The sequence below is a fragment of the Eubalaena glacialis genome, chromosome 4 (assembly GCF_028564815.1).
Source record: "Eubalaena glacialis isolate mEubGla1 chromosome 4, mEubGla1.1.hap2.+ XY, whole genome shotgun sequence".
Taxonomy (NCBI): Eukaryota; Metazoa; Chordata; class Mammalia; order Artiodactyla; family Balaenidae; genus Eubalaena; species Eubalaena glacialis.
In genome coordinates, this window is record NC_083719.1 from 110,459,920 (window position 1) to 110,532,008 (window position 72,089).

A 72,089-nucleotide genomic window follows, 5' to 3' on the forward strand; every position below is an offset into this window, starting at 1 on the left:
TCTAACCAGGATATGAAGAGCTTAAAAAGTGAATAATCATGTTCTAAGTATTAACTAGTACTGATGTAGCATCCAACAAACTCTATAAAGTAGATAAGACAAGGTCTTTCCTACTGTTTGGAAGAACCCAATGCTCTAAACATTTAAGTGGTATGGCCATGTATTGACATTTGTTGACAATTTACTGGTGGCTATCTCCAAACTTGGAACACAATGTAAGAGAATAGAGAAGGTTTAACTAATTTTTACACTGACCATGATTTATAGAAATATTTTTTTTTCTTTTTAGATTATATTAAAGTGATTATAAACTGTAGAACTGAGGAACTAAACTCACTTAAACTGAAAGCAGTTTCTCATTGTTATTTTACTGTTGCTGAATGATTTTAGGAAGAAACCTTGGTATTTCTCTTCCAAAAAAACAAAAAGGTCACCATCGAAAGAGAGAGAAAAGGCAAGCCACTAAAGCCAAAGAATATTTTTGCAACATAGACTACCAATAAAAACCTTGTATCCAGAATATATGAAGTATTCCTACAAATAAGAAAAACAACTCAATGTTAAGTGGGCTAGAGATTCAAAAAGAACTCATAAAAGGAGATATCCATATGGCCAATAAATATATGAAAGGTGTTCAGTACCATTCATAATCAGAGAAATGCAAAATAAAACCACGATACAACTACACACCACCAGAAGGTCTGAAATTTAAGAGTCATACAAATACAAAATATTGGTAAGGATTGCAGTGCAATCACATGGCTGGTGAAGTGAAAATACAACTGTTTTGAGAAAGTGGCATAATCTAATAAATTTTGATGACCCAGTAATTCAATTTCCATGAAATAAATAGTAATTTCATTCCCATGAACTGAATAGAAATATGTGTACAAGAAACAAGTACAAGAATATTTACCAGAGCCAAAGCAATCCTGAGAAAGAAAAATGGAGCTGGAGGAATCAGGCTCCCTGACTTCAGACTATACTACAAAGCTACAGTCATCAAAACAGTATGGCACTGGCACAGAGACAGAAATATAGATCAATGGAACAGGATAGAAAGCCCAGAAATAAACCCACACACATACGGTCACCTAATTTATGATAAAGGAGGCAAGACTATACAATGGAGAAAAGACAGTCTCTTCAATAAGTGGTGCTGGGAAAACTGGACAGCTACATGTAAAAGAATGAAATTAGAACATTCTCTAACACCATAAACAAAAATAAACTCAAAATGGATCAAGGACTTAAATGTAAGGCCGGATACTATAAAACTCTTAGAGGAAAACATAGGCAGAACACTCTCTGACCTAAATCACAGCAATATCTTTTTTGATCCACCTCCTAGACTAATGAAAACAAAAACAAAAAAAACACAAATGGGACCTAATTAAACTTAAAAGCTTTTACACAGCAAAGGAAACCATAAACAAAAGGAAAAGACAACCCAGAGAATGGGAGAAAATATTTGCAAATGAAGTGACTGACAAGGGATTAATCTCCAAAATATACAAACAGCTCATGCAGCTCAATATCAAAAAAACAAACAACCCAATCAAAAAATGGGCAGAAGACCTAAAGAGACATTTCTCCAAAGAAGACATACAGGTGGCCAAAAAGCACATGAGAAGATGCTCAATATCGCTAATTATTAGAGAAATGCAAATCAAAACTACAATGAGGTATCACCTCACACTGGTTAGAATGGCCATCATCAAAAAGTCTATAAACAACAACCAAATGTAAAATGGATGGCTAGTGGGAAGCTGCTGCATAGCACAAGGAGATCAACTTGATGCTTTGTGATGACCTAGAGGGATGGAATAGGGAGAGTGGGAGGGAGGCTCAAGAGGGAGGGGATATGGGGATATATGTATACATATAACTGATTTCACTTTGTTGTACAGCAGAAACTAACACAACATTGTAAAGCATTTATACTCCAATAAAGATGTGAAAAAAAAATCTACAATCAATAAATGCTGGACAGGGTGTGGAGAAAAGAGAACTCTCCTACACTGCTGGTGGGAATATAAATTGGTACAGCCACTACGGAGAACAGCATGGAGGTTCCTTAAAAAACTAAAAATAGAGGGACTTCCCTGCGGTCCAGTGGTTAAGACTCCATGCTTCCACTGCAGGGGGCGCTGGTCCAATCCCTGGTCAGGGAACTAGGATTCTGCATGCTGTGCAGTGCAGCCATAAATAATAAATAAATAAATAAATAAATAAATAAATAAAGTGTTACCATGTGATCCAGCAATCCCACTCTTGGGCATATACCCAGGAAAAAAACCATAATTCAAAAAGATACATGCGAGACTTCCCAGGTGTCCCAGTGGATAAGACTCCACGCTCCCAGTGCAGGGGGCCCAGGTTCAATCCCTGGTCAGGGAACTAGATCCCACATACATGCCACAACTAACAGTTTGCATGCCACAACTAAGGAGCCCACGTGCCACAACTAAGGAGCCCGCCTGCCGCAACTAAGACCTGGCGCAACCAAATAAATAAATAAATAAATTTAAAACAAAACAAAAAAAACATACATGCACCCCAATGTTCATTGCAGCACTATGTACAACAGCCAAGACATGGAAGCAACCTAAATGTCCACTGACAGAGAAATGTATAAAGAAGATGTGGCATATATATATGTAGAGAGAGACAGAGAGAGAATGGAATATTGCTCACCCATAAAAAAAAACAATAAAATAATGCTATTTGCAACAACATGGACAGACCTAGAGATTATCACACTAAGTGAAGTCAGACAACAACAAATAACACATGATATCACTTATATGTGGAATCTGAAAAATGATACAAATGAACTTCTTTACAAAACAGAAACGGACTCGCAGACATCGAAAACAAACTTATGGTTACCAAAGGGGAAAGGTGGGGGGGAGGGATAAATTAGGAGTTTGGGATTAACATATATGCACTACTATACATAAAAGAGATAATCAACAAGGACATACTGTTTAGCAAAGGAAACTCTACTCAATATTCTGTAATAACCTATATGGGAAATGAATCTGAAAAAGAATGGGTATATGTATATGTATAACAGAATCACTTTGCTGTACACCTGAAACTAACACAACACTGTAAATCAACTATACTCCAATATAAAGTAAAAATTAAATTAAAAATAAAAAAGAACTTCCTTTAAAAAAAAAAAAGAATATTCATACCAGAGTTCATCATATCCCTAAAGTGGAAGAAACTCAAATGTCCATCAATAGTAGCACAGATAAAGAAACTACGGTATACCACAGTTTCTATCCAATTGAATACCACAGAGTACTTAAAAGGAATGAACTACACAAACTACACAAGATACACAAAAATAACATGGATATATCTTAAAAACGTAACACTGAATAAAATAAACTAGACCTAATAGAATACATAGTGTATTGAGTTCATGAACATAAACTTTTAAAAAGGTAAAATTATATTGCTAAATTATAAAATTGAACTATCTCACAAGATCACTACATTTAAATATTTAGTTGTATATACAAAGAACAGAAAAATCTTGGACTTCCCTGGTGGCGCAGTGGTTAAGAATCCGCCTGCCAATGCAGGAGACACGGGTTGGAGCCCTAGTCCGGGAAGATCCCACATGCCGCAGAGCAACTAAGCCTGTGTGCCACAACTACTGAGCCTGTGCTCTAGAGCCCACGAGCCACAACTACTGAGCCCACGTGCCACAACTACTGAAGCCCACGCGCCTAGAGCCCATGCTCCGCAACAAGAGAAGCCACTGCAATGAGAAGCCCACACACCACAATGAAAAGGAGCCCCCGCTCGCCGCAACTAGAGGAAGCCCATGCGCAGCAACGAAGACCCAACGCAGTCAAAAATAAATAATAAATAAATAAAAGAAAAATCTTCAAGACATATTACTAACAAAAGTAAACTGTAGAACAATGTTTAATATGATTCTATTTATGTAAAACAGATAATTTATTTGCATGATATATACCTGAGGCACTGTTCAATAAAACTTACTGCAATAATGGAAATGTTCTATAATCTACTGTTCAATTCAGTAGCCACATGTGGCTGTTGAACACTTAAAATGTAGTTAATACAACTGTGGAACTGATTTTTAATTTAATTTGAATTACTTTCAATTTAAACAGCCTCATGTGGCTAGTGTCTACAGTTTGGACAGTGTAGTTATAGATAAATATATAATGATTACCTCTAGAAGAGTGTTTCTCAACCTCAGCACCACTGACATTTGGGACCCGATAATTCTTTATTGTTGGGGTTACACACTGCAGATATTTAGAAGTATCCCTAGCTTTTATCCTCTAGATGCCGATAGTATCCTCTCAGTAATGATAATCAAAATTATCTTCAGACCTTGCCAAATGTTCCCTGTGGGGCAAATAGTGTCCAGTTGAAAGAGAACCCTTTTGCACTGTTGGTGGGAATGTAAATTGATACAGCCACTATGGAGAACAGTATGGAGGTTCCTTAAAAAACTAAAAACAGAACTACCATGACCCAGCAATCCCACTACTGGGCAAATACCCTGAGAAAACCATAATTCAAAAGGACACATGTACCCCAATGTTCATTGCAGCACTATTTACAATAGCCAGGACATGGAAACAACCTAAATGTCCAACAGATGAATGGATAAAAAAGATGTGGTATATATATACAATGGAATATTACTCAGCCATAAAAAGGAATGAAATTGGGTCATTTGTAGAGATGTGGATGGACCTAGAGTCTACCATACAGAGTGAAGTAAGCCAGAAAGAGAAAAACAAATATCGTATATTAATGCATATACGTGGAATCTATAAAAATGGTACAGATGAACCTATTTGCAGGACAGGAATAGAGACGTAGACGTAGAGAACGGATATGTGGACACAGGGGGGAAGGGGAGGGTAGGATGAATTGGCAGATTAGATTTGACATAAATACACTACCATGTGTAAAATAGAAAGCTAGTGAGAACCTGCTTTATAGCACAGGGAGCTCAGCTCGGTGCTCTGTGCCGACCAAGATGGGTGGGATGGGGGTGGAGGTGGGAGGGAGGTCCAAGAGGGAGGGGATATAGGTATACATATAGCTGATTCACTTCATTGTACAGCAGAAACTAACACAACATTGTAAGGCAATTATACTCCAATAAAATAAAAAAATAAAATAACTGTAAAAAAAAAAAAAAGAAAAAGAAAAACAAGTTACTGTGGACCACACTGTAAGAACCCTGGAAGAGACTTCAGAGTGAGCAATAGAATAAACCAATAAATACTAAAAAAAAAAAAAAAAAAACCCACTGCATTAGAGATAGGAGGAAAATGGAGGGAGGAAACACTGTAACATTTTGCTCTATTTCTGTTTTGCCTAAATTGTTTAGCAGTAATATGTACATACATGTTCTTTATGTAATTAATAACCTAAAAACTAAGGCTATTTTCCCATGGGTAAAAATGGGAAGTACATACCTAAACTCCAAGGTTACTGTAAATACTAAAAACAAAATGGAAACAAATCATCAATTTGCTGGTGCAGTAAAAAAAAAAGAACAATGAAAGTTAGAAAGTTCACATGGTTAGTTATGAAGAGCAGTGGAGAAAGAAGATGTAATCTGGGATCTCACAGGAGTTTGTAGCTAGAGAAGTGATCAGTTATTTTTGCCATTCACAGAGACAGGCAAAACAGAAATAGGAACCACTTAAGGGAAGTATAATGAATCTGGTTTGGGATATATTAACATGGAAGAACTTGTGGGCCCTTTAAGCAGAGCTATAGCTGCTAGCTGGAAAGTGATAAAAGCTAGAATTAAAGATTCAAGAGTTGTCAATACATAGGCAGTATTTGGAAATCATGAGCCTTCAGGGGAAAGCAAAAGGGCCATAAAGAAACTCTGGGCCATAACTAAGGACTGACAAGGAAGGGCCAGGGGAGAGTTGAGTAGCTGTAGTCAAAGAGATAGAAGAAAAAGCAGAAGACAATTGGTTTGGCTTCCCATGGAAGCCAAGAGAAGGTTTTTGTTTTTGTTTTAAAGTGGCTAATGTTTCCTTAGATCTCATCTCTATTAAAAAAAAAACATATTAAGTAGACTATTGGCACAAGAACAAAAGAGATGAAATAGATTTAATTCAGGAGAGAGTGGGGTCAGTCTCAAAGTAGCACTCACTGACCATCAAGGGAATAACTCTGGAACTGAGAAACCACTTATCACTGGCCCTATGAATCATCAAAGGAAGGTTCTGCTAAAACAACAACAACAAACCTGAACTCTCATGCACCTCTATCATTCTTGCCTCCTTACTCAGGGCTTTTGCCAAGCTCCAGGCCTCAGACCTGTACTCAGAGGAGAGGAGCAGGCTACACTCTCACTAGCAAGCACTTTCTGAAAGGTCTGCAGCAGACCCTGATCTCTGACCAGGCTAAGGTAGATCCCATTTGGCCTGTGATACACAAAATCTACATAATTAATCAGAAATGCTCTTCTTTGGGCTCCAGGCTTTTCATTCTTCATTCTACTTCTAAAGACCAAGTTTCTATAAATAAGTCTGATGGATTAATTTGAGTTATTGGTCAATGGAGAATGGAATACAATGTATTCTCATGGAAAAGCTCTAAATCCGATGTATATCTATGAAAACACACTTTCTCATTTTATCATCACTTGAGGAAACCCTAACTCAAAATCTGAGTTCTTGAACTGTAGCAGGTCTGGGAAGTTCTGAAACCACAGGCAAAAATTACTGTGCACCTTTTTAGGGAGAAAGTCCTCAATTTCATAATATTCGCAAGAGGGTCTGTCACCCCAAAAGTTAATAGTCACTATAACTGTATTTTTTTTCCACCTTAGGCCCTATTTATGATCATTCACTGCATAATTTGTGACATCCATTCCAGACTTATGTGCGAGGTCCAGTTAGATATGTCCACTAGGAAGCTGGACATAAGGGTCTAGAACAGAATTCAAGAGAAAGATTTGAGCACAGTTTAATAAATCATAAGCACATAAACGACTGTTACAGCACTGAGTAAATAAGATCCCTCCTCCTACGGTATAGTATTGCGAAAAGGAAACATGGACTGGGGAACATACACAGGAGAAATGTGGCCCAATGAAGAGAAGCGAGCAAGGGAGGCTGGGAAAGAAAGAAAAATCAAGAATCATGAAGCTATTTTTCCTTCACTGAAAAAAAGTCAGAAGTGTCTACTGAGTTTGGCCACTAGGAGGACCCTGAACACTTCAACAAACAATTTCAGGGAATTAGTTGTGGTAGATTTACTATGCCAAAAAATAAAGAATGGGAGGTGAAAAGACAGTACAGTATATAGTTTTAAGTAGCTTGCCAATGAATCAAGAAGACAGACAAGAGGACAGCTGTGATCCCATCAGAGGTTTTGGTTATGACTTCAGCGAGGCCCAGTGGCTGCAAATTCATGAAGCAAGGGAAAGAAAGAGGCTGACTTTTCAGAGAAGAGAGTACTGTCAGGGACAAGAGACCACCTGGGGGTTTGCTTATCCCCCATATTATAAAAGCACTTTCAGAAACACACCGAAAAGTTCCTTTAAAACACGAAGCTTCGGGTTTGCCAAATACCCGTGGCCTTTTCCTTCCACTTATTCTCTTAACCCCCAAACACTTCACACACAAAAAAATTTCCCCGACTTTAGAGGAATAAAAAAATCTTCACAGAAGTTTAAAAAAACCTCTTCAAAGTGGCCTCAGCCTCGTAAACGATGTCCCAGACAGCGCTGGGCACTCCCCAGCCCTCCCTCAGGGCGCGTACTCCACGCCACCTGCGCTGTGAGCGCCCCCTCACAGGGACACAGCCCCACAGGCCAACGCAGGACCAACCTGGCCCTGAGGGCCTGCTCCGACAGGACTGGCCTGAACAGACGGGCGGGCCAGAAGCCCTAAACCAGAGTGACTACAGAAACTACCTTCCCCTCGCGGCCCGCAAGACCAGCTCTCACCGCCTCACCTCTGGGATCACGCGCCACACGCCCAAAGCCTTTCGGGAAACCCCTGGCCCGGCCCTTCCTGCAGACTGCCACCACAAGCCCCCCCCCCCTTACCAAGGCTGTTCACAGGCCAGCCCCATCCGGGTACTTAGCTCCCTCCGGAAGGCCGCGCTTTTTCGCCGCTTGAGGGAGGGCTGCAGGTGGTCAAGCACTGTTTCGGGCGCTGGGGACAGAGAAGCGGGAAGACACAACTCCTTCCCTTAGGGGGCTTCTATTCGAGTTGGGTTAAAACCTAATACACAAATAAGTTTGTCATTTAACGGTGGCGGTGTGTGCTATGAAGAAAGCAGAGCGGGGGGGGGGGGGGGGGGAGGGAAATGACGCAGATCTTCACGGAAGTCTTGAAAGGCCTGTCTGATGAGGTGCCTGAGAAGGTGGGATTTGGTCAGTCGTAAGGGAATGAGGACAGAAACTCTCTGACTACCTGCGGGAAGAACATTCCAGGCAGACGGACCAGCAAGCACAAAGGCCTGAGGAGGCCAGTGTGCTGGAGCGCAGGCATAGGGGAGGGAGGGTGGTGGGAACCGGAAGGTGCTCTCCGCCTTCGCCAGCCGCTCGCCCTCCGTGAGGGTGAGGGCGCGGGGTTCTCCCTACCTGGAGGGATTGGACGTGCCTACAGGCCGCTCAGCGCGACTCGAAGCCAGGCGACTGCCCCTACGAGCCCCAGTCACCTCTGCATAACCAACGGTCAGGGTGACGAGGCGGCCTTGGTGGACCCAGAAACAGGCAGGCAGCTTTCTCGCCCACGTAAAATAATGATGATTAGGATGGGAATGATTTAGGGTGGGAAGATAATATACAGGATGTCAGTTAAATTTGACGTTCGGATACGCAACGAATAATTTTTTAATACCTCTCATGCAAAATTATTCGTTGTTTATCTGAAATTAAAGTTTAAGGGGGTGCCCTGTATTTTTGTTTGTTAAATCTGGCAACCCTGATGTTGGAGTTCAGATGCTAGGTTTGGAAACTTAAGTAGGGTGCTATGCCAAGCCATATTAGAGCCTGAGACAGAAGAAATCACGTGCCCCTCATACATGTTTTTGTGTAGTTTAATTGTTAGTGTTCCCAACGTAGTAAATTAGTTGAAAATATTGCAAAATTGAAAAGATTGGTATATTAAAATTCACATTATTTTTAAGTATTTTATTTATACCAAAAATAAAAATTACTATGTTCTATTTTCCTGGTTTTAGTGGAGGCAAACTCGTCAGTAAAAATTTCAAAATTTACCTCTCTTGACCAAGTGCAATCTTAAGTCATCTTAAATTAGCTTCAGTTTACTGAAACTTCTTTTATAGGATGCCACTGTGACTGGTATTTAGAATAAAATTACCTAGACCACTTCCAAGTTTGTATAAGATTGCGCTAAGAAAAATTTGTGAATCAGTTTTAGAGGATCCAAACACAATGCTGATTTGATATTACAAATCATTGCTATTGTATGCTGCTTAAAACTACTTCAGGTGAAATGTCCATAGTATTTAAATTATCAGACTATTTAACAGGCTGCTTTTTGTAAATCAGATGTATTCATAGAAAATAACTTTTCTCCAGGTAAAAATTCAGAATATCTGAAGACACTTCACTTGGTAAGTCCACATCTAGGATAGCTATAATCTCTTTAATTTCTGTTTGATAAACACTTTTTTTATTATAATTGATAGACTCATCCAATAATTTGGACATTCCCAATTTCTTTTCGTTTTCAAATTCAGGAAGTATATTCATACCTCTTGCTAAAGTTTAACATTAATCAAACATACTTTCAGTTACTTGCTTTCATTTGTTATAAGTAAAGGGATAGGACTTCTGTTAAGCATGCAGCTTTGTATATAGTAGTGATTTTTTTAAAACTTTTTCTTAGTTCAGAATATCATCCCAAACATATAAGTTGCATAAAAATTTGTAATCTATTTGCACAATGATGCTTTATGTTTCAGCATGTTGTATTTTGTCATTTGATGTCATTATCTTTTAACATTTGACAAACATCTTTAATTTGTATGAAGTGCCTTGCTTGCATTTGATCTTGATGCCCCTCAGGATTAGTATTTGTGTTTTAATGTAGTTTTTAGAACAGTCATAATATTCTAACTGCTCAATGAATTTTATATATATCTATCTATATCTAGCAATATATCTATATCTTCTGTACAGTACTAAAAAGGTTATATTTGAAGTCACTGAAAGCAGTCTTTTTGCACATTAAATTATGAGCTGAGCAAGGCACAAATTTGGCGTAATCATTTTTTGGGGAAATAATGGCTTATATACCCTATATACACACCTGCAATATTTGTTCCATTAACATAACTCTGGCCTCAAAGATATTTTATTAAAAGTTTCATTTCATAAGATAGCTCATATCCCTTAATCTCTTCAATAAAATCAAAATTTCTTTTATTATAGTCTTTCTTTTTAATATTTACTTATTTGGCTGCATCGGGTCTTAATTGTGGCACGCAGGATCATCGTTGCGGCATGCGGCATCTTTCGTTGCGGTACACGGGCTTCTTGCTAGTTGTGGCGCATGGGCTCCAGAAGACGTGTGGGCTCAGTAGTTGCAGCGCACAGGCTCTCTAGTTGTGGTGCGTGGGCTCTAGAGTGTGCGGGCTTGGTTGCCCTGGGGCATGTGAGATCTTAGTTCCCCGACCAGGGATCGAACCTGCATCCCCTGCATTGGAAGTCAGATTCCTAACCACTGGACCACCAGGGAAGTCCCTGTTATGATATTCTTAATGCAAACATACTTAAAAATCTGACACACTTGTTCATGATGGGCTACATCTGATATACAAAAAGTAAGGGAAAGTATTTGGCCTCTTTTATTCCCAATGATGTTTCAGATCTAATATAATTTCCTAGCAGCATTATGTACCTCCCTGAAATTCATATGTTGAAGTCCTGACACCTAGTTCCTTGAAATGCAACTGTATATGGAATTAGGGCCTTAAAGAGGTAATTAAGGTAAAATGAGGTCATATGGGTGGGCCCTAATCCAATATAACTGGTGTCCTTATAAGAGGAGATTTGGACACAACACATTGAGGGGTGACCATGTGAAGACACAGTGAGAAAGTGACTATCTGCAAGCCAAGGAGAAAGGCCTCAGAAGAAACCAAACTTCCTGACACCTTCATCTTGGACTTCTAGCCTCCAGAACTGTGAGAAAATAAATTTGTTTTAAACCACCCAGTCTGTGATATTTTGTTTTGACAGCCCTAGCAAACTAATACACATTGTAAATTTGTTTTGAATTTTATTAGACAAATAAGGCATAGATTCCTTTTTATGATAGCTACATCAACATTATACTGACTATAAGTTCAATTAAATTAAGATACATACATAGTTTTTGGTTTTCCAACTTCTAAACTCAACTTATCCTGGATATTAAAAGTGTCCAAAGTATAACTGACAGAAGTTGGAAGGTAAAAAGGCATGCGAAAGCTAATTTTATATGTTAACTTGGCTAGACTATGGTGACCAGTTGTTTGGTCAAACACTAGATCTTTAGCTCACCTACTAAAATGTCAGAGATGTTACCTTAGGCTTACAGAACAAAAAAGATGTTTGTGTTACCAGGCAAAGAAGAAAGGACTATAACTATCAAAAAGTGACAAAGGGAGGGGGAAGATGTAATGTAGGATAGTGAATAAAGCTAGATGATCGTCTCTCAAATTTCTGAAGTGGAAAAATCAAGAGACAGCACTTTGTAAATATATGCTTTATAGTCAGAACAATCAAAGACAATTGAAAAAGTTCCTCTAACAAGGGGGACTAGAGGAGGAGAGAGTAGGGTGGGAAAGCATTATTCATGGTAAGCTCTTCTGTTCCTTATTTTTTAAGCCATGTGCATGTATTTTAAACTGGCATGACAGAGGAAAAAAATTTCTATTTATGCTTCAAGACCCAGATCTATTGTGGTGCCAACTCCCTCGTTAAATGAGACCTCACTCTCCTGTGCTACTCAAGCACTAGGTTCTCTGTTATCAAACCTCTCAAACTTTACACATCTATTTATGAATCTCTTCCATTACCCAGAATTATTTAAAGGTAAAGGGAGTATTTATCTTTGCTACCACGTCAAATCTTTAATAACTGTTGAATGAATAAAAATATAAATTAACTTTTTTTAGGTCAAAGGCTTTGGGAAGCTGCCAGATCAGGGTCTGATTTCCAAGCCTTTCACTAACCAGCAATGAGACCTCATGTGACCTCAGATACATTATCTAACCTTTCTGACCTTCAGCTTCTTCTGTATCTGTTCTAAAGAGTTATGAGTTTGAAATAACAGACTGCAACATTCCTAGCGCACTACCAAACGCACGCACACTGAAATGTTCCAACTCTTTGGTGCCATAGTGAACATGTTAATACTTAGCTAAGAAGGTTAATAAAGATTACTGAAAACAATGCCGTATCTCTAAGGTTATCTTCTGTTTGTTTCCAGGACCACACAGGGATTGACAGGAAGGCAACAACACATAACAGATTCCTTAATGGCTGATTTCCATGCTTAATGCAGGAAATGTTTAAGATGAATGTGGAACATCTTATTATACCAGATAACAAAGGAAGATATCAAAGGCAAATGATATCTGTATTTCATTTCACATGAAAATTAATTTCAAAAACTCATATAAGAGAATTCTACTCCTAGCTAAGATGGAATAGCTTATGGTAGATCAACTTTCATGTCAAAAACAACCATGAAAGCTGGATAAATCTCTTAAAAATCTGAAGATATCAACAGACTGCTGAAGCAAAAAGGGCTTGAGCATCAAGATCCTGGGGAAGGATGAATCTCAGGTGGGTGAGACAAAAGTCTGGCCTCTTTTATCCTTTGATCATTTACTGATTCTAGGCATAGCATAAGAGACTGAGGATCCAGATAAAGGACCCAAGCAACGGGCAACTGCTAAGAGACAGAGAAACCAGCAGAGGTCTTGGTGGTCTCAAAGGGCACTGAAAGACAAAAATAAGACTAATTTTTTTAGCATATTGAATAGGAGGGAGGGGTGTGAAACTTAGTAAACCATTCAGACTGTTTACCCATTAGGACATTTTCTGAAATCTGAAGCCATGCACAATGGAAGATTAAGAAGCTAAGCAGAAAACATCTGGGAAAAAAATGTATTTGGGGCGCAGTGTCTAGATACTGAGGATACAAGGATTAAAAGTGTAGAACTGCCAGTGAGACAGATCCAGGGAACACTCTAGGCTGTCAACTAAAAACTCCCTGGTGGACTACATCCTGTAAGGCGGTATTGGGGCCCAGGGTAGGCCACCCCAAAACGTACCTCAATGGCATATTGATTATTTTGAATCAAAGTTACTTAAGAAATAGACATCACAAGGGGGACACTCTGACCCTCCTTTCTGTCTCCCTGAAAGCAGGAAATAAATCTCTCATGTAAAAGGTGCCCTCCTTGCATCTGGAGGTAGAAGGACACCCTTATCACCAGAGTTAGGGAATTCAGACTGAGGAGTCTGCATAAATCTTGTTACTTATTTTTGGACCCTAATTACTAATTTGGACCCTAAGTCCAAATTCTGTTTAGATTTTTTATTAATTGAGCACCCAAAACTTACGTTTCTTTGTCCTGCCAGTGCTTCACAACTTTATTGTTTCTTTGTCTAAAAGGTATAAAAGCTGCCTGCTTTGGCCACTTCTTAGATCCCATTTCTATGAGACCTCTGTATGCATGATTTAAAATGTTTTTTTCTCCTGTTAATCTGTCTTGTATCAATTTTATTATTATACCAGCCACAAGAACTCAAGAGGAGCAGAGGGGGAAATTTTCCCCTCCCTGACAGGGGATAACAAGGGTAAACCAGAGGTAGTGTCTGAAGAAAACTGCAACCCAGCCTTAATTAAGTCAGCCCAGGCCCTGACTGGATTAAGGTGATCAATCCTCACTCTGACTAGTAGGAGAGTGGTGTAGGAGGTTATCACCATCCAGAGCCTCTATAATTTGTCATACACAGTGTCCAGCATTCAATCAAAAATTATCAGGCATACCAACAGAATGGACCAAATGACCAGAAACCACAGGAAAAAAAAGACAATAGAAAGAGATACATAGAAAATCTAAATCATGGAGTTATCAGACAAGAATTTTAAAATAACTGATTCATTAGTTAAAGAAAAACATGGAGAAAACAAAAGGTAAATTCCCCAGAGAATTAGAATCTATTAAAAAAATTGAAAAGACATTCTAGAACTGAAAAATAGATGAATGAATTAGAAGACAGATTAATAGAAAACAGTCTGAAGCACAAGGGGGAAAAAGAATGGAAGATACAGAAAAGGAGACATAATGAAACACAATGAAAATCCAGATTACTGGGACCCCAGAAAGAGAGGAGAGACAGAAAATGAGACAAACAATATTTGAATAATGTTTGAGAAACTTTCAAAACTGATCAAAGACATCAACCCACAAATTCCAGAAGCTCTGTAAATGCCAGGCCAGAAAATAAAAAGAGAAACTCACACTAGGTACATCATAGTAAAACTAGTGAAAACCAGAACAAAGAAAAATCTTAAAAATCAGATAGTAGGGAGGGGGTGTGGGGGAAATTACTTTCAAAAGAGCAACAAAATGACAAGATCCCTGAATTTTCAACAGAAATAGTATAAAGACAGAAAAGAATGGAATTACATCTTTAAAGTGGTTTAAAAAGAAAAAAAAAACTCCTAGATACATTTAATAGAAATGAATTAGTATATAAGAAGACAGTTGTAAAAATTACCCAAAAACATACATAGATATTAAAAATATGAAAGACAGCTTAAGAGATAAGAATAGTCCAATATACTCTAATTTACATTTAACCAGAGTTCCAGAAGGAATGCAGAAAATATTGAAAGAGAAAAGGATTGAATAATTATCCCAAACTGATTAAAGACACTACTGCATAGATTCAAGAAGCCCAAAGAATCTCAAACAGGACCAAAAACAAACAAACAAACCCACCTAGCTTGCCAGTAATTTTTGTTGTTTCTCAGCTCTAAACTCATCTTTCTATACTCTGCTGTTATACTGGAGTTGCAACTCTGTATTTCTCAGATTCTCTTACTAGCTGGCTTCCTGTTAGGTTCTGATGGTGGAAGGCACTAGAGGGAGATTGCATGGCAGTAGATAGGTAACAGTTGCCCTAGAGCCAGTGATTTTTTGCATGAGAGACAGTTTTATACATCAAGCCACTGATATTTAGGGATTATTTTATTACTCTAGCATTAGCCTAGCCTATCCTAATAAAATATGTAAAAAGAATCTTTTTAAGTAGACCCTTGCACCTCACATAAAAAATAAAACCTAGGTGTATTAAAGATACAAATGTAAAAGACATGACTATAATGATTTTAGAAAAGAATATAAGAAATATCTTCATAATCTTGGGATACAGAAGAATTTCTTAAGACATAAAAACCATAAATCAAAAAGGAAAAGCTTGATAAATTTGACACAGAAATTAAGAACTTTTGTTCATCAAAAGACAGAACTAGTAGTGAAAAGACAAACTAGAAAAAAGATATTTGCAAAGCATGTAACCAACAAAGAGCTTGTGTCCCTAATATATTAAAAATTCCTGTGAATTAGTAAGACTTTAACAAAGATGAAACCTAAAGACTAATGAACAAAAAGGTGTTCAATGTCATTAATAATCATGTTAAAATAGATAACACTATACACATAACAAGCTAGCTAAAATGCAGAAGTATGATAATACCAGATATTGGAGAAGGCTGGGATAACAAGAACCCTTATTTACTCCTGGTGACAATGTGCATAACCACTCTGGAATACATTATATGGTAAAGTTGAAGACACACTTACTTAGACTCAGCATTTCCACTTCTAGAAATATATTCTACAGAAATGTGTTTATTTGCACCAGAAATCACGTATAAAAATGCAACGGCAGCCTTATTCATAATATAAAAGACTGAAACCAACTCAAATGTCTATCAACAGTATATCAGCTATAATATGGTGCTGTCCTACCAAATCCACTAACAGAACTGAACTACACGAGTTAACATAAACTACAGCTGCACAGTAACATGAATGAATCCTAGAAACAACTGTCAAATAAATGAAGCCAAACACCCCCCAAAATATACTCTGATTCCATTACAAAAAGTTCAAAGTAAGGGAAAACAAAATTTTAATTTATTTTTTATTACTATTTATTTAGTAATAAAACTTTTATTTTTAAATAAATTTTATCTAAAATAAAATTTTTATTTATTATTTTTTATTACTATTTATTTAGGGATATAGACACATATAGTAAAACTACAAAGAAAAGCAAAGGCATGACTACCACAAATCACTAGACAATGGTTACCACCGAGGTACTGGGGGAAGGTCAGAAATGTGATCATGGAGGGACTCATAGGAGGTCCTGAGGTGTAAATTTGAAAATAATCTCTAACCCAGGTGATGGTGACATGGGTGCTCGTGCTCACCTTCATATTCTTTAAACTGTACATCTATGTATCACAAACAATTCTGTGTGTATATCTCAAAATATTAAAGTTAGAAATTTCAAATTATAACAGCATCACAATCATGGACATATATGATCTCTATGTTCTCTGAGATGCAAGGAGGGACTGTCTCCCTTACTTTGCAGAAAGGACACTGAAGCTTAGAGAAAAAATAAGTGTTGAAACCTGGTCTAGAACCTAACATCAGGGTTTGCCACTCAAGTATTCATTACCTAGATTCTGCCTGTACAGAGAAGATGCATAGGAAATGGTGAACTTGGTAAAAGCTCCCCGTCTTAAAAAAATACTCCAAATAAGGCTCTTTAAGGCTTCTGGCAGGGACATTTTATTTTTTGGTTAAAGCCACATTAATAGAAATTCCATAAAAACAAGCATGTAAACAAGGTATCAGAACTTTGGTTCACTGAAACATCTCACACCTAAAGCATCTGAGGTACAAAAGCACCTTGCTAGGTGCTAGACCACCTGACTCTACCTACCCTACCCTTGCGGCCAGAGATAGCTGACTGGTGAGGCTGGGACCCAGGTCACCCAAGTCACCCAGGACCTTCCCCAGGACCTTCTCTGCTCCAGACAAACATTCACGCCTCCAAAGACCCGCCTGACAAGGGCTGGAAAGTAGAGGGGGTCTGTCACGTTGAACTTGAAGACAACATGGGCTGTGGGGCCAGGGAGGTGAAGGGCAGAAAAGGATGTCAGTCAACTTCTGTTGATCCACATGGCCTCAAGAACTCCTGTCCTCGTTCATGGAACCACTTATTGGAGACTGTGAACAGATAGAAAGTATGTTACAATCCTGTTGGTTCAGCAGCCAAAATTAATGATTCCTTGTTGATGACTCCTACACTGGGCCTGGGAATCAGACATGAGTAAGACTTGGTTTCGGGTATCAAGTTGCTTATGAGCTGGTAAGGAAGAGAGATAATTGTACAAAACTCTGTCAGTGACATAAGATATATGTGTGCAGGTTGCCATGGAAACAGAGCCAAAGGGCATCTAACCATGTGGGGGAAGAGGAAACCCCAGGGCTGGGACATAGAGCTGAATAGGAGTTATCCAGTGAAGAAGATGGACAGAACAGGTGGTTCCTATACCAAGGGGGTCTAGGAAGTGGGAACAGGATGAGAAAGACATCAAGGCATGATCCACGCTGGTATGTGTCAAGGACCCCAACAAGCTTGGTATTACTGGGATGTGGTGGGTGGCAACTCAGAGGTAAGAGACGAGGAAGCCTGTCAGGATTGTGGAGAGCCTGGATGTCAACCTCAGAAGCTCTGGGCCAGCAGATCAATCTTGTGTTCTGTGGGTAGCAGAGGAGCAGAGCTGATGCTAGCACTATCACCTAAAGTTGTGTCTTAAATGCTCACAAACCACAATTTCACTTCTCACCATAGACTCTTTCATAATGAATGAAAAAACAAATTGCTTTTAATGTACTAATCAAGTCATAGTACTTTTAAAATACAATTTATAATAACTAATTTTTGTAAGTAATACACGTACTTAGTTGAAAAAATCAAATTGTTCTACAAGGCTTATAATGATAAATAGCAATCTCCTACCTACCCCTTCCCAACACCAATCCCCACTTCCTCTAACATTCAACTCTTTTGTTTCTTCTGATATTTATCCTCATTTTTCTAAAACATAATGTTATTTCTTGACTTCCAACTTTAGATCTTATATGTTGATAGTCCACCATGGAAGATGGAGATTTGGAATTTTTTACACCACTCTTAAAATACATAGATCCCCCTCCCATCCCCCAATATAGTTAAATCACAAGTTCTAGTTAACTTAATATTCAGTACTTACATTATTATGTCATGTAAATATTACTCACACTTGAACTACCGAATAGATGATACAGCTCACCCTTGAACAACACGTTTGAACTGAGTGAGTCCACTTATATGCGGATTTTTTCCAGTAGTAAATACTACAGTACTACATGATCCGCACTTGGCTGAACTTGCAAATGCAGAAACCGTGCATATGGAGGGCCAACTATAAATTAGACACGGATTTTCAGCTGTGTAGAGGGTCACCACCCCTAACCCCTGCTTTGTTTTTTTTGGTTTTTTTTAAAACATCTTTATTGGAGTATAACTGCTTTACAATGGTGTGTTAGTTTCTGCTTTATAACAAAGTGAATCAGCTATACATATACGCATATCCCCAAATCTCTTCCCTTTTGCATCTCCCTCCCTCCCACCCTCCCTATCCCACACCCTAGGTGGTCACAAAGCACCGAGCTGATCTCCCTGTGCTATGTGGCTGCTTCCCACCAGCTATCGGTTTTACATTTGGTAGTGTATATATGTCCATGCCACTCTCTCACTTTGTCCCAGCTTACCATTCCCCCTCCCCGTGGTCTCAAGTCCATTCTCCAGTAGGTCTGCATCTTTATTGCCATCCTGCCCCTAGGTTCCTCATGACCACTTTTTTTTTTTTTTAAGATTCCATATATATGTTAGCATACATTATTTGTTTTTCTCTTTCTGATTTACTTCACTCTGTATGACAGACTCTGGGTCCATCCACCTCATTACAAATAACTCAGTTTCGTTTCTTTTTATGGCTAATATTCCACTGTATATATGTGCCACATCTTCTTTATCCATTCATCTGTCGATGGACACTTAGGTTGTTTCCATGTCCTGGCTATTGTAAGTAGAGCTGCAATGAACATTGTGATACATGACTCTTTTTGAATTATGGTTTTCTCAGGGTATATGCCCAGTAGTGGGATTGCTGGGTCGTATGGTAGTTCTATTTTTACTTTTTTAAGGAAACTCCACACTGTTCTCCATAGTGGCTGTATCAATTTACATTCCCACCAACAGTGCAAGAGGGTTCCCTTTTCTCCACACCCCCTCCAGCATTTATTGTTTGTAGATTTTTTGATGATGGCCATTCTGACTGGTAATGACATGATATCTCATTGTAGTTTTGATTTCCATTTCTCTAATGATTAATGATGTTGAGCATTCTTTCATGTGTTTGTTAGCAATCTGTATATCTTCTTTGGAGAAATGTCTATTTAGGTCTTCTGCCCATTTATAGATTGGGTTGTTCGTTTTTTTTGATATTGAGCTGCTTGTAAATTTTGGAGATTAATCCTTTGTCAGTTGCTTCATTTGCAAATATTTTCTCCCACGCTGAGGGTTGTGTTTTCATCTTGTTTATGGTTTCCTTTGCTGTGCAAAAGCTTTTAAGTTTCACTAGGTCTTATTTATTTTTGTTTTTATTTCCATTTCTCTAGGAGCTGGGTCGAAAAGGATCTTGCTGTGATTTATGTAAAAGAGTGTTCTTCCTATGTTTTCCTCTAAGAGTTTGATGGTATCTGGCCTTACATTTAGGTCTTTAATCCATTTTGAGTTTATTTTTGTGTATGGTGTTAGGAAGTGTTCTAATTTCATTCTTTTACATGTAGCTGTCCAGTTTTCCCAGCACCACTTATTGAAGAGGCTGTCTTTTCTCCGTTGTATATTCTTGCCTCCTTTATCAAAAATAAGGTGACCATATGTGCGGAGGTTTATTTCTGGGCTTTCTATCCTGGTCCATTGATCTATATTTCTGTTTTTGTGCCAGTACCATACTGTCTTGATTACTGTAGCTTTGTAGTATAGTCTGAAGTCAGGGAGCCTGATTCCTCCAGCTCCATTTTTCTTTCTCAAGATTGCTTTGGCTATTCGGGGTCTTTTGTGTTTCCATACAAATTGTGAAATTTTTTGTTCTAGTTCTGTGAAAAATGCCAGTGGTAGTTTGATAGGGATTGCATTGAATACATAGATTGCTTTGGGTAGTATAGTCATTTTCACAATGTTGATTCTTCCATTCCAAGCACATGGTATATCTCTCCATCTATTTGTATCACCTTTAATTTCTTTCATCAGTGTCTTATAGTTTTCTGCATACAGGTCTTTTGTCTCCCTAAGTAGGTTTATTCCTAGGTATTTTATTCTTTTTGTTGCAGTGGTAAATGGTAGTGTTTCCTTAATTTCACTTTCAGGTTTTTCATCATTAGTGTATAGGAATGCAAGAGATTCTGTGCATTAATTTTGTATCCTGCTACTTTACCAAATTCATTGATTAGCTCTAGTAGTTTTCTGGTAGCATCTTTAGGATTCTCTATGTATAGTATCATGTCATCTGCAAACGGTGACAGTTTTACTTCTTCTTTTCCGATTTGGATTCCTTTTATTTCTTTTTTTTCTCTGATTGCTGTGACTAAAACTTCCAAAACAATGTTGAATAATAGTGGTGAATGTGGGCAGCCTTGTCTTGTTCCTGATCTTAGTAGAAATGGTTTCAGTTTTTCACCATTGAGGACAATGTTGGCTGTGGGTTTGTCATATATGGCCTTTATTATGTTGAGGTAAGCTCCCTCTATGCCTACTTTCTGGAGGGTTTTTATCATAAATGGGTGTTGAATTTTGTCAAAAGCTGTTTCTGCATCTATTGAGATGATCAAATGGTTTTTATTCTTCAACTTGTTAATATGGTGTATCCCATTGATTGATTCATGTATATTGAAGAATCCTTGCATTCTTGGGAAAAACCCCACTTGATCATGGTGTATGATCCTTTTAATGTGCTGTTGGATCCCGTTTGCTAGTATTTTGTTGAGGATTTTTGCATCTATGTTCATCAGTGCTATTGGCCTGTAGTTTTCTCTGTGACATCTTCGTCTGGTTTTGGTATCAGGGTGATGGTGGCCTTGCAGAATGAGTTAGGGAGTGTTCCTCCCTCTGTTATATTTTGGAAGAGTTTGAGAAGGATAGGTGTTAGTTCTTCTCTAAATGTTTGAGAGAATTTGCCTGTGAAGCCATCTGGTCCTGGGCTTCTGTTTTTTGGAAGATTTTTAATCACAGTTTAAATTTCAGTGCTTGTGATCGGTCTGTTTATATTTTCCATTTCTTCCTGGTTCAGTCTCGGAAGGTTGTGCTTTTCTAAGAATTTGTCCATTTCTTCCAGGTTGTCCATTTTATTGGCATATAGTTGCTTGTAGTAATCTCTCATGATCCTTTGTATTTCACAGTGTCCATTGTTACTTCTCCTTTTTCATTTCTAATTCTATTGATTTGAGTCTTCTCCCTTTTTTTCTTGATGAGTCTGGCTAATGGTTTATCAATTTTGTTTATCTTCTCAAAGAACAAGCTTTTAGTTTTATTGATCTTTGCTACTGTTTCCTTCATTTCTTTTTCATTTATTTCTGATCTGATATTTATGATTTCTTTCCTTCTGCTAACTTTAGGGTTTTTTTGTTCTTCTTTCTCTAACTGCTTTAGGTGAAAGGTTAGGTTGTTTATTTGAGATGTTTCTTGTTTCTTAAGGTAGGATTGTATTGCTATAAACTTCCCTCTTAGAACTGCTTTTGCTGCATCCCACAGGTTTTGGGTCGTCATGTTTTCATTGTCATTTGTTTCTAGGCATTTTTTTATTTCCTCTTTGATATCTTCAGTGATCTCTTGGTTATTAAGTAGTGTATTGCTTAGCCTCCATGTGTTTGTATTTTTTGCAGATTTTTTTCCTGTAATTGATATCTAGTCTCAGAGCGTTGTGGTGGGAAAAGATACTTGATATGATTTCAATTTTCTTAAATTTACCAAGGCTTGATTTGTGACCCAAGATATGATCTATCCTGGAGAATGTTCCATGAGCACTTAAGAAAGTGTATTCTGTTGTTTTTGGATGGAATGGCCTATAAATATCAACTAAGTCCATCTTGTTTAATGTATCATTTAAAGCTTGTGTTTCCTTATTTATTTTCATTTTGGATGATCTGTCCATTGGTGAAAGTGGGGTGTTAAAGTCCCCTACTATGATTGTGTTACTGTTGACTTCCCCTTTTATGGCTGTTAGTATTTGCCTTATGTATTGAGGTGCTCCTATGTTGGGTGCATAAATATTTACAATTGTTATATCTTCTTCTTGGATCAAGCCCTTGATCATTATGTAGTGTCCTTCTTTGTCTCTTTGTTTTAAAGTCTATTTTGTCTGGTATGAGAATTGCTACTCCAGCTTTCTTTTGATTTCCATTTGCATGGAATATCTTTTTCCATCCCCTCACTTTCAGTCTGTATGTGTCCCTAGGTCTGAAGTGGGTCTCCTGTAGACAGCATATATATGGGTCTTGTTTTTGTATCCATTCAGCCAGTCTATGTCTTTTGGTTGGGGCATTTAATCCATTTACATTTAAGGTAATTATCAATATGTATGTTCCTATTACTATTTTCTTAATTGTTTTGGGTTTGTTATTGTAGGTCTTTTCCTTCTCTTGTGTTTCCCACCTAGAGAAGTTCCTTTAGCATTTGTTGTAAAGCTGGTTTGGTGGTGCTGAATTCTCTTAGCTTTTGCTTGTCTGTAAAGGTTTTAATTTCTCCGTCAAATCTGATGAGATCTTTGCTGGGTAATCTTGGTTGTAGATTTTTCCCTTTCATCACTTTAAATATGTCCTGCCACTCCCTTCTGGCTTGCAGAGTTTCTGCTGAAAGAGCAGCTGTTAACCTTATGGGGATTCCCTTGTATGTTATTTGTTGTTTTTCCCTTGCTGCTTTTAATATTTTTTCTTTGTATTTAATTTTTGATAGTTTGATTAATATGTGTCTTGGCGTGTTTCTTCTTGGATTTATCCTATATGGGACTCTCTGCGCTTCCTGGACTTGATTAACTATTTCCTTTCCCATATTAGGGAAGTTTTCAACTATAATCTCTTCAATTATATTCTCAGTCCCTTTCTTTTTCTCTTCTTCTTCTGGGACCCCTATAATTCGAATGTCAGTGCATTTAATGTTGTCCCAGAGGTCTCAGAGGTCTCTGAGACTGTCCTCAATTCTTTTCATTCTTATTTTTTATTCTGCTCTGCAGTAGTTATTTCCACTATTTTATCTTCCAGGTCACTTATCCGTTCTTCTGCCTCAGTTATTCTACTATTGATTCATCCTAGAGAGTTTTTAATTTCATTTCTTGTGTTGTTCATCGTTTGTTTGCTCTTTAGTTCTTCTAGGTCCTTGTTAAACGTTTCTTGTACTTTCTACATTCTATTTCCAAGATTTTGGGTCATCTTTACTATCATTAGTCTGAATTCTTTTTCAGGTAGACTGCCTATTTCCTCTTCATTTGTTTGGTCTGGTGGGTTTTTACCTTGCTCCTTCATCTGCTGTGTGTTTCTCTTTCTTCTCATTTTGCTTAACTTACTGTGTTTGGGGTCTCCTTTTCGCAGGCTGTAGGTTCGTAGTTCCTGTTGTTTTTGGTGTCTGCCCCCAGCGGCTAAGGTTGGTTCAGTGGGTTGTGTAGGCTTCCTGGTGGAGAGGACTAGTGCCTATGTTCTGGTGGATGAGGCTGGATCTTGTCTTTCTGGTGGGCAGGTCCGCGTCTGGTGGTGTGTTTTGCGGTGTCTGTGACCTTATTATGATTTTAGGCAGCATCTCTGCTAATGGGTGGGGTTGTGTTCCTGTCTTGCTGGTTGTTTGGCATAGGGTGTCCAGCACTGGAGCCTGCTGGTCGTTTAGTGGAGCTGGGTCTTGGTGTTGAGACGGAGATTTCTGGGAGATTTTCACCGTTTGATATTACGTGGAGCTGGGAGGTCACTGGTGGACCAATGTCCTGAACTCAGTTCTCCCACCTCAGAGGCACAGGCCTGATGCCCGGCCAGAGCACGAAGACACTGTCATCCACACAGCTCAGAATAAAGGGGAGAAAAAAAGAAAGAAAGAAAATAATAATAATAATAAAACAGAATAAAGTTATTAAAATAAAAAATAATTATTAAAATTTTTTAAAAATTTAAAAAGTAATAAAAAAGAAAGAAAGAAGAGAGCAACCAAACCAAAAAACAAATCCACCAATGATAAAAAGCGCTAAAAACTATACTAAAAAAAAAAACCAAAAACCAACAGACAGAATCCTAGGACAAATGGTAAAAGCAAAGCTATACAGACAAAATCACACACAGAAGCATACACATACACACTCACAAAAAGAGAAAAAGGAAAAATATATATATATCGTTGCTCCCAAAGTCCACCGCCTCAATTTGGGATGATTCGTTGTCTATTCAGGTATTCCACAGATGCAGGGTACATCAAGTTGATTGTGCAGATTTAATCCACTGCTCCTGAGGCTGCTGGGAGAGATTTCCCTTTCTCTTCATTGTTCGCACAGCTCCTGGGGTTCAGCTTTGGATTGGGCGCTGCCTTTGCGTGTAGGTCGCCTGAGGGCATCTGTTCCCCATTCAGACAGGATGGGGTTAACATAGCAGCTGATTAGGGGGCTCTGGCTCACCCAGGCCAGGGGGAGGTAAGGGTACGGAATGCGGGGCGAGCCTGTGGCGGCAGAGGCCAGCGTGACGTTGCACAAGCATGAGGCATGCTGTGTGTTCTCCCGGGGAAGTTGTCCCTGGATCACGGGACCCTGGCAGTGGCGGGCTGCACAGGCTCCCGGGAGGGGAGTGTGGATAGTGACCTGTGCTTGCACACAGGCTTTTTGGTGGCTGCAGTAGCAGCCTTAGTGTCCCATGCCCGTCTCTGGGGTCCGCACTGATAGCCGCAGCTCGCGCCCGTCTCTGGAGCTCCTTTAAGCAGCGCTCTTAATCCCCTCTCCTCGCCCACCGCTAAACAAAGAGGCAAGAAAAAGTCTCTTGCCTCTTCGGCAGCTCCAGACCTTTTCCCGGATTCCCTCCCGGCTAGCTGTGGCGCACTAACCCCCTTCAGGCTGTGTTCATGCAGCCAACCCCAGTCCTCTCCCTGGGGTCTGACCCCCGAAGCCCGAGCCTCAGCTCCCAACCCCCACCCCCCCACCCCCCGGCGGGTGAGCAGACACGCCTCTCGGGCTGGTGAGTGCTGGCCGGCATCGATCCTCCATGCGGGAATCTCTCTGCTTTGCCCTCCGCACCCCTGTTGCTGCGCTCTCCTCCATGGCTCCGAAGCTTCCCCCCTCCACCACCCACGAAGGGCCTTCCTACTGTGTGGAAACCTTTTCTCCTTCACGGCTCCCTCCCACTGGTGCAGGTCCCGTCCCTCTTCCTTCGTCTCTGTTTTTTCTTTTTTCTTTTGCCCTACCCAGGTACGTGGGGAGTTTCTTGCGTTTTGGGAGGTCTGAGTTCTTCTGCCAGCGTTCAGTAGGTGTTCTGTAGGGGTTGTTCCACATATAGATGTATTTCTGATGTATTTGTGGGGAGGAAGGTGATCTCCACATCTTACTCTTCTGCCATCTTGAAGCTCCTCCTCTGCTTTGTTCAAGGGTCAACTGTACTTATATTTGCTTTCTTGTACAACTTTTTTCTTTTCTCATTTTCTTTTTCATTTGCTTAATTTTCTCTGAACCTATCACTCTCTATCCCCATAACTCTCCAAGAGGGCTATAAAATCATCTCTTTGTGATCACTTCCTGTCACATCCTGCTTCAAGCCTCTCCATGACTCACCACAGCTGCTTCCAGAACAAAGCTCAACTTTTAGCCTCCACAGTTTGGTCCCAGCCGTGAGTCTCATCTCTTGGCCCCTGTGCCACAGGCCTCCCCTTGAGCAGAAGACAAAGGCAGGCAGCCCCCACACCTATGATGCTGGTTTTAGCCTGTGCCTTGTTCCACGTGGGTTTTGCTTGCCTGGGACACCCTCTCCTCTCTGTTTCCAGTTCTCCCCCACTGCAACCTCAGAACCCTTGCCAGAGTCCACTTTTCTGGGGAGCCATCCTGGACCTACGATGCTTATGTAGCTATTCTTCCTTGGGGCTTCCTTAGCTCTCTAGGCATCTCTGAGAGTGTTCCCAACCAGCTGTCTTGGCACATAACCAGCTGAGTGGACAGCAACATGGCTGGGTGGGACTACCAGTTAGCAAGAAGAAACTAAAACAAAAAACAAAATCTCAAAAAGGGAGACAGTCTTGGCTTTGTGAAAGTTTAGCAGCAATTGTCTCCCAGCTCAGAGTCTCAGGCTGACCACTAGAGCCCAGAGGCCAACACCACACCTTAAGCCACTCACCCCACTTGCAGCCCACAAGCACGGGGCAGGCAGCATGTCTTGTTCGGTAGTCACCTTCCCCACTCCGCAGGAGGTTGTACCAGAATACAGCCGTGCCCTGGAAAGAGAAGGCCTGTCATACAACACCCTTAGATACTGGGCTCAAGGATCTGACCCCGAGTACCAAAGAGCCCTCCCTAAGCAGAAACACCCTCACCTTCCCATGTCCAGGGGCACAGGGCTTTGGGACTCCAGTGTAGAGAAGCTCCCCAAAAAGCACCTACCCTTCACGGTAGCGTGGATGTTTGGAATCCCACCTGGCCCTGAAGGGACTTCCCTCTCCATCCCATCTCCCCAGATGGAAGCTGAGACCACAGGTCAGGGTTCAGGCAGGAAGGGGCTAAGGCCCCTCAAAGTGATAGTCAAGCAGGCCACAGAATGGGACTAGGAGACATGGATGAGGTCTGAGTCCTGCACTTCAACTTTTGACCCACAAGAACCAGAACTTACCTTCTTAGGCCAAAGTGCAGCCCCCAGATCAGGAAAGACAGTGGCACCACCAGCTTCCACATCACTCATCTGGGAATACAAGGATAGAGCTTGGCCCTTCTACTCAATGCTCTCAGAGCAACTGAGCCACCAAGGACATGACAAAGTATGCAGATCGCCCTCCTCTGAGCATGAGCAACTCCACCACCAGCCTTTTGGCCAAGAAAGGCTCTTCCCACACCATGCCCCTCCCTAAACCCTGCTTAATCTGTGTGGTTCATCAGGACAGTCTCCATGCCATGGAGGGATGTAGGCCTGCAGGATACCCATATCCTGGCTGCCCTCAAGTGGGAAAAATCTGAGTCTGTACTGGGAAAATGCCTGACTGACCCCCACCCCCTTTATCCTCATCCAGGCCGGCCCTTGCCTAAGCCACTATGCCCTGTGAGCTGCCCTGACCAGGAGCTCCCTGCAGCTTCTAACACCATCTATGGTCCCAACTATGGATTCTGTTTCTCTGGCTTGAGTAACGTGCAGCTCTAATCAGACCCTCACCTTCCCAGAACAGCTACCTTCCCCAGGGCCAGCTAGGGCACTGTGTCTCCAGAGGGCCTGCTTTCTCCCACAGTAAAACCTCAAACTAAATGGAACACAATATCCACAGTAGCAAGGCTGCACTCATGCCCACAGAGCGTGCCTCAGCTCATGCCCAAAGCACCACTACTTTCTCGTCTGTCTCTTACTTCAAGTTTTTTGCCTGTAATGTAATCAAACGTGGAGCTAAAATATTTCCACAGGACACATACCAGACAGACTGAAAGGCACCCAACAGACGTATGGTAAATGAATAAGATGAAAACCCCTGATGGCTTCCCACCAGAGTGGGGATCAAATCCAGGCTCTTTTCTAGAACCTGAAGGTCCTGGCAGTCTCACCAGCCTCTCCCTCTAGCCACCCCCGATTAATGCACTATCTCTGAGACACACAACCCTTTTTCTCTTTTTCCAACATCCCAATCTCCTTCCCTCTTCCAGGTCTCCACACATTCTCTTCTCTACCAGAAATCATGTTCCACCAACTAATTTCCACTCAATCTTCAAGTCTCAGCGGACATGTTACTTCCCAAGGTAGGCCTTCTCTGAACCCCAACACTGCACTACTTCTTCAAAGCACTTATCACTATGGTAACTAAACAATTACCTCTCCTATGTTTAAAAGTTAAGTCTTTCATATTAGGACCGTAAGCCCAAGAGAGACCACACATGCTGTCCTGCTCACCAGCATGTTCACGGCAGTCCCCAGCACATAATAACCACACGATAAATACTTAAATGAGACACCAAAGGGAAAAGTGCACACAGGCTTCTGTCTCTAAGTTACTTGACAGCTTCTATGCCTCTCTAGACCTGGCTCTCTCAGCAGAGGGGAGAGGAAACTCTTCCTTGTGTGAGAGGTAAACCCAAGAGCCTGTGGCTGGAGTACAGGCAGCAGGTGGCAGGCAGGCAGGCCACTGAGCTCTGGGGAAACGAAGGCAGCTTCATCTAAGAGCACTTCCAGGCTACCTCCTCACTCTGCTGCCAAGCAGGGAACCCTCCAGGACACCCATCCCAAAAGTCCAGACTAGCTCTGGGCCATCAAATAGGAGCCAGGGATATAAAAGTCACAGGGGTTGGGGGAAGCACACAAATGGGAACAAAGGGCAACTCTCTACTCCAGCCAAGACGGGCGCTGAGGGCCAGAAGGGCCCCGCCATCAAGCAACAGCTGGTGTTATCAGCTCTGACAGGAGTGGATATAAGAGAGCACTCTGGACCCAGGCTCCCCTTAAGGCCCATACGCTGCACGCGTCATACTCACGTAGTTTAAGAACGTGGCCACACGATTCCCCGTCCCTAAACGCTTGAAAGCATCTTGCTCATCCTTCTATAAAATTAAGTGAGAGTAAACAGTGGGCCTGTACCCAATACTTACATAGTTAAGAAACGTCGCTAACCTATTTCCCTCCGTTTTGAGGCCGCTGTCAAAAGGTCGCTGCAATAGACAACAACTTTCACCCGAGTTTGCAACTGACTTCACCCGCCACCCACAGGACTGGGGCCAAAAAGGTCAAGGGAAGGTACTAAGTGTGTATTCCATATATTGGCCTGGACCAGGGGCCAAGGCTGCAAAGGAAACCCTGGCCAGGCATGGGGGAGGGGGGCAGGAACAGCTTTCACAGAGACCTAGTGAGGTCCTCTGCTTTAGAGTCAGGGCAAAGAACGGCAGGCTTGGGCCAGGGGGACCACTCCTGACCTCACAGGGGAAACAGCCGAGCTGCACTTGGCTCTGGACTTGGGCTTCTCCAGCAACAAAGAGGGGGCCCTGGTGAGGCAGGGGGGCCTGATGTGAAGGCCACAGTGCTCCTGAAAGCTCCAGCCTTCTCAAACCAGCTACAGCAGAGCCCTTGAAAGCACCTGTGATTTGGGCCTTACCCTAGAGAAGTCAAAGTGTGGCTCATACTGTCCTCCCATTCCATAATTAGCAACCTGGTGGGAAATAACAGCATTGGACTTTGTTAGCAGCATGAACCACCCTGAAGCAGCCCATTTCCCTAGGTAACAACCAGAACCCCCAAGAGCAGCCTCTCTAAGGAGGGTAACTATCCCCTCCCAGTATGGGCAGAACAAATGCTGCAAACAGGTCTACAGCTGTGTCCAAGAGGAAGGGTGCAGCACAAATGTGGTTTCTCAAAAAGGAAAAGATGGGCAAGCTGCAGATGGCCACTGTGGAGAAGCTCCAGCCCTTCAGGGACACTTGGACAGCAGCAGAGGGAGCCCTCCTTGAGGCAGGCCCCGGCCTGGGCCCTGATTATTTGGAAGATAATGAGATGGTAATCCAGAAGAATGCCAACAACAAACTCAGGATTGGGGTTTTTTTTAATGCTAGTTTGGAAGCTACTCAGTGCCTGGCAGTGCTCCTGCCACCTCTGTCACCATGCCCCAGAAGCTCTTCTTGGTCAGGCTGAATAGGACAAACAAATCCCACTCCATCTCACAGTGGTACACTGCACAGAGTAATTCTGCATCCAAGTGAAGCAGCAGGGAATGGGCGGCTGGCTGCAGGGGAACCAAAACTGCTGCTCTACCTCAGTGCCCCCCGTGGGAGCCTGGACCTGGAATAGGGCCTGAGCCACCTCAGGTGTCACTAATTAGATTAGAAATCATAAATGCCTTTATGAACAGTTTATCAGCACAATATAAGTCCGAAATCACAATGGTTATTTTAGCTTCAGTAGCTAGATGAGAGATGAAGTTCAAGACAAAATACAGAATCTGACATGAAAGCTGATGTACCAAATGGTACCACCAATGTCCATCTGGGAACACTTGGCTACTGTGTCTTAATGAAACCATAAACACCTTTGGAGTTCAACTATTAGTCCTCAGAAAATTGATTTTGTATATCCGTTTTGGCGATTCTAACAGGTGAAAGATGCTGCAAAACTGGCAATAATGGTGACCCATGGACATGAGGGAGAGAGAGGAAGCATGAGCTTTACAAGAGAGAAAATCCTCCTCTTGGAGTAGAAAACAGTATTTATCGAATGTGATGAAATGTGGATTTTCGGCAGCATAATTTTTCAGTGTCCAAAAAAATAAAAATGTTGATATGAAGAATCAGAATCAAGTGAGAAAATATGCTGTCATATACTGCTTTAGCCTTCAAGATTCCCATACCAGCAGCTTCCCTGGTGGTGCAGTGGTTAAGAATCCGCCTGCCGATGCAGGGGCCACGGGTTTGAGCCCTGGTCAGGGAAGATCCCACATGCCGCGGAGCAACTAAGCCCGTGCGCCGCAACTAAGCCCGTGCGCCACAACTACTGAGCCCGCGCGCCTAGAGCCCGTGCTCCGCAACAAGGGAAGCCACCGCAATGAGAAGCCTGCGCACCGCAACGAAGAGTAGCCCCTGCTCGCAGCAACTAGAGAAAAAGCCCGTGCCCAGCAACGAAGACCCAATGAGGCCAAAAATAAATAAATAAATTTATTTTTTTTTAAATTAAAAAAAAAAAAAGATTCCCACACCAAAAATAGCTAGAAATCCTATCAACAGTGCAAGGAGGTCTAGTGCAAGGACGTCGGCAGGTGACCCTAAGCCTGGAGGTTCATCTAAGGAGGGAAGTTCTAGAGCAGTTGATGAAGTGACATTACAAATGCTTTTTCTTTGGATCCACTATAGTCGAGAACTTGAAGAAAATTTTAAACATGACTGTGATCAATTTGCCAGTGCACTCAGGAAAATTCAGTTGCTGCTTGTTGCTGGAGCAGCAGGGTATGACTGCATTTTCCAACACTCCCACTTGTTGGATGGAGTGCTTAAACTTTCACTACCTGGGGGTAATGAAAGAAGCTGTATTGTCAACAGCTGGCTCATCTTTTAACAGTTTTGGGAATCACATTTGATCATGGTGCTAAAGCTATTGTACCTATACTATTTTAATACTGTCCCCAAATAGTACAACAGTCACGGGAACTTCTGGATGTGCAGCCATCAGAATCACCATCTGGGAAAACTCCAGGCCACAGACCCATACCTTTAATAACAAGCAACTGTACATCAAAACTGATTCCTGGGAGGAGGTATTCATTTGTTACAAAAGTAGAAGAATCAGTCCTTTGAAAAATGTGGGTATTTATGATACTGCAGTCAGAATGAAGGGGAAAAAATGGTTAGAAATCACTTATTTGATGAGGCTGAGACATCTAGTCAGAAGTGTCTTCAATCTTCAAGAATTCTGGCAATGTAGCATCTCTTCCACTCTTAGGCCCTCATCCAATTCAAAAGAAAGCCTCTTTTGCCCTTTCTTCCAAATATTCTATAGCAAACACATCAACTACAGATGAAAGAGTGTCAATAGATAGCATAAAAACCAGTTCCTTTCCAGAAGCCTGTAGGGACTCTGGTGAGAAGGCTGTTGCTGGTGCCTAGGCATGTATCACACTGCGTGGAATGTGGAATGAGCACAGAGAGACAGGTACTGAAACCCAGGTTCCTATCCTCAGACCAGGTAGGATCAAAGCTTTCAACAATGCTGGCTGGCAAAGAAAATGCCAAGACAGTTCCTAGAGAATGAAAGCAAACAAAAATGGTGTCTCAACCTCCTGGCAGCTGTGGTCCAGGTCTTCCAGAAGAGCCCTGACCATAAAAGCCCCTCCACTGGAGTTGCGGCATTCAGATCCCATTCATCAATTGAGTTACAACATGACAAGATGTCAGTTAAGATGAAGCCAGGGTTGTGGCAGAGAAGCCAGTCCAAGCACGAAGCTGCTGTCTTCTGGGGTTGCATGTGAGATAGGGTTCAGAGGGTGCAGCCAGGAAGCCAGCCAGGAGAGCAACAGGGGCACAGGTCCTGTACACTCTTTTCAGCCTCTTGGTCCAGGGTACGGAATCAGCAACCAAGAAGAACATCATCCTCAGTAAGGGCCACAACAGTCCTAACACTGGCTCTGATATGCAGTGGTAGATGTCTTAACAACAACAACAAAGCTGCTCCAGGAAGATATGAATCACAACTAAGCCAACAGGGATGCACCCAGGGCGTGCAGAGCCCCTATCGCTCTTGAAATGGTGGTGTTCTCACACATAAGAGGAAAGTGGGAGATGTGGCAGAAGTCCTCTCTTGACGTGCTTGTCTGCAGAACTTACCTAAAAATTAGGCTTACAAACTCAACACTAAATTGAGTTGAAATGAAAAAATTATATTAAAATTTCACAGGACTGTAAGATAATCAGCATGTTTTTAAAAACTCTGGTGGACTTCACATAAATTGATAAGGATGACCTTCAATATTGGTTTTGATTGCTGACACAGCTAAGGGGGGAAAAATGAGTGCTGATTTGCTTGGATGTGTCCAGGCAAAAGCTCAGAGGATCTTTTCCAAGTGATCTCAGTTCAATATTCTACTGAAGAGCCATGGTTGATCAGGTAAAGTGTGATATCCTTAAATACACGGAAACTGGCCAAACAGACAGATCCAGGGGACTCAAGAAAAATGCCAGGGAATCTTCTCTGGCAGTGTCTCAGGTCGTCATTTTACAGCAGAACCCAGAAGTTGGGATGTTCAGAAGGGAGCGTGGCCAGTACTGATTTGAACTCAACAGAACAGACAACACATTAGTAGGAGCTTTACCCAAAATTTTCAGCATGGTGCTACCATGTTTCTTCACAATCACCTCTGAAATCAAAAGCAGGAAGCCAGGGTCCCACGGGGGTACTTAGAAAGGAGCATTCCACCTTCACCGGCCAGCCAGTCCAGGTCTCTCAATGCTACCAATGTATTACAGAACACTTCACCTCCAAGTGCATTTGACTATGACTCAGAACCATGACCTATGAAGATATTTATAGCTCTTAGAGGTGTCCCTGAAACAACTCAGGATTTCAGCTTCTGTAGTGAAGAAGACATAAATGGGCCTGCCATGCCCACCAATGATCCCTAGCTCCTAGTATGATACCTGGGCACCCAGAAGACGTTCAGTTGACATTTGTTGAATGCTAATTGTTGAATGTCAGTGGGCATACTTAATTCTGGCTTCCCAACACGAGGTCACTCCATACTCACAGCATCCTGCAGTCCTACAGTTTATTGGGCAAGCCTCCCTATGCCTGGCCCTGAGCACCCTGGAAGACCATCTAGCTAGAAATACTCCCTTCCCAACTCCAGGGTCCCAGGAACAAGCCATACCTGCAACAATTCTGCAGTCTTTACTGTTAGGCCTGTGATGTGCTGCATCCGAAGATTCACCCGAGCCACAACAGGGTCGTCATCCTCCTCCAGCCAGGAGCTAAGCCAAAACAAGAGGGAGAGAAAGGAAGGTGGGGAAGGCAGGTTTAGATGAGGTTCTGCACTCTCTCCCCAGCATCAGGGCCAGCACTAACAGGCAGCACAGGGTGAGTGCTCCATGTAGGGGAGGTGCCAGCAGGGAGGACAAGCCAAGCCACCCTCCCTTCAATAGGAACTGGGAGGCCCAGGAGTTGGGGCGTGAGCAGCCACCCCGCCACCACCATCACCTTTGCTAACCTTTTGGAAACTCTGTAGCTGGCAACAGTGAGAACACCTGTCTTGGGATCACGAACAGTGGCTCGTGCAAGCTGGAAGGCAGGAAGAAAGGGCAGACTTATCATTCTTTGCCTTGAGTATTTTCTTGAAGAGACTGGGACCTGATCTGCCAATCAGGCCAGTGCGGGAAGGAGCTCTGCAGTCAGTGGCTCTAGCCAAGGCCCCATGATCCTGCAAGCCAGGCCAGGGCAGTGGTCTGGGGCCTCCAAATTCCTGCTCTATCAGACCCTGGCCACTACCCTGCTTGGCTGCTGCCTGCCCCTGCTCCCTCCCAGGTCCATGCTGTCTGCAGAACTATGCCTATGGAGTCTGCTTTGTCCATCTGCCCATCTGCCTGGACAGCCCCTTTCTCACCAGGCCCACCCACCACACCTTCCTGCATTTGGCTGCTCCTACCACATTCAGACTGTGCTGCCATCCCTGAGCCTCAATCTTTCATGTGCCTCTCAACGTGGTCAACTACACTGTCCTTCTGAACCTCGGCAGCCTTCTCTGCCCAGAAACCTACCCAAACACTCTCCTACTGCACCAGCCCAGGCTGGCCTCCCACTGCTGCAAGGAACAAAAAGAGAAGGCACAGTTTTCACTCCCTTGGGAGGCCTGCAAGGTCAGATGATAGAATAGGAAAGGAATCTACAAGGTGCAATAAGTAAACTGCTGCCTGGAAGCCACCTCCACATACTCGCTCATACACACATACACACACACACACACCACCTCACCTACCTCGTATCCCCCCAGTCTCCACAGACTGGTGCAGTGATACTCCCAGGAAGGACCTGCTGCCTGGAGCCAGCCCCCAGTGCTTCGGCTGTGGACTGTCCTATTGAGTGCTTACCATGTGCCTGTCACTGCTAGGTGACCAAGACATGGCCCCTGCCCTCATACAACTCAGTCAAGTGGGGAAGCCAGAAAACTAGCTGGGTAATCACAGCACAGCATGGTAGGTGCTGGGAGAGGGGAAGCTCAATGTCTGTGGGAGCTCAGTCTACAGGGTCAAGAATGGTTTCCTACAGGGGGGACCACCTAGCTGAGATTTGAAGGGTAAGTAGGAGTTAGCCAGGTGGGAGAACATTACAGGAACAGGGAAAGAACAGTGATGCAGAGGCCCAGAGGTGAAAATGGATGTGGCACTATGACTGTGGGTTAGAACTGAGAGCAAAGAGATGAGAATAGGCTGAGGAGGTAAGTGGGGGTTGGGCTGGATGCAACCTATGACCAATGAGAAGCAGGGAAGGCTTTATGCAGGGGAGGGACACCACAATCTGAATGTAAGAAGGATCACTGTGGAGACATCATGGAGGGTTGGCTAAGGAGGCATCAAAGCAGGAAGGAGGAGGCCAGTGAGGATGTAAGGGAGAGGTCAGGGCAAGAGGTGGCAGAAGGGATGGAGGGGGTGGATGGACTAGAACACTGGCCAGGAGGTGAGATCAACCAACCTGGACACGAGCTGCTGCAGCACATTCTGGTAAGATGGCACTGCACCCAGAGCAGAGAGCTTCCCTGAGATCGTATCTACGGTCCTTTCCTGATGACAACTGCAGCTGCAGCTAGACCCCATCCAAACATGTGAGCCGCAGCACTGGCCTGACACCCACAGAGAGGCTCTGGGCAGCTGGGGCTCTGCTCCCAGGGATAGACAGGGCTATTTTGAAAGCAGACCAGAGACCCACAGGCAGCTGCCAGGAGTTCCCCACAGGCCACGTTAAGCTCATGGGCCCTACTTCAAAGCCAGCATAGCATCTGTCCCTCACAGGCTCCGGAAAGGAGAGGTCAGCTTGTAATAGCCAACATGTCTGGCTCTTCACATGGCTTCTGTTCAAAGACAGATTTTCCCAACACGCTCCTCCCTGCCCACACTGCCCAGCCACACCCATGTGCACACATGCACCCAACATGAACACACACACACACAGAGATGTTTTAGTGCTTTGGTCGGAGAGACAAGGGAGAACTCTCTCAGGAGGTTATGGCACAACAGTGCCTCTCTCACCTGACAGCCAAGAAAGCAGTTTTCTTTCCTGGAGGAATCTGGAGCTGGTCCGGGGAATGGAAGCGGGGGGGCGGGGGGGGTCTCTGGTCCCCATTCTCCACACACACTGGCTAGACCCTCCCTCAGCGACATCAGTGACACTAAGAACTGACTCTGAGCCGTACATGTCCTAGTATCTCAAGCCAAGGTTGTTCCAAGATACAGTCCAGGGCCTAGGATAGGAACCTATTTTAGATCTCTCCAGGAGTGCTGGGCCTCCTGGCCTCTACAATTCTATTAGGAGCAGAGCAATAGAGGATCTCCAGCTAAATCCTCCCTTCTAATCACCAGGGATAGGAGAAGGATGGGGATATGGCAGAAAGTAGTTCCCTTTGAAAGATGTCAAAAAGGAGAAAATCTTTTATGAACTAGAAATAGAAGAATAATTTTATAACATGATGAATATATACAAAACCAACAGCCAACTGCATACTTAGCAATGAAATACCAAAAGAATTTCCATGAAATTCAGGAACAAGACAAAGATTCCTATTGTAAAAATGCTCTAGAAGCTCTGGGCAGTTCAACAAGACAACAAAAACAAAAGAACTATAACTATTAGGATGGAGAAAACAAAATTTTTCTTATTTGCAGATGCTAATACTATCTGGACAACCCAAGATAATTAGCTAAAAACCAAATGAAGAATAAGTGAGTTCAACAAGTAGCTGTGATCTGCACCACATCTGTTTCCTTGCAGGTAAAATGAAGATGATGACAGAGCCTGCTAAATAGACATAGCAGTTAACATATGTTAAGGACTTAGAACAGGGCCTGCCGGGACTTCCCTGGTGGTACAGTGGTTAAGAATCCACCTGCCAATGCAGGGGACACGGGTTTGAGCCCTGGTCCGGGAAGATCCCACATGCTGCAGAGCAACTAAGCCCGTATGCCACAACTACTGAGCCTGCGCTCTAGAGCCCGTGAGCCACAAATACTGAGCCCGCATGCCACAACTACTGAAGCCCACGCGCCTAGAGCCCACGTTCCGCAGCAAGAGAAGCCACCGCAATGAGAAGACCGTGCACTGCAACAGAGTAGCCCCCGCTCACCACAACTAGAGAAAGCCCGCACAGAGCAACGAAGACCCAACGCAGCCAAAAATAAAATAAAATAAATAAATTCATCAAAAAAACAAAACCAGGGCCTGCCACATTTCACAACTCAGTAAACATTAGCTACTACTATGAAATATATTTTTACAATCAATAGTTTAGTACATAATAGTAAACTAATTTAATAATGTAACCAGTAAAAACATAATGATGAAAGAAACAGTTTTTTGTGAAGTTACAATAACAAAAAAAAAAACACTGCCTAGGAATAAATTTAACAAGAAAAGTGCAGGGCTTAGGTGAAGAAAAATTTTAAAGATATGAATAAATAGAGAGACCCAGAGTGCTCTTAGATGAGAAGACTCAATACTGTAGAGATGTTCGTGCTCCTCCAAGTCAATCACTTCTTTGCAATCCTAATCAGGAGACCCACAGGACCCAGCTTGGCAGCGCCCCAAGGCATAACTTCCTAAAAACTAGCCCAAAGACCAGTCCCCAACACGGTGAGGTGACACTTCTCACTGTGGGCTTGCCCTGCTTCCAGTGTGCCCTTCTATCACAGCCCTTGTCTGTCCACATTGGTTCCCTCAATTTTCTTCCCACTGGACTATGAACCCTCAAGGTCAAATTGAGTCTGTAGTACCTTAGTACCCGACAGTGGACTCATGCAAGACATAAGCAAAGGCCAGCCGCGTAAGCAACTAAACTGCCCCATGGTACCAGGAGTGAGTGGCCCAAGAAGGAACTGCAGAGTCACCTACTTTGGGTTTTGCAATTTCCTTGATCCTCTCGATTTCCTCGTCAGACATGACATCGTAGTACCTGACGATGTGTGGACTGTCCCACTCATCCTCCTCTTTGAAAGGGGCGATGAGCAGCTGTGGTGTCCCGTTGCCATGGTGGTACCTACAGAACAGCCTCTTCTGCCTTCGGGGTGTCTGGGGAGCACAGAGCAACAAGCCCTGAACTGAGTGAGTCCTAACCCTCAGTCCCAGGCTAGCTGGCTGCAGACACTGGCCTCACACCCCATGTCCAGCAGCCGCTCCCTCCCGTCTCACCAGAGAAGAAAACAAAAGCCCCTCAGTTTGACTGGCATGAAACGATACCCCACAAATCATGCAATGTTTCTTCTCTCCCAAGAATACCTCATGTTGACAAGTCCTGTGGCAGGGTGTAATCCCTGGCCCCTCTCACAGAGATGTGAGTAGGTCAGGAGGGCTAGGGCTGGGGAGAAGTCTTTCTAGACAGAGGAGCCAGTGGGAGCCAAGCAGACATGGGCATGGAGAAGACCGAGAGACTGTCTCACACCTGAGCCTCCTTGAGGAAGCACTGGGGTCCCAGGGCTCTCAAAGGCCAATGATACCCCATACCAAGCTCTAGCAACTGCCTTGTCTTTGCTAGAGATCATGACTTCCGTGGGGGCCCAAGGCACATTCACACTCATGGCTTTCTTCAGAATAGTGAGTCAAGTAGAAGTTGGCCTGTTGGGGTGGGGAGGGGAGCTCAGTAATAACTTAGAGGATTAAAACTCTGCCTGGGACCTCAGGGAAGACAAGTCTCCTGTCCTATACCTCAGAGCACACCCACATGTCAGCCTCAGCAGATGCTACCAAGAATTGAGAAAACGACCTACAGACAGAGGAACATCTTCCTCAGATCTGCCTGTCCAGAGCCAAAGTCTAGGTCCACAGCCTGGGCCCTGACCCATCCACGTGTCTCACCAGTTTGACACCCTCCCCACGACAGAGGCTCTCGTAGATATCCCTCTCGGGCAGGTAGTCCACAGGCCTCTCATATATGCCTTCCTGGGGTGCTAGCTCAGCTTCTGTGTGATTCAATAACATCTTTTCTCTTTCTTCCTCCAACAACCGTTCAAAGTAGCGCAGATTCCCTCCAGCTCGTTCATGGCTCGGGTCTAGAAAAAGCAAAGAACAAGAAGGAAAAGGAAACCACAAACATCTGTTAGGTCATTTAGAGAAATTATTCTGTAAGTGGTTTTCTCTCCCAGCAGCTCACTCGCACGCAGCATTCTGCCTTCCACAGCACCTAAGCAGGGTTCGCTGGTCGTAGAGGAAAGGCCAACAGAGGTTCTCCCTACTCTGGTCAGAGATGAGCAAGGAGCAACAAGAGCAGGGCGCGGGGAACGCTTAGCCACCGACGCGGCTCTCCTCCGGAACTCCCTGGAAGTCCCAAGGACACAGGTCCAGAGAAGCAGGCCAGAGTTCTGCCTCCTCCTCCCCACGTGGCTGTGTGCTAGTTACAGCCGTCCCCTGGAGTACATCCACTACTGGTGACCACACCACATGCTGGCCACAGCTAGAAGGCAGGCTGAAACACCGGCGGCAAGAAGGGCCACATGACACTCCCACAGCTTTGTCCTGTGGGCCTCACAACAAGAAGGAGCAAGCTTGGCAGGATTACTGTGCTACCCCTCAGATGAGGAAACTGTGGCCCAAAGATGTTAGAGACTAAGCTTAGGTTATTCAGAAGAGGAATCCAGGTGTCCTGACTCCCTGTACAAGGCTCTTACTAACACAACAGAGTCCAAAAAGCTCTCTTCCCACATCCGTCTTACAGACATTCACACTAGCTTGCCTCAGACCCAAGGCCCATGAAAAGGAGCAGCGAAAGGAAGTCTTTGCTGGTCTGTGAAATCTCAGACTATGATATCCCATATATTAGTAACAGGTGGAACAAATGGGTTCTTAAGACACAGTGCTTTTGATCCCCTTCAGTCTAACACCACAGGACAACTGAAATCACCAAAGCCATGGCAAGTCCACCAGTTAGACCTCAGGCCTCTAACAGGTCAGGTCACTGTCACTGCAGCAATCCTGAAATACAGCTTGCCTCTCGAGCTACTCCTGACGCAGTATAGGCTCCACCCTACATAGCAGCAGATGCATTGCAGCACTGGATTCCTATTTGGAAATGGAATAGGAATCCATGTGTAGGGCCACAGGTGCCATAGGCCTGAGTGTATCCATCAGTGATTGGGCAAGGGCTAAGGCCAGAACTTCAGTGGGTAAAGAGCTAGCTGGCAGCTGGACTGGGCCTGAAAGCAGCAAAGCATTAGTCAGTGGCTAGGCGGCAGGTCAGACTGGCTCAGTCCCTGGAGAGCAGCCAGGTAGTGGCCAGCAGGGTGACCAGTTCCCCTGCTACCTCCCCCTCTGCATCTGACCTTCCCCTAGAACTTCCTTACCAAGGGAGAGCAGTCGGCGGGTGAGCTCCAGGGCACGGTGCAGGTCACCCAACTGGAAGACGGCATAGCTCAGATAGTCCAGCACCTGGGCCTTGGATGTGGTGGCCTCCTCCCCTGCATCGAGCTGCTTCAGCACCTGTTCCATCCACAGCACTGTGTGGTAATAGTCTCCTTCATTGTAGGCCGAGCGGCCCATCCCAAAGCAGTCGTCCACACTCAGCACTGCCTGGTACTTGGTTCCTGCAGCAGGAGACGCAAATAGTCAGGTTCAAGCAGCCTCTGGGTTAGGGAGAAAGATTCCCCCATTGAGGGAGCCTGGGTCCCTGGGTGGGGGGGCATCATCCCAGCAGAGCCCTACCAGGATTTCAGACCACACACCTCCAAGGGCCATTAGTACGGAAAGCACAGCCAGGCTGGCCCTGCCTCGGGCTGCGGTGCACAGCCTATCTCCTAACCTCAGACTCCCCAAGTGCGAAGGGTCCTTTGTTATGGAAGAGCCGAGGAAGCCCAAGAAATAGTGTTCAGGAGAGTATAAAGGTCCTGTGAGCCACATGGCAGATGTCTATGAGGCAGCTGGCCATTTGAGACTGAAAGTCAGAAAAATAAGTTAAATATAAAAAAACAGAACTTAGGTGGCAGGTAAAGCCATGGATGAAGATAATCGCTTCCAGAAATAGTGTCAGGAAAGAGTAGAGAAGGTGGCTGAGGCCAGGGCCCCAGAGACCACCTATACAGAAAGGACAGAGTGAATAACACTGAGAAAGAAACAGAAGAAGCAGGAGTGATGTGACAGATGCCAAGGGAGACCAAGAGATAAGACTGCAGTGCCAGCATTGACCACTAGGTGGTGGGGCCCTTAATGAAGATCAATTCAGCAGGTCCTGTGACCACAGGTCATCTGCTGTTGGCTCAGCGCTGCAAAGTGACCATGAAGAGAGTTTCAAGTCAAAAAGGAGATGTGGTGTGTAAGCTATGGGGAGATGCAGGGTTTAGGCTGTGACTCTCCCTGGAAACCAAGGGAGTTTCCCTACAACCCCGTTAAGAGCAGCCTAGGCATGGCTGACATGGGAGAGTTGCCTCAGAGCAGGCTCTTGCTGCCTGATGTCCAAGATGTCCAGGATGAAACCCCTGCTGCAATGTGTTGGCTGCTTCAGAGACCAAGGGTTGCTCACCATGATGGCTCAGGAACAGACAATGTGGGAAAGGAAAATGGGGAGAGTAAACACAAGACAGAGTTAGTAGGCAGACCACAGATTGGGGTGGGGAGGTCCTTGAGTCCCTGTTCACTCTCCACGTACCTCCACAGATCTCTGGCTCTGTAGGCCGAGGAACTGAACACTGATGGAGGCAGTATAACACAGCTGAGTGAGCCGGACAAAACAGGGTCTGTGTGGGCCTAACTATGGCACCCCACAACTGTGTGACTATGGACAAGTTACGTAGCCTCTCTGATTCTTAGTCCCTTATCTCTAAATAGAGATAATACCATCAGTTTTAGAGGACTTGCGCCAACAATTCAACAAGACGACATATGAAAATGTCTCCTATAATTCCCCAGAGTGGTAATAATCAGTAGCTATTATCAACATGTCTCACAGATACCAAGAAGGTCAAGAATGGCTCCCAGACACTCAGCATCCTTCCCAGAAGCCAACTTGAAAGTCTGCTCCCTAGAGAGTGCTCCCTGGAGAATGCCAGCAGAGCTGAGGGCTGAAGGGCAATCACACGTGATGAAACCCAGCTGAAGGGGGTAAAGGTATTCCTGCAGAGGTTGTGGGATGAACAAAGAAGCTGAGCAGTGGCAAAGCTTAGTACAACAGACAAGGAAGCCAAGGAGATGGTGCCACACAGGACCACAAAGACCACACATTAAGAGGAATTTGGTTTAGCCCTAAAAGTTAAACATTGTGATCAGGAACTCATGTAAAAAGATATGTGCTTAAGACCACGTGGAGGATGATTTTAAGGAGTGAGCTGGAGGTATACAATAAGTTAGAATAATATTTCAATAATCCAGTTGAGAAAGAAGTGACCATGAGGCTGGAGTCAGGGCCTCCAAGTACAAAAGACATTGTAGGGAGGTAGAACCCAGAGCAGCCAGTGGATGGAGTGCTTTTTGCTGACGTAAGGAGGAAGGACAGTAGACGGTTCAAAAAGGGATGAGGATTTCAGTTTGGGACATGTGAATTTTAAGAAGCCCATGGAACATCCAAGTAGAGATGTCCCACAGCCATTTGCCTGCACTGGTCGAAAGCTCAGGAGACAAGCCTTGACAGGGAACACAGATCTGGATGTCATCCATGTACAGGTGATACCTCAAGTGATGGAAATGGCTGGGCTCACTTGGAGAAGGTGCTTAGGGAGACACCAGGTAGGGATGGCATCCTGGGGAACAACTCCCGTCCACCCCTCATTTCCCCTTCAGGATATGCATGGGTCTGTTAACTGAATGTAAAAGGTCAATGCCTGGCTCTCTCCTCCCACCAACCATTCTCACAGCTACAGGGTGAAGAGATCCTGCAGGTGCCCCAAGCCACCTTCTCTCTCTGGCCTCAAGGCCTGGCTTGGTCCAGAACCTGACTGAGTGAGGATTAAGGAGAAGTCTACACTCCTTCCTGTTGGCTCACTGGACTCTTCAGTTCCAAGGCTCCAGGCCCTGACCAGCCAACAACACAGTGCATCCCTCCCCCTCACCGTGATTCCCTCTGCTGTGCCTCCTACAGGGTCCCCACGGGTGAGGTGGCATCCAAGTTCTAATGGAGTCTAACTGAATCCCTGGGTTTATTGGCCTTTAATAGCCACCAAACCCCAACACGTCTTCTTATAAACATACTGAGGCAGACAACTGAATTGAAAAGGGGCCTATAAAAAAATGAGAGAGAGAGAGGAGCCAAAAGAGAAACAGCCAAGACCAGTGTCCCAGAATTCAAAGGAGGGAGACTATCAGGAAGAATGGGGCAATCAATGTGCCAAATGCTGCTGAAAAGCTAAAGAACATTCTGCCTGAAACCTGTCTACTGGCTTTACCAGCCAAGTGGCCACTGGTGACCTTGCAGGGGCAGGATTGGCCAATGGGGGGGAAAGACACCAGACTGTGTGTGTTCAGGAGGACATAGGAACCAAGGAAGTAGAGAAAGAGTGTGTATGACTCTCCAGCTGCCTAGCCAGGAGGGAGAAGAGATCAGTCAGCAGCAGAGACTCAAAAGGGCCTTGGATCCTGAGGGAGGGGTTTGTAAGATAAGCAAGAACAGAGCATGTGTGTGAGCTCAGGGGGAAGAGTCCACAGAGGTGGACACAGAATGAACAGGGGCAGAGACTGTAACTGAGGGCACACAGGACATGGGGCAATGAGTCCAGAGATCAGTCTTAGGCAAGAAGAAATCGGAGGGTGGGGAATAGAAGTGGGTGTGGATGCAGACCTGAGTGGTGCCCTGGGGACAGAGACCAAGGAGGTCCGGTCCTGAGCAGCAACCTCGGCATTCTCTGAGCTGAGAGAGGACAGGCCTGGGCTAATACTGGAGGGAGGTGGTGGGGCAGGGGCTGAGGGGAGACAGCTGTCATGGGAATAGAGGACTGACACCAACTGGAAACCTAAGAAAGAACTACAGCCAGAGGTCGTGGTGAGCCTGAGCGTAGAGACCATGAGTCAGCAGTGGCTCCATCCTTGTCCATACACCACAGCCAACACACATGCTGAACAGGCTTTGCCTGGAGTGGTGAGTTACCTGGAAGCTCCCCTTTGGAAATTGTGTCTGGGTCCAGTTTGTACGTGTCCTGAAGTCTCATCAAGGCCTTGGCGGCTCCTGTTTCATCTTCATCAGTGGGAAAGAACTGTCGCTGCACTGACAGGTTGGCAATAAAGCCTTCCAAAGGAGAGAGTGAGAACAAAAGGTTACCCTGATCCAGGGACAGAATTCCACCTGGAACCAGACAGGCACCCACCGGAGGGTCTCTGGCTAGTGCAATCTCCCTGCCCCTTCCCTCAAAGGCTGTTTCCCCTTCCTCCAGGAAGCCCTCCTTGATGGTTCCAGTCCAGGGAGACCTCCCCTTTCTTATTCCTCACTGTACCAACTGCCTGTGCTGCTCATTTGGAAATGAAGAGAAAGGCCCCCTCACACTAATTAACACGTGGGAATCTGAGAGTCTTGGCGTGGAGATAGAAGGAAAAGAGGACAGTGAGGGTAACTGACAGGGACACAGGAAAGGACTCAGGGAGGACATGCTGACCACTCAGTGGAAAACAAATCACATGGAAAACCTTGATCTAGGATTATTAGCCTGGCCAGGTAATCACAGACTCCTAGCCTACATCTCAGGTTGAAGAGCCCAAGGGACAGAAGTGGTCAACTCAGAGAGCCCAGCTGGCCACTCATTACTGACCACTGGCCCTTATCATCCAGAAAGGTGATGATGACAGTCCTGGAGGTGTTTGGTGCTGTCCCCACGCCAAGATTAGGGACTGGAGAATCATCTGACCAAGGCCAGTATTGAGATGGGGCTGCACAAGCCCGGCATGGTTCCCCTGAGAGACCACACTGGGCCTTGCTCTGCTTACTAGGGCACTCCTACCACTCAGACCCACAATGAGCTCAGGGCATGAGTTCCCCAATTGTGGTACTCAAGACCACAGCCTGGAGCATGGGAGAGCCCCTGAGCACAGAAGCACCCAAGGAAGCTGTTTGGGGACTCCAAGCCCTAGTTGTAAAGCAAGATATACACCTCTTGCAATCTCAGGACTCCAGGTGGAGGCCAGGCCCTCCCATGCTGATTCAGGGGCTTCAGTTGTGCTCATAAGCTGAGAATTAGAAGGGGAGGTCCAAGGCCATTTCTTCTCTGGCCTCTTCCCCAGAGCAGCAGGACCCATAGCCACCTACTCTCATGACCTCAGGCTCAAACACCCACTTCTAGCCCTGCCTGGGGACCCAGGGACCAAGATGCTGCAACCCTGTCTTCCTCACGGCTGCATGGTCAGGGACTCTATGAGTTTACAATCCAGGGGAAAAAAATGCTTCCAGAAAAAGCCACATTGTTAGCATGTCTCCCTGCCTCCCCCTCTCCCCATTTCAGGGGAAAGAACTCTGAAAGAAAGAGGTGAAAACAACGTATTGCTGTCTGGGGCTGTCCTGTCTCCCTCCGGGTAATTATAAGGTTTTCCAGAGGAACCAGATGTTGACGGTGGGGGATGGGTATGAAGAACAAGACTTGAGAACAGAAGATCATATGGGCAGGCTTATTCTCCGGCACTGCAGGCAGGACAGCCAGTTCTGAGCTACAGGCTCAGGCTGGGAGGCAGGGTCTGGGAAAGGCAGCCGTGGCTTCTGGAGGCAGTGAGCTCACTGGGCACAGCTCCGCCCGGCTGAGCTCACCAATCCCTGCCCAGAGGCCACCCTGCTCCCAGCCAAGCCCAGCCCAGTCTGGCCATTAAGGGCTAAAATGCTTCAGCCCGAGAGACGACGACGAGTCTGAAGTTAATCAGCACTTCCAACTCAGGGAGAAGAGACAGTTGAGTCCAGCGGGGCTGGGCTCAAGGCTGGAATCAGAAGGGCCCACCTCCAGGCTGCCCCACCATCTCCTGCTAAGAGGAAAATATTAGAGCATAGAAAGTACTACCATAGTAAAAGACTAAGCACAGTTAAAGCTTTAAATAAGTTCATACTCTAACCTGCAAATCCCACTTATAGGAATTTATCATAAGAAAATAATCAGAGATGGGCATAAAGATATGTGTAAGATTGCTGATAATCTGGAAACAATTCCACATCCACTGACTTGACCAGTTTTACACTACACCAGTATGACATATTACTGTCCAGCCATTAAAACCATGTTGCAGAAGAACATTTAAAGGACATATAGAGAAGCTGAAAAATTCAGGAAAACAGTATATGCTTATGTCACAAATCTGCCAACAGATAATGTTTTCTTTCTAAAAGATATGAATGGGAATAAATTTAGATGAGGCCCGTGCTCCCCAGCTTGCACTGGTCCCACCACTTAGCCCACTTATCTTACTCTTGTTAATTCATTTGGTCCCTCAAAGCAAATAAGTTTGCATTCCACAATATATACGTATGATTCCATTTTTTTAAATGTATATACATGTGTAAAAAGACTAGAATTTTAACAGTGATTATCACTAGGCAATTGGATTAAGAACTGTAATTTTCTTATATGATTGTTTTTGTGTTTTCCAATGTTTCTATAAATATGTATTACTAAAGCGTAATTAGAAAAAAGTCACTACCAAAAAAAAAAAGGGACCCAAAAACACTAGGAAAAGGCAAGAACTGCTTTTTTTTTTTTTTTTTTTGACCACGTAGCACAGCATGCAGGATCTTAGTTCCCGACCAGGGATCAAACCCGTGCCCCCTGCAGTGGAAGCTCGGAGTCCTAACCACTGGACCGCTAGGGAATCCCCAAGAACTGATTATTATAACATATTAAAAGCAAGGACAGACAACTGCCAGGTCCCCACAGAGATGAGCGCCACCGGACTGGCAGGCTGCATGTTCACACACTGCACGTGCACACCAACACCCCGACCCAGGACAGGCTCAGACCCACACTCCCCAGGTGCCAGCACACAGACATACTGGCTCACCCAACCACCTGCTCACTGTCCCTCACCTGCAGCTGAGTTCTGCAGGACAAGGTCCTCCAGCGCAGGCCAGTCTGTGTTTAGCCGCTTCACCAGTTTATAGGCATTCACAGGGTGGGACAGGTAGCCTTCAGGGTCAGCAGCTGACTTGCTGGTCAGGGCTTCCATTTTGTTGGCCCAGCTGTGGAACCAGAGAAAAAGGAAGGTTAACACATGGATCTTGACCTACAGTAATTTTCCTGGTGAGATTCAGGGGGTCTCTATTTAAAAAGGAAAAAGCAGTGAGTCCTTAGCCCACATACTTAGCTACTCTGGGGGACTGGCATGAAGTAACCTCCAGGCCAGCCCCACATTGCCCCCTCACGGGCTTCCTCTTATGGGCACCCAGGATGGGTTCCGGGGTGGGGGTGGTGGGGGAGGAGGGCTGGCTCAGGGTGGGTGTAGGGATTTAGGACATTAGACACCTCTTAATCTTGGAGAGCTTGGCTTCCTCCACCAAGATGTACTCCTTCAGGGACAGCACCAGGTCCTTCTCTGCATAAATCAGGTCTGTCATGTGCCCTGCAAGGGAGAGAAAAAAGGGCCAGTAAGAAATGGATGAGGGACATCCAGCTCCCGACCTTGGGGCACAAAACATCAGCAGAGGCAAGCCCCCTGGGCCAAGGGCATATCAACTCTCTCGGGATCATGGGGCCCTAGAGTTAAAGGAGACCTAGACATTCGTATGGTCCTGGCCCCTAGCTTCAGGAAGAGAGAGGCAGAGGGTCCAAGGGAATGTTAAGTGCACTGAGGACACCTTAAGGAAGAAACCCCAAATCTCATTCTCCCACTGCCACCCAGTTGGGTCATGTTACTGGGACATAGACATCCTGGGGGCTTCTCTGCTCAGAACTACTCTCCAGTCCAGGAGAAAGTTGGTCAGAAATGCCAGGCAGCCCAGGAGCAGCCTCCACTACCCAGGGTGGAGGCTCAGCTGAGACAGCTGGCTCCCAGGAAGGACATCCAGGTCATCAGGGCTCACAGGGGGAAACAGGAGCTCTCCCCAGATCTGGTCAAAACTAGTGGATGAGGCCATCCCACCCTGAATGAGAACAGGCCTCAGGCAGTGACATCCCCTGGCACATGAGTCAAGGATTGCTCAGGTAGACAATAGTCCTGTTGGCACATACCAATAGAAGTAAAGAATTCAGCCTGCACACAGCCCAGGACACCAAACCAGGCCACCAGCAACATGCATACCCAGAGCTTCATGGTCACAGAGGGCAGTGTCTGCAAGGCATTCAGTGATAGTAGTCATTAGATCAACAACGGTAACATATATACACACATTCAAACATGCCAAAATCCTGACCTAACACACAGAAGCCAGGGAAGATATTCAGGACCACCAGTGGAAAGATGCCAGGGTATAGAACCAGAGATGTATGCTTAATTCTGTCCCCTGCTCCGGGAGGCCAAGTGCCCTTGGGAGAGACTCTGCCTCTCGACTTCTGGTAACAACTGACAATACGGGAAGGCTGAATGGAGGCAGGGGCCGTGGACGACAGTCACCTCTGGGTCTAATAGTCTGTCAGTTCAAGATTCTGGCCCAGACCTCTTCTCTGTTTCTGTCTTTCCTTCCAACACAGGTGCGAGGACAGTGCCAGGTGCTGAGGACCCAGATGTAACACACAGTCCCTGCCCACAAGAAGACTGAAAGTACAGGAGAGACAATGACAGAAAGAGAACTTGACACAATATGCCCCAGGGGACCCACACCCAAAATAAGGTGTACAGCAGATGGTGAGCCAGAAGAGAAATCAAACTGCTCCCTGCTGGTCTGCACCTGGCCACAGTTAGAGCAGACTGGGCAGACGCTGCTCTTCCTGTAGTGAGCTCCTTGGAAGACACTGTCCTCATGGAGAATCACCATTTGCAAATATTTACTAAAGACCCACATATGCCAGGCACTGAGCTAGGCACTCGGGATACAAAAATGAATCAGCCACACAGGGGCAAAACCTTAGGCCAGGCTGGGTTGCTGACATGAGTAAGAGGCCAGCTGCTGTCTTCTCATCAGCCTAGAAATAGCCAGACCCAGCTCTGAAGGCAGCAGGCACACCATGGGGCAAGCCCCACTGGCAGTGGACCCAAGTACACAATGGAAGCTTTGGACATCATCTCCCAGCTCAGCCATGCAGCCTGGAGCACGCTGAAGGAACAGCACCCACGTAAGCCCCAGTTCTGTCAGTCCCTCCTCTTCCTGCTCTACTTCAGCCAAGCCCCACTGGAAATTTACTGAGAGAAAACAAGGAATATAAAGGAAATACAAATGCTTTCTCTCCAAAATGTAAGCCTTATCTGACAGAATTCTTAAGTCTGAGCTGACTAACGCCAGATCAGCAGTTTTTTGCCTGCGATGATTAGATGCACAGTCACGCCCACCATTCCTCACCTCACCCTTTCAGAAGAAATTCCAATCCACTGTGGTTCCAGATTAGGCTCAGAGAAGCCCAACCACGACCCCCACCCTCAAACGGGTTCCTATATGAGGAAGAGGAGAGAATAAGTGAGTGTCCCCATTTGTTCATCCCCTGCCAAATGCCTGCAGAGCTGACATCATGCCCATCAATACCCTAGGTGTCAGGGGCCCAGAGATACACAGAACAAGATCCTTCAGCCCACAACCTACTGCAGGGTAGGGAGTATGGGCTAAGGGATCCATTATAAAGTTAGGGCAGCAGATGAAAGCAAGTCACCGAGAAGAGGTGAGACGGCCCAGCCTAGCCCCAAGGTAAAGCCCAGATCCCCTTTTTGCCAGCCACAAATCTGCTCCCAGGCCTCAGCATACCACATCTCCACTCCGGGATTCCAGAAGGCCTCTTTTCTTGCTTACGTAAGACCCATTCACAGGGTTAGGGTCTGCTCCTTGTACTTCAAGAGGCTTCATCCGCTCAGGAGAACACCTTCTGTATGTGTGTAGGGAGGGAACAGTAAAAACCCAGAGCCAGGAGGCTGTATCTGTGGACAATGAGGAATCAGCCAACTACCCATCAGGCTGGGGTGATGGGAGAGCAGTGCCCAGGCAGGAGACCAGACCAAACACGGTTGGAAGTTGGGGGGCACCAGCGTTTGTCCCCTGTTCCGTGAGCAGTTGCAGTGGCATGCCCATTCAGAGATCAGGTAACAAATTTAAGGGAGGGAGAAGCCTCTCTGTTCCTTTCAAGTCACCCTGGTGATACTGCCCATGGTTCATGCCTTACAGCACTCAGGGAAAAGCAGCCAAGTTCCTTCATTACATGAATACCAGCTGTCATTTCTCTGGAATGTGCTATCTGGCTTAGACTGAGCCTATCGACGAATCCCAGCCTGGAGGCAGAGCCCAAAGAATCACAGATGGGATTCTGGGCTGACCAAGAGCCTACGAAGTCCTGCTCTGATGGAGGAGGGGGATAACAACCCTGCTGGTCCAGAGAGTTAGGCGCTCCCACGCAGCCCCCAGACCGCCACGATCAACACTGCCACCCCAGGCAAAGGTACACTAGATTCCCAGCCCATTTCCCCTGATCCTGAGTCCCCGAACACTAATTTGTATTAGGTGTACAAAAGGCCATCTAATCAGGGTCAGGCTGGGAGGAGGCAGTCTCCAAGAAAGACTGTGTGCCACAGTATGGGAAAAGCCAACCACCTACATGCCCCCCATCCCATCTCATACCTATACCCAGAGCTTGCTTATGACAGAATAAGTGGGAGCATGTATGACTGCCCAGTGCCCCCACCAGTGTCCAGTGCTGTCAAAAGCCCTCCAGGAAGCCTCAGAAATCCATGCTGAATAGGCCTAGAAATGGGCAACACTGAGGCCCCCTTTATGAAAATAAAGTATCACCAAGTCTGAACAGAAAACCAATAGTGAGTTTTATCTGAGCTGCATCCCAAGTTTAGAGCAAAGTCTGGCCCAACAACAACAGCAAAAAAAAAAAACCCTCACCACAGACTTGTTCATTCCAGGAAACTGTAACAACAGAAGATGTTACATTTCTTCCAAACAGTGGATTGTTATGGATTGTGTAAGAATGGACACTGTGTGCACATTAACATTGAGAGAAGATCAAAGCATCCTGTTAAGTGAGAAAAGCAGGCTCCCAAACAATATATACTCTATGATTTCATTTTTATAAGGAAAAATTTTTATATATGGAAATTTACATACCTGCATATATATGCAAGCGGAGAGTCATAAATCTAGTTGTATCTTGGTGAAATAATTTTATTTTTCTCTTTATGTTTACTTGTATTTCCTAATCTTTCTACAAGGAGTTCTATGGGAAATTTAAAATATATTTCATATTTAAAATGAAAAGAAAACAAAGCAGGCCCTCTCAAACGGACTCCAAAGTGGCCCAGCAGCCTGAGTTTGGACCCCCACGGGGAGGTCCTCCAAAGCCTGCCAACACCCCAGTGACAATAATCACCCACCAGGCGACCAGCACTATTTCTAAGCACAGGACAATTCCAAGACATACAATCACATGCCTTAGCAAGCCCGCTCTTTGGAAAGGACGTTTACAACCTGGCCAAATGACCATGAAAAGATGTTTCCAACTGCAAACCAGCAGCGTCCTTAGCTTCTCCCCTTACCTCATCAGGCAGGAACCTCTGCCAAGCTCCCAGCTGCAACCCAAATGCAACAGCTTGAGTTTTAACAATGTATTTGTCTGGCTTAGCTCTGAACAAGAGGCTGCCTGCCTTCTATGAAGGGGCAAAATGAGCCTGAACAGGGCTCCCTGCAGCGGCCTTGCCTCCCAGTAGCGTGGCCAACTCTGAATGGCAGAGCCAAGAGGACCTGCGTGCTCAACCCAGGAAGAGTTCAACAGAGGCTCCAGGAGGCCCTGCCACCTATGTACATGGATGTCCATTTGGGCCCATAAGCTGCTCTCACTGGCACCCCAGGGAAGGATGGGAGGCACTCTACTCTCCCTACCTGATGTCATGCCTCAATCATCACCCTGATCTGAGCCACCCCTAAGTCCCTCTTGCAGCTATACTGGCCACTACCTGCATTGGTCTCTCATCTTACGTGGCCTCCCTCCCACCTCTGCTCTACAAAATAGCCATCACAGCTTACTACAGCCCCTCGTTTGGTCTCTTTCTCCCTAAGAACCCTCCGAAGGCTCTCCACTACTCTCAGGACAAAGTCCAAATTACTTAGCCCTAAGGGCCTTTTTGACTCTGTGTGACCTGGCCCTACTGCCCTCCCCAGCCCCATCTCATGACTCCAGGTTTCATACCTTCAACTACCACATCACATGAAAAACATTCTCCTTCACTGAGAACCTAACAAAGCCTAGATGTTCATGCATACCTATCCTTATCCAGTTGTCCCTCAGTATCCACAAGGGATTGGTTCCAGGAGGCCCCGCAGATAGCAACATCCACAGATGCTCAAGTTCCTTATATAATAGGTGTAGTACAGTCAGCCTTCTGTATCCACAGGTTTTACATCTGTGGATATGGAGGGCTGACTGTAGTTTCTCTATCCAGTACCTGGACATGTTGACTTGTACTTCCCACGTGGGTACCATCAAAACCACAAAGTCTCCTGCTTCAGTAACTAGACAATTAAGTAGCAGAAAAGGCTGTACAAATCAACATTCAAAAGCCAGCTGGGTTTTCAATCAGTCTTGGCAAAGACTTGGCAGTCCAGGTAAGACTACCTTATAAGGAACTACAGGAAAGAATAAAATCCACACACCACTATACTGGATGAATCTGACATACCACCTTGTACTCTCTTGGCCTCACCTGCCTCCTGGGCCGTGGGCCACTTGCTCTGCCTCAGACCCAGTGAAGGAGACTGTGCAGGCCCCAAATCTCTGACTCCTCCTGCTACTTCCAGACTCCAGCGAAGCACCACGCTGACCTCCCCAGGGGCTGCTGGAGGGCCCTGGGAGTGCAACTGAGGAGTGAGCATGGGGGAATTAACTCCTCCTAGGGCAACTGTGACCAATGAAGGACAGAAACAAGAGGATGTCAGCAGATAAATTCCCTCTCCAGGCCTTCACTGAGAAACTGTTCTGCAGCACGGAGCTTCTGTAGAGCTCACCCAGAGATGTCCTGCATGGCTGAGCAACTAGTGTATCTCTGTGCAGACTGGCCAGCTTGCTAAAGCACCACCTTGTATTTGCTTCGCCTCCTTCTCGACCTCACTTTTATTTTCCCTTACCCTTGCTACTCCGCAACTGTACCTTCTAACAAAGCGTTAAGTACGTAAGCTCTGACTTGGGCTCTGTTTTCTAGGCTAAGATAACCACTATTCATTTTTCCAAAAATCTTTCATTTCTACCATCTAATCCTCACCAACACCTTGTAAACTAGATAACCATCTCCATTTCAGATATAGATATATAAGATACATAACTGAGGCTGAGAGTTTCCTGCGCACCTCACATGCTACAGGAAATTACTGGCAGAGCCCAGACTCAAATCCAAAACATACTTTCTACTATATATTGCTGCCTTCAATCCTACTCAGTAACATCTGTTGTCTTATAGCACAAGGACTTCCCAGAAGGAGGAGCCACACTTTGGCCTAGCAGAACAGGCCTGCCCAGGTCAAGGACTTTATTGTGGTTCACAAAGCAGCCTCATGACATCCGTGGCTGGATCCCACCAGAAGGCAGACAGCAACATGGACCCAGAAGACAAAAACATGGTGCCTCAAGTTCAAGTGAGCAGTCACTCCTGCCCAGACATCACAGCACTCACAAATGACCAAATGGCCCAGCTCAGGGCAAGACAGTACAGTCTAGTAGGCAGGCACACCCACCCTGGGGTCAGAGAGCCCCAGAATTAAAGCTTAGCTCCACAATCACTTCCAGGCTTTGGGACCTTAGACAAGTTACAGGGTCTCTTTGAGCCTCAGGTTTCCCATCTATTTAACAGTGAAAATATTAGAATCTGCATATCATAGGGCTGTTTTGAAGACTGAATAAGATGACAGATGTCAGTGGGCAGCCTAGCACCAGGCACAACTTATACCAGTCATGAGCACCAAGGGTACTAGAGGAACGGCAATAGACCTGAAGCAGCCAGCTTCCCAGCTGATCCCTGGAGAGAAAGACGGTCCAGTCTAGGGGACAGTGAAGATGAAAACAAGACAGAAATTGAATCTCTTAACACTCCATGTCCCAGGAGTGTTAAGAGATTCAGCAGAGGGTGGAGTCAGGCGTAATGCAACATACTGACCATCAGGGAATAACTCTGGAAACTGGTCAATCACTGGCTCTAACTCTCACCAAGGAAGGAAAGTTCTCTGGCAAAAACAGGTGACTGGACCAATACTCTAGAATCTCACGTATTTCTATGTCTCTGACCTGCTCACTCTGAGTTCCTACAAGTACCAGGCCTCAGGATCGCAGCCACACCCTGGGCCCTCAGGAGTGCCGGGTACAGAGCAGGCTATGTTTCAGCAAGCACTTCATGAAAGGTCTAGAGCAGATGGTGGTCTGTGATCAGGTCTAGAGCAGATGCTGGTCTGTGATCCTATTTGAGCTGGGGAACTCATTACCCAAACATTTAATCCTCTGCCCTGCAATGACGCCACTTGAACAAACACTCTCTCCTAGGTCTCCAAGACCTAGGTCTCCTCGGTCTCTAATCCAGACTTTTCATGCTCCTCTGCTCCTTCTGAGAATAAAAACTATATCCCTCATTCCACATCTCCAGCTCAAACCCCAGAGACCACAGGAGCCACCAGCCCTCTCTGCTCAAGAACAGACTGATGTCCCATCCTGGTGCACTTCAAAAGTTCAAATTGCTAGACTCGAGCAATGTTTTCAAAGCTTAACCTTTACTCCAGCACCCTGTCTGGGCTTGCACGTGCCTGCATCACAGCATCTCCTGCCAACTTCCATCTGCATAGAATTAAACTCTTGAGAGATCCCAGGAGCCAGGGACACACCGGCCAGCCCAATGCACACTACAGCCAGCGTGGCCACACACTGGCCAAGGTCTTACATCCAGTCTCAGACCCTCCCAAGGATGTGGGAGGGCAGAGTCAAAAGGGGAGGTTCTCTCAGGAAATGAGCAGACCCCAGATTCGCTCACCCCACTCATTCCTCAGGGCTGCACCCATGCAGTCTCTCCTTCTCATGAGCACTGACACTCTGAGCTCCTCCCTGGCACATGACCACCTGCCAGCGTGAAGCAGCAATCTCAGAGAGACTGTGAGCCACCCATGGGCAAGGACAGTGCCACCGCCACTGCCTCCTTTCCCTCCTCCCTCATTCCAGCCCCAAGTACACTTTAAGCAGAAGCCCAGCACACAGGAGGTACTCCAGGAATGAACAGAGATTGGCTGTGGCCAGGCTAAACCAGTGACAAAGCAGGCACTCTTCTGGGCACACCCATTTCAGAGCATTGGACAGGGTAGAAGGGCCTATCACAAGCCACAGACAATGCTCAGTCGCCACCACGTCTGCCTGCTGACCTCTCAGAAAACTAGGGTGGCCCAGTATGACAGCATCTCTGGGATGAGGTCCCCAGCCAACACACTCCAACTCTGCTACGTGGCTTCCTTGGCTGGGCCACACAGTGCGTGGGCTTGGCCGTCTACAAATGAGACCCAAGGATAAAAGGATTCAAAGCCCAAACATCTTATGAGTAGGGAGAACTGAACAGAGAGGCTGGCCCTTGAGGCCCAGAATAAAATGAGAGACTGCACCCTGGAAGCTTCAGGGGCTGTTTAAGCACAAGCCAAAGGAAACTATGGTTCATTTAACAGAGAACTAAATCATGGAACCTGCTATCCCAGATGTGATACGGGCAGCAGCTTGCAAAACCATTCTATAAATTCTTAGGTGGACAGTGGATCTCTGCAAAATCAGGGACATTTGAGAATGCCCTAAGCTACAAAGCAATGTTCCCCAACTCCTGCTCTCAGGGCCAGGATCTCCTGCAAAAGCACTGAGGTTGCTGAGCTTCAGATGGATTACATCAAGCAGCACAAGCCTTAGGTGTCACTCTACAGCGGAAGACACCAGTCTCAGCCTTGGGAGGGACTCTGATGTTCTTCTACGCCACCTTAAAGGTGTCAGATTAGAAAACAGAGGCCAGGGGCCTCTGCCCTGAAGAAGGAGGGTTTATGCTGATCCATGTTTATGCTGCAAGGGTTCACTGAGCATCCTCCACATACAGGGCACAATACCAGGCACTGTCCTCTCACTTGAAGCTCTTTGGACAGGGTCCATGGGCAGCTATTCCCTAAAGTGTCCCTTCCCCCATCACCTTGCTTCCACTAGAGTGCCCAGGTCTGCTTCCACTCACACACGCTGTTCCTCTGTCCGGCTTACTCTTTCTTCTGCCTTCATCTGACCACTCCAGCTCATGGGTCACCTCCTCCAGGAAGCCCTCTGGCTTGAAGCATCCTGTCCTCTACCAAGTACCCACAGTCCGGTGCTCCCTCCCAGCACAGCACTCACCACACTGCCCGGGGCCTGGCCTTTCCTGGTCTTCCAGTCCGCCTGCCCCACTGGGCTAGCAACTCCTTGCAGTTTCTGATACGCAGAAGGGTCCGTTTGTTGAATTAATTAACTAGTTACAAGTCTCCGCGCCTGCTGAAGCAAAACCATGCAGGTTAGAAAAGGATGTCTGGAGGGGGAAAAAAGAAAAACAAAAACAAAACTTTCTCATCCAACAGCCTGTCTTAATGCGCAGCAAGCGGGGCCAAGGCCGCAGACTCCCAGCCCTGTGGAGGCAGGATGGTGGACCTCCCTAACACTAAGCGGCCCCTCAGGGCCTGCCCGGCGCCCCTGCCACAGCCTCCAACCTCTGGCAGCCCTCGGGCCAGGCCGCCCCTTCCCGGGAGCCTTACAGGCGGGGCGGCCACGCTGCCCGCCAAGTCCGGCCGCCCCGAGGGGACCGGCAGGAAGGGCGCGGCTGACCTCACCACCCTGAGCTCGGGGAGGGGACGCGGCGGCGGGACAGGAACCCACAGGGGTGTAGAAACAGAGCGGAGGGCGCGGGGCTGCGGCCCGGACGGCGCGACCCCCGCTCCCCAGCTCCCAGCCCCGCGCGGGCAGAAGGCTCGAACCGGCGACCCTGGCCCGCGCCTGAGCCCCGCGGCGGATCCGGGGGCCGGGCGCGCGGTACGCTCACCCGGACACGCGCCGCTCCCGGCGTTTCCAGAACCTCCCGCGGCGGCACCCAGCCCACTCGGCCCCTCCTCCCTCGGCGGCTCCACCTCCCGCCGTCGCCGGGCTCCGCCCGCTTGAGCTGCAGCCACGTCCCCACCTCCCGCCCCGCCCCCCGCTCCCCCGCTCGCGGCCCCTGGCTCCGCGCCCAGACAGCGTCGGCCAGGGGTCACTACCACAGCCAGCGACCCCCGGGAAGGCCGAGGCCGCCCGGCCGCGCGGGAGCCGGGAGCGGGCCTGGGGCCGGCCGCCCGCGCCCTTCATGCCGCCCGCCGCTCTCCGCACGTACGCGGCGTCTCCTTGGCGCTCGCACCTGTGGGACTCGGCCCGCCCTCCTCCCCGGCCCCTGGGCGGCTGGAGAGGGGCCCACGACCCTATCCTGAAGCCGGTGCTGTCGGGCGGAGCATCCCTGGATGCTGGCCAGCTACCCTGGCCCCAGCTCATGCCCATTTCCTCGGTGGTCCTGCTGTATACACGGCTCCTACTGCCGCCTCCCCATCATCACCACCATCATGTTACAGGGGGTGGGGTCACCCGGCCCAGGAGCTGGATTATCAGGGATGGGGACAGTGGAGAAGGACCTGAAGAAGACTGGAGACCTGGCATCCACCCCCAGGGCCAAGCTCCCAAAGGGATGCTGACTGTCCCCAGCTCCTGGATCCGACACTCCTCCTGGGGATGTATGTGTGGGTGAAAGGGTTGATGAGAAGGGAGCGTATCAAAGACGGGGGGAAGTGGGGCACCGTGGAGCCAACGTTCGTTTTCCCCAAGCCCTTACATACAACATGGGCCAAAAACAGTGGGCACTTCCTTCAGCCAATCCAGGGTCGGAGGGAGTGAAGGCAGGGATGCTGCAAATCTCAGCCTGGGCTAGAGGAGGCCCTGGCCGCCAAGCAGGTTCCCACGCCTGTTCTGTGAAACTTCCTGGTCATGAATGAGGGGAAACAGTGTCTGAGAATCTCATCAGAGAGCTAGGCCAGAGTGGGAGGTGCTCAGCCTCCGCCCAGTCCAGTGTGGGGATATTCCCCATGGCACACCATCCAGGCTGGCAGCCCAGACCTGGGGAAGGCATGAACACACAGAAAAATACACACAAGACACATAAAACACGGAATGAGCCACTGTTCCGCCCTTCCTCAGCCACCAGCTGACCTCCCCAGAGCTCAACTAAAATCAAACAGAAATCTTCCTGCCTCTGCTACATCCTGTTATGCTGCAGGAGTCTCCCTCTGTCTGCCCAGGTCCTCCCATCCTCTCCCCCTTCTCAGGAGCTTGCCCTGTGGATCATCCCTTCTCTCACTTGAATGTTAAACCTCCTCTCCCCAAATGGATCCATCCCTTGACCTGTAAATATTTTCAGGTCTCTAGTATGGAAACAAAACCCTCATTAGACCCCTATTGCAGTGTCTCTCTCCTTCCAATCACAGCAAAATTCCCCGAAAGAGCAGTCTGTCCTCACTTTGCTCCCACCCCTCAGAACCCTGCAGTGGGCCTTCTGGCCCCCCGACAAGACCAAACCAGATCTCAACAAACTCTCTATAACCTCCAAGTCTAAATTCAACAGCCACTCTTCAGTCCTCATCTGCCAAAGCCCCCAGCAGCACCTCACACCCAGCAGTGTTTGGCCACTGTCTCCCTTGAACACTCATTTCCCTTGGTTGCCACTATCCTCTCTGGCCGCCTCTGCCCAGGCATCTTCGCCCCCAGCTCACCCTCCTTTCCCTCTCTGCCCATTAGTCGGTAAAGGTTGGTGGTTCCTCAGAGTTCAGGTCTAGGCGCTCTACTTTCCTCTCCTCTTTCTATAATTTCTTCCTATACACAGATGACACAAATTTCTCTCTTCTCTACCCTTGCCCTGACTCCTGAGCTCCAGACGCGTATGACTGGCTGCTGAGTCTACATCTCCGCTGAGTGTCCACAGGCACCTCAATCACAACGTGCCCAACACTGAGTTCATGCTCTCTCCCCTTCCCCCACCCCCATACCTCTCACATTCCCTACTTCACTGAGGGAGCCACCCGGCCCCCTGCACCACCACCAGTTACCTAACCAGAAGCCTGGGAATCACCCTCAGCACTTCCCTCTGCCCCGCCCCCAAACCCTGTCCTTCCATATCCCACATCCATTCAGTTCTACCACCTAAATCCCTCTCTAATTCATTCATTTCTCTCCATCCTCTTTCACTTGAATGATTGCAACAGTTTCCCGGCTGGCTGTCCCCCTCCATTCTTACTTCCTCCCGTCTCTCTTCCACACGGCAACCACAGTGACCTCCTCAGAATGCAGATCTGAACCCATCACTCTCAGCTTAGTAAATTGCATTGTTCTTAGGAAAAATCCTGAAAGTGGCCTGTAAGGCCCGGCATGGTTTGGTCCCTGCTCACTCCTCTAGCCACACTGACCTTCCCCTCCAGTCCCTCTAACTGGCCATTCTCCCTCCCTATTCCACTCCCAGGCCTTTTCACATGCTGTTCTTTCTGTCTAGGAAAATGTCTCTCCTCCCCAATTAAATCCTTCAGATCCTCCCAGAGGGAATTTCCTCGCTTCCCTGGCCAGGTCAAAATCTCCTATAACAGCCTCTCATGTCCTACATGCTTCCTAACACTTGCTACAGTTGATACAGTTGAATGATTGTTTGATTCATGTCTGCCCCCCCTCCCCCCCACACACACACCACTGGCCTGGGAGTACGTAAACAATGTGTGTTTTGTCCATCATGACATGCTCAGCAACTACCACAGAACTGGGCTCAATAAATATTTCATGATTATATGAAGGGATGAGTGTCTCCTTAATGCCTTGCTCCACATAACCATAGCCAAAGTTCTGACTAAAGCCTCCACAGGGCCTCAGAGTCCTGGACCCCACTCATTCCTCAGTGTCTGCTTCTATTCCTCTTCTGTCTCTTATAAGGATACTTATTGGACTTAGGACTCACCTGGGTAATCAGGATGATCTCACCTCATGATCCTTAACTTAAATTACATCTGCAAAATTCCTCTTTCTAAATAAGGTCACATCCACAGTGTCCAGGTATTAGGACATGGACATATCTTTTCAGGGCCACAATTCAACCTACTACACTTGACATGCCCTCATGCCCTCCAGGGGCTCCTGGGCCCCTTATAAATCCTTGGCTCTTAGTTCTGAATCTCCAGCCCAGGCCCACTCCAGACCCACATAGCCTTTTCTTTGAGGCCACTTGATGGGTGAACTCATTATCTCCCCACACTCTACCTCACACCGCCCACACTTCCTTCCACCCCAGCATTTCCCATATCTCAGGAAGCAGAATCAACATCTCCTGGTCATTTCCATTTTCTTCCCCACCACATTCCCCCACTGTAGATCTTACCTGGTAGATCACTCAATCCATTTACTGCTCTCCATTCCTGTAGCCACAGCTCAAATTCAGGACACCACCATCTCTTACCTGGACGGTCCATCCTGGCCCACAGCTTCCACTCAGCTCCTTCCAGCCTTATTCCACGCCACAGGCAGAGTGATATTTTAACAGTGTGATTCTGATCATGTCATTTCCATACATAAAACCTCTCAAAGGTGTCCCTGCCACAAGGATAGACACAGATCTCACCAAGGCTGCCAATCCCCTTTATACAGCCCTGATGGCCTCTCTTATCATGTGTGGCCTCAAACTTGATGCTCCAGCACCTGAGGCATTTTTCAGTTCCCTGACTGTGTCATTCTTCCTGTCTGGAACACTCCAAAAGGTTTTCCCTTCGGACCAAGCCTGAGCCAGGTCCCTGCATAGTCCCCATAACTCCGCGTGGATGAATTTCATGCAAGCTATCTGACTCTCATGTCTACTTCCTTCACCACTTTGCCTTCCTGGGAATGGGGGCTGCTTCTGTCCTGTTTACCACTATGTCTCCAGCTCTAGCATAGGGCCTGGAAGCCAGGACCTAGAGAGAGAGTGGGGAAGAAAAATACATGAATAAATGAATGAATGAATGAATGAATGAACATCCCCCACTAATGTGGCCTCCAGCAGGCCTCACTAAGCACACCCATTTTGGGTCACTTAATAAATCAACAGCCATCTTGAGCAGCCATGTCACACTCCTTTCCCGCAAATCTACTGTGTAAATAAAGTCACACCTCCCTTCTGGTAATGGCTCTATCCTATTCATTCATGCATTCATTCCACAAACATTTGCCGGGCACCAGTTGAGGCCCTGGCTGGGGATTCAGGGAACATGAAGATCAAAGGGGCTCTGTCTAGTGGGGAAAACTGGCAGGTGAACAGAGGCCCACAAAGCAAACTTACCCAGGGAGGGAAACGCCCAGCCATTTCCAACTGGTGACAGAAGGTGCTACCTGCCTAGTCCCAGTCTTAGAGACCCTTCCCAGGCTCAAGATCAGGTATGCACTGCCACCATTGACCCCAGCCTGGCCAGGGGCATTGCCAAATGAAGCCCTAGCCCCACGCTGTCCCTAAGTGACAGCCCTGGCCAATGGCTCCTCAAAGCAGGCTAGACTTGTCTGCCCGCCACCCTCATCCCAGGAGAAGGACCTAGTATCTCTCCAGAAAAGGATGGCAAAAAAATCTGTGCCGGATGGACAGGTAACTGGATAAATGGGAGGGCAGGTGTGGTGCAGGCTTCCCCTCTAAACAGAGGCATCCTCAGCTTGCCCTGCTCCTGCCTTCCCCAACTCACCTGTGATCCCTGCCCTGGAGAAGGGGAAGGGACAACTTCCACTGCCTGACACTGAGGCCTCCCTGACTGCTGATGGCACTTTCAGGGCCTGGCAACTACCACAGCAGCTGGAAGCCTGGCCAGGGTTTATGAGCACCTGGTCCCTCCATGGGATTCCCCAGAGCAGGGCTCCCGGGATTAACGAAGGCCGCAGAGGGTATTAGACATACACATCTGTACCTTTCAGCGCCATCAGCATAGAGCTGTCCACTGGACTTTGAGACCGACCCTCCCCTCCAGGTTCCTCCTTTAGGGACCAAGAAAAGACTGGATGTGTCCCAATTGACCAGCACTTTTGACTCAAGGCCAGTGAGAGAGGGTGCAGCTTGAGTGGGGCCACCTAGTGGTGGCCTCACTGGTTCAGAAATAGGGCCTTGCCAGGTAGTCTGGTCTTACAGCCTGGTGTAGGACCCTGGGGTAGAGACAGAGAATCTGGCAGAAACCCCAGGAGCCTGCAATGCCAGCCCTGGACATGGCCAAGTGGGTCCCCACAGAGTGCCCACCTGGTGCATGCAAAAGATGAAGCAGGCCTGATAGAATGCCAACAAGTCCCCTCCCAGCTGCCTCCCCCACGGACCCCTGCAGCCCAAGCAGAGCCAGCACAAGCTAGGCTGTCATTACAGGGTGGAGAGAGGCATCCAGGGCCTCTGGGAGCCATAATTATGCAGCAGGTCCAGGACAGGCCCTCAGGGTTGAGCCAGTGGGCTTAGGCTTCGGCTTCCCTCCTCACCACACTCTCCCCACTTCCATCTTGAGCAAGGAGCTTCTGGGCTGGTGCAAATACCCAGAGGGCCAGGAGTTAGCTAGGTATGGTGCTTACAAATCTTGATATTTTAATGCATACAGTGTAACTTTTTTTTTTTTAATTTTATTTATTTATTTTTATATTTATGGCTGTGTTGGGTCTTCGTTTCTGTTCGAGGGCTTTCTCCAGTTGCGGCAAGTGGGGGCCACTCTTAATCGCGGTGCGCGGGCCTCTCACCATCGCGGCCTCTCTTGTTGCGGAGCACAAGCTCCAGACGCGCAGGCTCAGTAGCTGTGGCTCACGGGCCTAGTTGCTCCGCGGCATGTGGGATCTTCCCAGACCAGGGCTTGAACCCGTGTGCCCTGCATTGGCAGGCAGATTCTCAACCACTGCGCCACCAGGGAAGCCCCGTGAATATGTTTTTTAAAATTATTATTATTACAACACAGATGCTCATGCCACCCCCACTCCCATCCCCGTCCCTCCTCCCCCAGCCTTGGGCTGGGTAAGGATTAGGGATGGGTGAGGATGAGGTGAGAGTGGGGATAGTTATTGGACCTCTGACTTAGCTACTGTTTAAAAGGCCGAAAGTTCAGTGGTTTTACTATTTTTTTCAGGCCTTGTCAAAATGTCAGGAAGCCAGTATAGCAGAGGGTAGAGGAGAAACGAGAGGTGAGGCTGCAGAGGTCCCGGGGCAGATCACCCTTCGTGGGCCCCCAAAAATGGATTTGGATGTGATGCTGAAGGCAGGGAGCAGCCATCCCCGAGTGAAAGCTAGGGAGGAGCAGGATCCCATTTGGGATCTAGGAAGAGCACCCTGTCTGCCTACTGACGGGGAAGGGGGAGAAGGAGGAGCAGAGCCTGGAAGCGACTGGGGATGGGGCTGGTGCAAAGTCTGCATGACAGCTGATGGTGATCTGAAGTAGGGAATGGCAATGCATAGAGAAAGAAGGGGGCAGATTTAAGAATTCATAAGGAGGTAAAACAGGAAGGCTATGTTCATTCATTTATTCAACAAATATTTACTGAATGCTCTGCTCCCCATTCTGCGCTCCCTCTTCAGGATGAGGCCCTACTTCACATCTGGAATGAGATCTTTTCACCCTTGGCTCCCTCAGCCCTGCCGTTGCAAAGCAGGCCCTGCTAAAGGAAATCAGTGGCAGCCCTCAGAAAACACAAGAATGGGGAGCAAGTTGGTTACCCCCAGAGAACACACCAGCACCCTTTGGAGTTTTAGACTGACATGGAATCCTAATCACAGCGTCTGGTTTCCTCAGTCGTGAGGCTCCTTCTACAACAAGGTAACCATCCAGTTAATGATGGTCTTGGCACTAACTTATTAACGTCACCCTTCCTCTCCCTGTGCTTCATTTGCCCCTCCTGTTTTTAATTAATTAATTAATTAATTATTTTTTATATATTTATTTATTTATTTTTGGCTGCATTTGGTCTTCGTTGCTGCGCACGGGCTTTCTCTAGTTGCAGCGAGCAGGGGCCACTCTTCGCTGCAGTGCGTGGGCTTCTCATTGCAGTGGCTTCTCTTGTTGTGGAGCACAGGCTCTAGGCGTGCCGGCTTCAGTAGTTGTGGCACGCAGGCTCAGTAGTTGTGGCTTGCGGGCTCTAGAGTGCAGGCTCAGTAGTTGTGGTGCACGGGCTTAGTTGCTCCGTGGCATGTGGGATCTTCCCGGACCAGGGTTCGAACCCGTGTCCCCTGCATTGGCAGGTGGATTCCCAACCACTGCGCCCCCAGGGAAGTCCCCCCGCTCTTATTTTTAAATGAATGTACTTCTGCGCTAGTGCTGCATGTTTCTAAGGCCCCTTATATCCTTTCTGGAATGAGATGGATATCCATCCATGAGTGACCCTAGCCTAGTCAAGTTGTGCAGATTCTGTGCTGCACAAGCCTGGGGCTCCATTCACATCACAGACATTGTAGATTTGATTATTCATTACAACTTACCAGTAGATGGAAATAAAGTGAATTGCAAATGGGGTATTCTTTGCTGATTTGTAAAAATCACCATATGATTTGGTACATCTACCACCACATAATCATAGGATCCTGAGTCCTGAGTCACCCTTTTGGATAAGGCCTTAAGGACCTCAACTCCTGCAGACTCTCTCCTGTCCTCAACTATCCTGCCTGTACCAGCTCTGGTTGTGGCTCTGACTCTCCCCAAGCCCCTTGAGTAGACACAGTCATCTGAACTTACTGGTGGGCCCTGTCCTCTGCCCGAGGGACACTGCCCAGGACTCTGACCCACCACAGGGAGGCCAAGGCACTCATTCCTCTGGAGGCCTTGACTACCACACACCACATCAAACACACTCCAGTACATCCACATCTCATATAAGTACAGTTTATACTTCCCCAGTAAGAACATGGCTGAGTCACAGTTAACTAGTTTCCATGACATAATGTTATATTTGCTGGCATTTAGTATTTACATTTTCTTTTTTGTAGTTTTCTACATTTTTTCCTGTCTCCATCATTTGCACGAACCTGTGAGAAGCTTTATGATCCCTGTGCCTCTAGTGCTGAAAGACAGAATGACTTGGCCACAGCCTTTGGTAGGAGAATCTTTACCTACTGGACACGCAGGTGCACACACACATGCACACATGCACACAGGGATGTGCAGGCATGCACAAGCCTGTGGAACTTGGCCTCTCACATGAGGAGGAGGTTCTGTGATCTGTACTCTGGCTCTGCCCTTAAACTTGACTCTGTCTCACAACTTAATACTAACTTTGAAACAGAATCTGACCTTATCCCTGACCTTGAACCACTCAGCTGAGGCTTGGAAACAGAAAGATGTCCACTTCCATCATCTGCAGGAATCACACACCCAAGGGGATCAGGGATGACTTGGACAGGGTATCTCCCTGGCTGAAGAGTGAGTGATCCAGGTGGTGAAGGTGGAGACATGGCTTTCCCACAGTGTCTAGCCATCAGACACTATCATGCGTCAACAGTCTTGGAAGCAAGCGTTATTCTCTCATCCCAACAGTCACCCAACATCTCTAGGCCAGGCTGACCCCCTGCCTTCATCAAAACCTGGGATTTTATCTTTACTCCATCCCAGGACAATAGCAGTTATCTGTGTCCCTGGGCTAAGACGCATGGGGCCTCAAAACCTTTTGGGAGAATTCTGCTGCTCTGGTCCTGACCAGAGAGCTGCATCTGCAAAAATGAGGATGGCCAGCAGAGGGTGCCTGGAGCCCGCCATGGGCCACCCAGTTAAAGGAGCAGTCCCAGCCTTGCTCAAAAAGTTCCTCAGTTCTTGATCCCATGCTCTACCCCTCCAAGCTGCCAAGGTTTAACTGGGACCCTTGCCTAGAACTGCATAATCATGAGCAACTGGGGCAGATAGAGATGTTTACCAGGCCATAAGGAATGCCTCCAATGCTGGGACCTCCAACGGTGGGAAAGGCAGGGAGGATGTTGGGAGGGTCCCAAACCCCTTATTCAGCCATGGGTGAACAAGGCCCTTCACAGCCAGTTAAGTTGACTTGCAGCCTTGGGGGAGACTCAGGCCATAGGAGCCAATAGGCCTAAAGAAAAATCAAGGTCCAGTAGTGCAGTGAAGTTAGGTAAGGAGATGGGGGAGGCCACTGACAGGACTCTGAACGTACCTAGAATATCATGGATCGTGTTGAGATAATTCCTTTAAAGAGAGGGGCCAGAGGAGAAGGAATGGGCAGTCCTCATCTGGGTTCCCCTGATGCTCCAAGTGCTTCTGTAATAGGGCAGCTAATGGAGGGAGCGTTTTCCCTGTACCAGGTGTAACCTAACACTTCGCAGACATCATCTGTGTTGGATGGCTTCTGCTTGCTCCCTCAGATCCCTGTCTCTCTCCCTTCCCTTTCTCTGTGCTCCTGGCTGCCTACCCATATGGATGACATCAACAGGTGCTCCTGCCGTGTGACTTTTGATTGGATTCAACCAATGGGGAGTACCAAGAAATGGTCAGCCAGAGGGAGGAAATGGACTTTGGGGAAGTTGCCTGCAGCCTACACTTGAGGGCCTGGCTCAGTGACCTACCTAGCCTCAGGACTGTCTTTGAGCTGTCCTGGCTATACTGAAGGGCAGCCAAGCCCATCTGCTCTAGAAGGGCATTCACATTGGATCACTCAGCCCGAGGACTCAGAAGCCTTCTACACCCTCACTTACTCATGTCAATAAATATTTGCTGACACCTTCTCTGTGCCCAGGCCTAGGTGCCCAGGGACATAGATACAGAGATGAGTCTGACAAAGGCGTCTGACAGAGCTAAAGCTTTTTTTTTTTTGAGGGGGGCCAAGGACACAGACAGGAAACTGACAATGAATCCTAGGGGTTGAGGGAACCTGCAGAAGGGGCATCTCACATGCTGAGTGGTCAGGTAAGGGAGTGGGGTTTGGGTCTCCCTGAGTAGTCAGCCAGGGGGAGTATTGGAGGTCTGGGAGACAGAAGGAAAAAAGGCTGGGGTGGGGGGGTGGGGGAATTCCCTGGCGGTCCAGCAGTTAGGACTCTGTACTCTCACTCCCGAAGGCCCGGTTCAATCCCTGGTCAGGGAACTAAGATCCCACAAGCCACGTGGTGTGCCCAAAAATAAAAAAATTAAAAGGCTGGGGCAGAGGATGACTAATTCACATGGAAGCCTGTGGTGGCCAGGCAGGGCCTCATTCCACCCACTGGAAAGCTAGTATCTCCTGCTTGAACTTCACAGACCCCTACTAGCAGGGGTGGGATGGCATGGGCAGCCAGTGCCATTTTAAACTTTTGTTTAAAAACTTCTTATTAAGATATAATTAACATACAGAAAACTATACATATCTTAATATATAGCTCAATGTGTTTTGAATATATATAAATTCATATAAGCATCACCTAGATCAAGATATAGACTATTTCTGCAATATCAAAAGGTTCCCTTGTACTCCGTGATAGTCAATAAAATCTCCCAAAGTTGACTACTATTCTTTCTTCTTTCTCCTTTGATTATTTTTGACAGATTTTGAATTTTATAAAAGTGAACATATACACTATATACTTTTATGTCTGCTTCTTAAACTCAACATTATGGTTGTAATAGCAATCCACCTTGCTGCTTTTGGTGGTACATCATTCTATTTCATTGCTGTGTGGTATTCCAGAGTTTGAATATATCACAATTTATCCATTCTATTGTAGGTGAACATTTGGATTGTTTCCAGTTTTTACTTATTTTAAATAAAGCTGCTTTGTATATGTTTGCACATGTATATTCTTAGCATACATTCTTATTTCTTAGTGGAAATAAACATTCATTTATGTAGAATATAAACCCAGGAGTTGAATTGCTAGGTCATAGGATATGCATATATTTAGCTATAGTAGTTACTTCCAACCATTTTTCTAGATGGTTGCACAAAATTACTCTCCCAGCAGCAATGTATGAGAGTTCCCGTTGTTCCATGCAACAATGTGGGAAATGCCCCCAGAAAAAGCCAGGGTAAGTGTGGAACTCACTACACATTATTCCCTTTCTCAAGGATCATAATCCTTCAATTCTTAACCTGTGTTGGTTGTTCTCCAATGCCCTCAAATAGTTGTTCTTTATGTTTTGTCCAATTTTCATAAATGTTTTTGGCAAGAGTATTAGTCTGATACAACCTACCACCATGGCCAGAACTGGAAGTTTTATTTAGTCCAATTCTGATGCCAGATTAGAAAATACTGGAAAGGGATAGGCCCCACTGGCCCAGCTGCTTTCAGCTCCAGCTTATATTCTTAGACACCTGTGATATCAGATCCACATTCTGAATTACGGCTCCCTATTTTCCTTTCTCTTCCTTTCTTCTTTTAAAATTTTATTGGATTACAACCATGGGTGAGTAATTGGTAATAGACTTACTTCTCCACCTAAACAACTATAAAGCTAGATAAAACATTTATAGCAACTGATTACAGGCACTGGACATCAAATAGACTTCATCCTTGAGAGAAAGGAAACACATGAAGTGAATTCCACATTCACTAAAATTCTTTGCCTAGGGCATTTTCCAAACTATGGCAGAGGGAAGTGGAGCCCAAACAGAGCAATGGTCTCCCTGAGTAAAGGAAACAGAGATCAGAGATAGAGGATACTGAGGTGGCTGAACTTTTGGGGCAGGGTATTAAAGAGGAGGGAGCTGCATGGAGAAGGAACTCTAGAAATCTGCATAGATGCACTCTTTTTTTTTTTTTTTTACACACACTGTATTTTATTTTTACAAGAGATAAATAGACTGACACCAAGCATTGTACATGGATGACCACAACAAAAGCAACAATGATTGCAATTACCAAACATGAAACACACTCATACTATGTCATAATATTGACATTCAGTCCAGTAATCCTCCACTGTAACAGCTCCTTTACTTTGCAGTGAAAATTGATTTGTATATTCTTTGCCTCTGAGTTCTTGTGGGATTTTTTCTTTTTTTAAATTCAACCAGAAAGTCACAAAAATTATACTCATCCTCATCAGTTCACTCAGTCCCATGTAATTAATTTTTTTTTTCATCTTGATCTTTTGTTAGCACTTTTATGAGCTCCTCAGTTTTTCATTAGAGTTCTGAAAATGCTTATTCATTCAGTTCAGCAGTACAGTCAGGTACCAGAAACCTGTACTTGTCAGAGTCTTTTCCATGAATTTCCTGAAGATGAAACCCTTTTATAGGAACATATTTACAAAAGCATCAGAGTACACCCAGAACTGTCTGTAAATGACAAAAGACTTAAAAATGACCACGGTTAAAGATTTGATGAAAGTTCATAATAATGCAGTTGACAAGAAAATTAGTTATTTCTGAGATATACATTTTAAAGTAATAACTAGGGTTATGACTTATAACATTATACCAGAACATATAAGATTTTTAGAAATTTCATGTAATGTCTGAAACATTTATATTAACATATTTCCATACAAATAACCGAATGAAAGTTTAGTATTAGTTGTTTTGTTTGTTTGTTTATACTGCAGGTTCTTATTAGTCATCCATTTTATACACATCAGTGTATACATGTCAATCCCAATCGCCCAATTCAGCACACCACTATCCCCGCCCCACCGCAGTTTTCCCCCCTTGGTGTCCATATGTCTGTTCTCTACATCTGTGTCTCATCTTCTGCCCTGCAAACCGGCTCATCTGTACCATTTTTCTAGGTTCCACATACATGCGTTAATATACGATATTTGTTTTTCTCTTTTTGACTTACTTCACTCTGTATGACAGTCTCTAGATCCATCCACGTCTCAACAAATGACTCAATTTTGTTCCTTTTTATGGCTGAGTAATATTCCATTGTATATATGTACCACATCTTCTTTATCCATTCGTCTGTTGACGGGCATTTAGGTTGCTTCCATGACCTGGCTATTGTAAATAGTGCTGCAATGAACATTCGGGTGCATGTGTCTTTTTGAATTACGGTTTTCTCTGGGTATATGCCCAGTAGTGGGATTGCTGGGTCATATGGTAATTCTAGTTTTAGTTTTTTAAGGAACCTCCATATTGTTCTCCATAGTGGCTGTATCAATTTACATTCCCACCAACAGTGCAAGAGGGTTCCCTTTTCTCCACACCCTCTCCAGCATTTGTTGTTTGTAGATTTTCTGATGATGCCCATTCTAACTGGTGTGAGGTGATACCTCATTGTAGTTTTGATCTGCATTTCTCTAATAATTAGTGATGTTGAGCATCTTTTCATGTGCTTCGTGGCCGTCTGTATGTCTTCTTTGGAGAAATGTCTATTTAGGTCTTCTGCCCATTTTTGGATTGGGGTGTTTGTTTCTTTAATATTGAGCTGAATGAGCTGTTTATATATTTTGGAGATTAATCCTTTGTCCGTTGATTCGTTTGCAAATATTTTCTCCCATTCTGAGGGTTGTCTTTTCGTCTTGTTTATGGTTTCCTTTGCTGTGCAAAAGCTTTGAAGTTTCATTAGGTCCCATTTGTTTATTTTTGTTTTTATTTCCATTACTCTAGGAGGTGGATCAAAAAAGATCTTGCTGTGATTTATGTCAAAGAGTGTTCTTCCTATGTTTTCCTCTAAGAGTTTTATAGTGTCCAGTCTTACATTTAGGTCTGTAATCCATTTTGAGTTTATTTTTGTGTATGGTGTTAGGGAGTATTCTAATTTCATTCTTTTACATGTAGCTGTCCAGTTTTCCCAGCACCACTTATTGAAGAGACTGTCTTTTCTCCATCGTATATCTTTGCCTCCTTTGTCATAGATTAGTTGACCATAGGTGCGTGGGTTTATCTCTGGGCTTTCTATCTTGTTCCATTGATCTATGTTTCTGTTTTTGTGCCAGTACCATATTGTCTTGATTACTGTAGCTTTGTAGTATAGTCTGAAGTCAGGGAGTCTGATTCCTCCAGCTCCGTTTTTTTCCCTCAAGACTGCTTTGGCTATTCGGGGTCTTTTGTGTCTCCATACAAATTTTAAGATGATTTTTTCTAGCTCCGTAAAAAATGCCATTGGTAATTTGATAGGGATTGCATTGAATCTGTAGATTGCTTTGGGTAGTATAGTCATTTTCACAATGTTGATTCTTCCAATCCAAGAACATGGTATATCTCTCCATCTGTTGGTATCATCTTTAATTTCTTTCATCAGTGTCTTATAGTTTTCTGCATACAGGTCTTTTGTCTCCCTAGGTAGGTTTATTCCTAGGTATTTTATTCTTTTTGTTGCAATGGTAAATGGGAGTGTTTCCATAATTTCTCTTTCAGATTTTTCACCATTAGTGTATAGGAATGCAAGAGATTTCTGTGCATTAATTTTGTATCCTGCAACTTTACCATATTCATTAATTAGCTCTAGCAGTTTTCTGGTGGCAGTTTTAGGATTCTCTATGTATAGTATCATGTCATCTGCAAACAGTGACAGTTTTACTTCTTCTTTTCCAATTTGTATTCCTTTTATTTCTTTTTCTTCTCTGATTGCCGTGGCTAGGACTTCCAGAACTATGTTGAATAATAGTGGTGAGAGTGGACATCCTTGTCTCGTTCCTGATCTTAGAGGAAATGCTTTCAGTTTTTCACCGTTGAGAATGATATTTGCTGTGGGTTTGTCATATATGGCCTTTATTAGGTTGAGGTAGGTTCCCTCTATGCCCACTTTCTGGAGAGTTTTTATCATAAATGGGTGTTGAATTTTGTCAAAAGCTTTTTCTGCATCTATTGAGATGATCATATGGTTTTTATTCTTCAATTTGTTAATATGGTGTATCACATTGATTGATTTGCGTATATTGAAGAATCCTTGCATCCCTGGGATAAATCCCACTTGATCGTGGTGTATGATCCTTTTAATGTGTTGTTGGATTCTGTTTGCTAGTATTTTGTTGAGGATTTTTGCATCTATATTCATCAGTGATATTGGTCTGTAATTTTCTTTTTTTGTAGTGTCTTTGTCTGGTTTTGGTATCAGGGTGATGG

The 72,089-nt window shown here is 45.7% G+C and overlaps 1 protein-coding gene and 1 pseudogene across 14 annotated transcripts; one reads left to right on the plus strand and one right to left on the minus strand.

The window, feature by feature from the left end:
- Positions 1-16,863: 16,863 nt before the first annotated feature.
- P4HA2 (prolyl 4-hydroxylase subunit alpha 2) lies at positions 16,864-57,210 on the minus strand. 14 transcript variants are annotated; one of them, XM_061189581.1, is made up of 18 exons: positions 57,133-57,210; positions 56,457-56,588; positions 49,829-49,946; positions 48,168-48,267; positions 47,463-47,559; positions 47,028-47,179; positions 44,126-44,263; positions 40,401-40,640; positions 38,920-39,113; positions 37,960-38,136; positions 34,073-34,143; positions 33,737-33,836; positions 29,486-29,539; positions 28,986-29,045; positions 28,872-28,937; positions 27,037-27,105; positions 26,548-26,644; positions 16,864-17,328 (listed from the first exon to the last, which is right to left on the minus strand). In XM_061189581.1, exons 3-18 carry the CDS (start codon positions 49,925-49,927, stop codon positions 17,258-17,260), a joined length of 1,785 nt encoding a protein of 594 aa, XP_061045564.1. In that variant the 5' UTR covers positions 49,928-49,946; positions 56,457-56,588; positions 57,133-57,210; the 3' UTR covers positions 16,864-17,257. The 14 variants fall into 14 exon arrangements, with proteins under 14 accessions (XP_061045564.1, XP_061045561.1, XP_061045551.1 ...); XM_061189578.1 differs by lacking the exons at positions 28,986-29,045; positions 49,829-49,946; positions 57,133-57,210 and adding exons at positions 48,550-48,690; positions 49,433-49,521; positions 56,970-57,115; XM_061189568.1 differs by lacking the exon at positions 28,986-29,045.
- On the plus strand, positions 29,755-31,670 carry LOC133089527 (CLIP-associating protein 2-like; annotated as a pseudogene).
- Positions 57,211-72,089: the final 14,879 nt, after the last annotated feature.

Excerpts from the sequence above, each read along its gene's own strand:
- P4HA2 (XM_061189581.1), bottom strand. The coding sequence starts at position 49,927 with ATGAAGCCTCTTGAAGTACAAGGAGCAGACCCTAACCCTGTGAATGGG. Across the intron at positions 47,180-47,462 it reads AAGCTCTCCAAGATTAAGAG|CTGGGCCAACAAAATGGAAG; the intron begins GTGTCTAATGTC and ends CTGGTTCCACAG. Across the intron at positions 40,641-44,125 it reads TTCCAAAGGGGAGCTTCCAG|GAACCAAGTACCAGGCAGTG; the intron begins GTAACTCACCAC and ends CTCCTGCTGCAG.